The sequence below is a fragment of the Calonectris borealis genome, chromosome Z (assembly GCF_964195595.1).
Source record: "Calonectris borealis chromosome Z, bCalBor7.hap1.2, whole genome shotgun sequence".
In the NCBI taxonomy this organism is placed as follows: domain Eukaryota; kingdom Metazoa; phylum Chordata; class Aves; order Procellariiformes; family Procellariidae; genus Calonectris; species Calonectris borealis.
Window position 1 is genome coordinate 13,532,692 of NC_134352.1, and position 72,089 is coordinate 13,604,780.

The 72,089-nt window shown below is 40.9% G+C and overlaps 1 protein-coding gene across 1 annotated transcript; it reads right to left on the minus strand.

The window, feature by feature from the left end:
• Positions 1–2,681: 2,681 nt before the first annotated feature.
• On the minus strand, positions 2,682–45,123 carry MOB3B (MOB kinase activator 3B). The gene is made up of 4 exons (XM_075136925.1): positions 44,518–45,123; positions 5,219–5,421; positions 4,705–4,770; positions 2,682–2,744 (listed from the first exon to the last, which is right to left on the minus strand). The coding sequence occupies exons 1-4, from the start codon at positions 44,933–44,935 to the stop codon at positions 2,682–2,684; spliced, it is 750 nt and encodes a 249-aa protein (XP_074993026.1). The 5' UTR covers positions 44,936–45,123.
• Between the last annotated feature and the right edge of the window lie 26,966 nt (positions 45,124–72,089).

The following is a 72,089-nucleotide window of genomic DNA, read 5'->3' on the forward strand; positions in this document are numbered from 1 at the left end:
CCACATTTTTGGGTGGCTTTTTTTTTTCGCTTAACTCTGACAAACTCAAGGCACAGTGAAATATCAGGCAAATTAAAATGTACGGATTTAGAAATCAAAACAAGATACTGCAATACACACAGATCAATGCTGAGAAGTTGGGAGCAGACTTGGCTGCATCACCAACTAACTGTTATCTGACAAAATGCTCTGCAGTGAGATTCAGTCACAAATCTCTACGGCCTCTGAATCAGAAGGCTCTTTCATGACTGAAGGAGAAGTATAGCTGCTGGATTCTTTGCCTCTGTGTGTCTGACAGGCACCCTCCTGCCAGGGAAAAAAAAACCCAAACTTTGTGTTTAATGCCACTCCAGCATTAACTTTTTTGCTTTTCAGAAGGTTTTAGTTTTTTCTTCCCCCCACCCTTTCCAGAGGTCACGTTGCTGTAGCTGCACTGATCCTCAGGTTTCATGACAGGATCTGTGCCGGCTCCAGCTAAGTTTGGAGTGCAGCAGTGAACAGGCTCTGCAATCACCAGGCCAAACCAGGTGGTCACCAGCTACTGCTAAAAAAGACACCCTACCCCCTCACACTGAGGAATGGGAGGAGGAATTCTTTTTCTTTGAAACAGTGTTATTTACACCAGAGAAACTTCGTCTGTGATCTGATGCTGCCACATAGCTAAAAGACACTTTGAAATGATAGATTCCTTTAGGGGGGACCTGCTCTACCTGTAGCAGCATTTTATTCCTGGAAGTTAGCCTTTCTTTCCTGAGATGGGAGTAATGGAAAGCGATGCATATCAGAGAAGGTACTCACCTCTCTTTAAGGGAAAATCAGATTTATGATGATTTATGTTGTGTTGAGCTAAAGAAATCAAAAACTGTTTGGAAGGGATTATGTTGCCTTGCATACAGCAGCTTGTATTTCTTAAAAGTAAAAAAACCTGATGAGTGACCTGACCTAGTAAAATATGTTAAAAACAGGTCTCAATTTATATCTTAACTACAAAGAGCTACACCTTTCATAAGTGGGGATGGAGTATATGGTTGCATGTATTGAGAACACTTTAATAGAGATGAGGTTTTTCTATGAAGCAGTTCTGAAGATATCCAATCTCCACCCTGGGAGAGAAGGGGAACAAGGGTCTGGATCCGGAGTTCAGAACACAGACTAACAGACTGCTAGTTTCATGTCAAGTCTACAGAGCTAGGAAGCATGACGGTGTGGTGCTTGCACACTTCCCGTTTTCATCAGCGGAACTCCTAAAGCAACAGCAAAGCAAATCAGCGAACACCAAGTTAAGGAACGCAGGAAGTTTTGGTCTTCCCATTCCTTTTGTATGTGTCAAGGATCCAGCTTGCTGCTGAAGGTAGGAAGTTGAACTAGGAGCAAGCTCTACTCTTACTACAACTTTTATTTCATGGCATCAGAGTACTTTGCAAACACTGTTGAATTCAGGCTCACAATACTTCTGTCAAATGCTACGTATTCCACATGGGAAAACTCACGAAGAGAGCTATTGCCCAGAGATAGGCAAGAAACCCAAAACAAAACTGGAAACAGAAAGCAAGGCTTTAACCAACAGATTGCATATGATTGACTTTGCAGAGGATGCTTTGTACTGTGCGTAACTGGCAGGGTTTTGGTAGCAGAGGGCTACAGGGGTGACTTCTTGTGGCAGGAGGCCATGAACTGCCCTGGGAGAGTCACAGCTACTTCCAGCTGCCCCTGAAACTGCTGCAAATAACCCACCATGTGCCAAAACTGCAACCAGTCAGAGAAGCACATGGTGCCTCTGCTCACAGATATTTAAGAAAGCAGCAACCACTAAGAGGAGAGGACATATGGTTGGTGGCACTGTTGGGGATGTGGTTGGAGACGTACTCGTGGAAGGAAGTGCTCTGTGCCAGAACCGGCACACCCCTGAAGGGACTGTGCATCACGAGCAACCCACACCAGAGCAGGGACATCATGGAGGGACTGTGCCCCACCTTAAACCCACGCTGGAGTGGAAGAAAACAAGAAGCAAGAAGCAGTACACACATCTCTGGTCTCCTGCGTTGCCCCTCACCTCACCAAAGGGATGAGGAGTGGCTGAGTGTAACATGCAGCAAAACCAACGCGAGTTGAGACCGGGAAGGGGGAAAGAGAAGTTTTTTACTGAATTAGAGCCTGGGGAAGAAAGGTGTTTCTTCACCAAGTATTTTGTTTAATTGTCTTTTTTTCCTCAATATCTAGATCTGTAATCAAAAGTTTTGTTAACTGGCAATAAATTAAGTAAAATTCCCTGAACCAAGACTGTTTCACTCATGATGTGCTTATAAAGTACTCTGGCATATTTCGTAAGTCCTACATACTATGAAATCTGTTGTTAGAGAAAAGGGATCACAGAAAGGAAGGAGAAGGGCATTACTCGCTGTAGCTGGGCTGCTGTTTGAACAGTAAGTTACTGTGCTGAGGCAGCTGCATTAAGATTCTCACTAAAAAGCACATTTAGATGAAGTGTTTAAAGCACCCTAAACAAGCAGTCACCTACACAGGGTGGGGGTGGGATGGAGGTAAAAGGCACCGCTCCGCTGTTTTGGCCATGGGAAGAGACTCAGAAGTGAATTAAGGTGAACTATTGCCAGGAAAATAAAGCCGGTCACACAGGGAGCCAGCACAAAGCAGATGCCACATCTTAAAATTCAAACTTTAGTTTATTTCCCGATAGCTTCCCCACGGAGGCATGCCTTAAAGGTCGTTTGAGAGCTCTCGCGGTCCTGCAGGAAAGGGGCAGATACACTTTCAGACTTCTTTTCCCCCAAATTAACGAACTGGACATGCGTTTTTTTCCTCAGGACCACCTGCGGGGTCAGTGACTGTGCCAGCTTCCTTTTTTGTCCCCACATAAAACAGCTCGACGAAAGACTCGGGGATCTGTCAAATTAACATAGTGATGGAGATGGGAAAAGATACACAGCATTTTAAACTATAGCCCCCTCTTTGATTGCAGAAAGGACAAGTTATGCAACTCCTGAATGGGAGGGGGAACTCTGTTTGACTCATTTGCTTCATTTGATTTTATAACTGCTACACTGAGTTGCAAAAGGCTGATAAAATCTATTTTAAACAAAGAGCGTAAGTCCTGCAGGCTAATATTACTATTCATCTACTGCCTGCTTCCCCAGTTATTCTCCCTTCTTGAAGTTATGTTGAGAAATCAATTGCCTTCCTGTTTATTAAAGCATGTGGCAGTCTGTTTATTTAATCAGCTCTTGGACCATTTTCTAATTAAGGGAGATAATGTGGGCTCATTTCCTGCCATGGTGAACCTGGCAGGACACAGGTTGTCCTCAACTACCACATTAAAATTCAAGATTATTTGTAATGTCTGCTTTTGTTTGGCAACTCCTTCCCTTTTCTCTGCCCAGCTGAAGACAAAAACACCAACCTGTGTTTTTTTCCTGCATTTCCACACTGCTGACACCCACCCAAGGCAAGGACAGGAAGATGGATGCAGGTGGAGCTTTGTCAGTTTGCTGACATGGTGCCTCCCCAGTGCAGGTGAAACATTTTTCTGGGAGACCCTGCATCCCAGCAAAGTTAATAAACCTACATCATATGGTGATCCTGAGGATAACTTTGTGAAGGGAGGGAATGCTAGAATGCAAGTGGAAAGCACACACCAGTTGAGCACGTTCCTAGCTTACTCTGCTGCTGGACTTGGGCCACCTTCTGTGCCACTCTGTCCCCAATCCTTCATCTATCTGCTTAGTGCAGAATATTGCTAATCACCAACTGCAGCATTAAATCATTTTTGTGCTCTCTGTATCCCAAAGCAAGCAAGGATCTTGTAAGGACCTTAAGATCGCCTCTCTTCCTGCCTCTGAGATATCCTGCCTTGTATCTTGCCTGTGAGACATCCTCAGCATTGAACAGCTACAGCTATCCTAGGATCACTAGTCTGGAGGGAAGTTCTCTTTTGCAGGGTCTCCTTCTATCCCTTAGGACACATTTAGAGGGCATATTAAGTTCTCCTATCTAGAAAGAAACCATAGATACATACATGCCATACACAGTGTCTTTCAGTGGGCCTTGTGAACCGCTGAAAACGAGACCATCCATTTTGTCTCACTTTACAGGCTCTCCTTCAGTCCACATAAGCATATACATCTACCACACCTGCAACAGCTCCAACTCCTGCAGAAACGCAGGCAAACATCACGCTTTCAGAAGTGTTTCATACCAACTATGCTCTACACCTCCTTGCAATGCGCCTTTACGTGGAACAACTGAAAACCTGACCTGGTCCTGGGCAGCCCTCTCTAGGTGACACTGCTTTGAGCAGGGATTTGGACTACATGATATCCATAGGTGCCAGCCAACCTCAGCTGTTCTGTGATTCTGTGGAAAAAAAAAATCCCAGTGGTTCTAGCACTTCATCAATAAGTTGTACGACACAATATTTTCCAAACTCTGACCCATGGAGGAATGTTGCCCTGATCCCTTTTAAAGTCGGCTAAATGCCCACAGTGAGGGTTTGTGCATAAACTGCTTTCTGAATTGCGCCTTACTTTTTGTTCTCTGCTTACACTTCTATTTTATTTGTCTTTGCAAGCAACAGCAAAAGTGTTTTCAGTTCTGGAACCTTACTTTTGGAAACAATGAATTTAATTTTGATCTATTTCAGTCCAAAAGGAAGTTTTGTTACGCTGCTAAATGTCTGAACCTCTGTCTCACCTCATCTGTCTCACTTAGACCTAGAGTGTGCTCTGGATCTAACACACTCAATACCTTCACAAACACCTACTTAAAGATTAAAAAAAACCCAAAACAATTCACCTTTATATAGACCACTCTTTCCTTCACATGCATTCAAGTGACTGCTACGAGTACCATGCTGTTAATGACCAATGAAAAAAGACAGAATAAAATTACATATAAAATATATAGCACAGGAAGAACCAGAAGACAAATGAACTTCTATTTTCAAATGGCAGTACTTCCCACCTTATATTTTTCCATACAAAATACACTGCACTTTCCTCTTTCTACTGAGCCTACTGAGCATCTAACAAATACTGCAGCAGATGGAATGCATCTATGGACAGAGGCAAGAGTTCATCCCTTTGAATTGCCTGTGTTCAACCATGGACCTTATTCCCAGAGGAAATCCACTGCAACACGTGTGAGAAAGGCTCAGTGAAGGGAGGAGGAAAATTTCCTAGAACTTTGCCCCAGAGCCCGCACTTACCAAAGGCTCTAGTTCTTTGCGGTCTATGAGGTTGAGCTCTGTCACAAAGTAGTAAAAATGCTTGTAACAGGTATTGACGTGGGCCTCAGCCCCCATAAGGATGATACGGTCAAAATGATGGATGTAGACGTGAACAAATACCCGAAAAAGCCGGCAGAGTATCTTCTTGCAGATCTGAAGGAAGTTCTTTGGAAAGGGAACACCTGTGAATAGAGAAGGTAGGGTTGTCATAACCGTCCTGTCATCCTCTCAAGACAACAGCTTTGGAGCAAAGCGTGAGTTTGTAACTGCAAACTAGGTTATGACTTCCTAGGCCTCCTTTCCAATCCAGAAGATCACTTAATGCATGCATATATCTGACCGCTAGCACCAAAGATAACCAAACACGCAAGCGACAGACACTCTCCTCATCATATTATTCAACAGTGGCATTTCACAGCATCAAATTTAATAACGAATTTGAAATAACTGACTGAAGGCTAGGCCCCTTTGCTTTCACCTTCCTCCCAGTTAGGTGTACCACTCTGATTGCTCTTTTAATAGAAAAACTCTTGAAGGGACACAGGAATAGCTCTTCCAAAATACCTTAGAAGTTACACCACTTTGCAGCTGGAGACCCCAAAGCAGCAGCAAAAGCAACACTTGCAAGTAAACAGCCAGGCATACACAACATGGCACCAACAATTCCTTCAAAACTGCCCTTCATTAAAGACTGATCTTGCATGGTATTGTGTACCACCGAGCTGCCCCAAAAAGCTGAAGGGTTCATCTCCTTCTATGATTGTGCCTCAGACATGATGACTATGGTGTCACGCTTGAAACTCTACTGCTACTTAGCTTTGTTGCACACCCTCCTGATTTTTTAGTTATAGTTCATGTTTTAGTCAGATTTGAACTACATAGGTGTCGTTACTGCTTCTTTAAAAAAAAAAACAACTCACAGCTAATCAGTCCCATACTCCCTAAAAGCCCAGCTCATCCTCTCAAAAGAAAAACATTTATTATGTGCAGAGGGAAGATGGAGATATTAAATTAACGCCGCTGCAAGCTTTCTAGTTTTTCAAATTTTAGTCTCCTGTTAAATACTGCTCAGCACTCATAAGAGTGGGAATTAAAGGACAAATTTCCCAGTTTCACTAAGGGGGACGTGAGGACATACAGTGAGAATTTCGATTCTGAAAACAGGGTTTTTATTACAGCTTACCTAAATTATCAACTGTGGCTGTAACCAGTCTGGGTGTCATCAATAGAAACATGTGCCTTGGTTTGGACTCCCTGGCCAAGGACATAGCAGGGTACCTCCACTGCAGATGTGAGCACCGCTGTGCCTGTTAGCATGTGAGTGGGGAAGCACATCAGCACGCAGAAGTGTCCTGCTCAGTGTATCCCTGAACTGCCTCCACATTTGCCATCGCTGAGGTGCAGATAATGCGGTAAAGTGTCCTGGGTTTTTTCTGCCCTGTACTGGGTTCATCGGAGGCAAATCCTTTTGATATAATTTCAAGCAGCTTTAGAAATGCAGAGCAGCCCTTCTTACTCCTGATGTACCAACTGGGGACCAGAGAAGCTATCAAAGCACAACTACTTTATCTCCTTAAGAAATGTTTGCTTTTGGTTGTCACATCCATTCATCTCAATGCTAAAGCTAATATTGAAGATCACAGAGGAGGAGGCCTAAATGCTCAAGCCATGAACTGAGACATCGCTAAGCTACAGAAACGATAATACGTACAGATGTCTTGGCAATATTTGAATCGAAACTCCATGCAATTAGCCAATACCTGGATTATAATAAATGACTGTTGTTATTTCCAAGGGCAAAATAAATACAATCTATCAAAAAATGTAACAGAAACCCCAGCTAGTTGCTTATTAACCAGGGGGATCACATTTCCGCCATCAGAGCATGGCTAAATTCAGGAATGATTACAGCAGCAGCCTGCAGATTTTTGTAAAAGCTACCCAAACCAGAATTTTAAAAGTACACCCAAGAAAATACTAGCCTTAAAAAAGGGGGAAGGGGAATAGCTGGCACTTGACACTGCAAGATGGTTCACTGAACTAAGAGATGAATTCTTGAAGGCACTATATTTTCTGATCCAGAACAGGCATGTCCCAAAATGGAGAATAATTAGTTTCATCTTCCACGGGCTGACATATGATTGTTACTGAAGAATGTTACTGTAATGAAGAAACTCATACTTCTGTATTAACTGACTAAAACAAGCTGAATAAACCAAGCTGACAAATCCTTTAACTTCTCTGCAGCCCATGTTCCCACTTAACAAGCAGTTACAGGCAGTAAGTGCAAAGGCCATAGAGCACTGCTTCTGCTGCGAGCGAGGACTTTCATCAACAGCTTTTCAGATGTCTTAGGCAGTCAGTTTGAGGACACGTAAATAATACAGAGAAGAAAAAAAATAGTGGGTGCAGAACAGCTTAGGGTGCATAATAAACTTCCAGTATTCCCACTGCTCTTCATGTGCATTAAGTTTTCAGACAGGCTGTGTAGTTACATTTGCCATTGTGGAACTTCTCAGATTTTGCAAAGCTATCTCTGTTTCATTACTCTTAAATAAAAGTGAAACATTGCTGCTATCACAGATTTATCATCTGGGTACGACAGAATCCATAATGACTTCTCTCTGACTTCTCTCCCCTTCTGCAAAACTGGTTTACAAACCGACATGGTGTCCTAAATAGTTAAAAAGTGCCTCCTTGTACCACTGAAAGCAATTGGTCCTGTGCGGTGAGCTGGACTCCTCAGCCTTGGAGAGCCTGCCAACCAGTCTGTCCCTGGAGTACGGAGGAGGCTCAAAGAAGTCTGGTCAGCCTCAAGGTACAGATGAGCATACGGAGTTTAAACTAAACAGCACTAGTTTAAACATACACTCTGCTGCTTTTTCTGTTCAAAATTAGACAAAAGGATGGTAGAAATGCAGTCTCGAAGGAAAAAAAATCTAATACAACAGACAGATTCTGATCTCAGTTACAGTAGAATGAATCCAAAGGAATGCCATCAAAATTTAGAAAATCAAAGTGAAATGATTCCAGATTTATATTCTGAGGTCAGAATTCAGCCTAATGTTTTGTTCCCATTGCAACTGCTATAGTTATAAATAAATCAGCCACAGAACATTATCATTACGACTGGTTCTTGGGAATGGACGAGCTTAGATTTAGATCCTTGACTTGTTAAGGATTCTGTTCTGTTCTGTCCTTCAGCTCAGCCACAGTAGCCTTTGCCTTCTCCTCCTCCAAGCCCTCATTTAACATGGAGTCCAGGTTTAATAATTCCTTTCCTGGAACTTTGTACTTAAAAAAGGAGAAGAAGAGAGAGAAAAAAAAACCCTAAACCCACGAAAAGTCCAAGTATTTATTTAAACTTTGGATTCTTTTTAACAGTGAAAAAAATTTCCAAAGAGAAAGATGACTGTCTTACTATCTGCAAGGCGATACTGTAACGAGACAGAATTTCAAAACACCAAATTACTTTGCTGAGTTATGGTTATTAAAAGGCAAAGAAATACAAAGATGACACTGAAATTTTTGAGCTAGCTGCTACTTGCTGAAAAAAGTATTTCTGGATGAGTGACCTGGCAACCCTGATTCATCTGTAGACTGAGCCCCAGTGCTGCTGTACAAGAAGAAAGTAACAGAAGGGTCCTTTTTGTTAACCTGGTGTTCAAAACCCCAGAGCTCTGCATTATGTCCCAAGAATGTGCAAGCAGCTTTCAAACGTCCCAGCCACACAGTCGAAGCTCCTTTAACTCAGGGTTATATACGCAATTGGGAAACCATTCAGTGGGGGGTAATAGGCATGGTATAACCAGTAACAAACACAGCTAGCATGACTGTACCCATGCCTCTCTGGAGTGTATGCTGTACTTGCCAGTGCTGTGCTAATCGTTGGTCTCCTCCTGCAGAAGAGCTGCACCCATATGCCCTGGTGACAGATGCACCACAGCAGCACAGGGGAACAATCACGTCGTTTCCCCTGCGCTCTAACCTCCCCATACTCCCTTGACCTTTTTGCTTCTGTTGACTTGCTAGAAAAGGGTACTCCTAACATAAGCAGGACTCTCTACAACTTCCAAAACTCAACTTGCCCGATCCGAAATTCTTTTCCGCTGGAAAATGGAGGGATTTTCCCCTTCTTTTTGAAAACAGCCTTATACCCACAGCTCTCTGTAGGCTATCAATGTCATTCCTTACATGTTCTTAATTTGCTATCAGGTGATTTGCTCCTGTGCTAGAGTGAGCATCCTGTTCTAATCTATCCATCACCAAACGGACATACAGCACAGTGCTAACGAAGTGAATCATGCCATTGATCTGTTGTCTTATTTCTTTGAGTATTTGTGCTGGTTTTGGCTGAGATAGAGTTAATTTTCTTCATAGTAGCTACTGTGAGGCTATGTTTTGGATTTGTGCTGAAAACAGTGTTGATAACACAGGGATGTTTTTGTTACTGCTGAGCAGTGCTTACACAGAGTCAAGGCCTTTTCTGCTCCTCACCCCACCCCACCAGTGAGGAGGCTGAGGGTGCACAAGAAATTGGGAGGGGACACAGCTGGGACAGCTGACCCCAACTGACCAAAGGGATATCCCATACCATATGACGTCATGCCCAGCATATAAAGCTGGGGGAAGAAGAAGGAAGGGGGGGACGTTCGGAGTGATGGCGTTTGTCTTCCCAAGTAACCGTTACGTGTGACGGAGCCCTGCTTTCCTGAGACGGCTGAACACCTGCCTGTCGATGGGAAGGAGTGAATGAAATCCTTGTTTTGCTTTGCTTGCGCGCGCGGCTTTTGCTTCACCTATTAAACTGTCTTTAACTCAACCCACGAGTTTTCTCACTTTTACTCTTCTGATTCTCTCCTCCACCTCATCAGGGGTGAGTAAGCGAGCGGCTGTGTGGGGCTCAGTTGCCGGCTGGGGCTAAACCATGAAGTATTCCACATACATGACAACTGCAGACAGTGTGATGGCCTTGACATCTCTTGACACTCACTCCCCAAAAGCAGTATTACAACTGCTATCTGCTCAAAAGGCTGGTCACAATAACATGGAAAAGTATGCTGACCATTCTTGCAGTGACTACCAGTAGGTTAATGGCCTGTTGGTTTAAAACACAGATGTTTTAATGCCATGATGAAGGTCCTCATTTAAAACCTGCTGATACAAAATCTATTCTTTGTATGATGCAAAAAAATGGTGGGATAAGACAGAGACTAAAAGTTAAAGAAACCAAATTAGGTGGGGATAAAGGAGGGTAACTAAAGGTCTGAGATGAATGCAACAAGCAAAAAGTCTGCCTCATTTGATATATGGCAATCTTGAATCTTCCCACTTCAATAGGTATCACAACCTCCCCTGGAGTAGGTCAGTTGCAGAGGAAATAGAAGAAAAGTCATGATACATTTTGTCTTTGTTGCCTGATTCATTATCTCTAGGCAAGAGTCAGAAAGTATATGGTCCCAGGAAGTTGATGCTGAAGAAGCAGAGAGAACAACCCAGACTTTTTGCCTGTCATGTTACATGCAGTTCTCGACTGGCTCACACTCCTGCTTGTAACATGCAATGAAAATGACTGCCCAGTTAAATCTTCTGTGATGCCAGATGCATGAGCATTTTTGACCTTCTGTATTTGTGTGGTTTGAAGTCTTGCTTTACTCAAGGGAAGCTGGTAAGTCCTTTGGCAATTGTGCACAGAAATTTTGCTGCACATTTGAAAATCCTTTTACAGGCCACAGTTGTAATTTATTCTTTTTTAAAAATACACATGTGGGAAAAAACAGACTCCCTTCTCCATTGGCAAAAGGATTGACACTATACTATTGCAAACATAGCTTAAAAACATACAAACCTGGTAAAGTAAGAATTTTTTCCAGTTTTATAATAGGGAGCAAGAAAACTGTTACCAGAAATTAACAATTTGGAGAAAGCACCTGAACCAAACCCTCCCTCCCCTCCTCCCTCCATGTTTTCCTTCTCCTATCCCTGCCCCAAGTACAAAAATTTGCAAAAGATGCCCTCAGCTCTTGCTGGAAGCTTTGCTGCAAAAACACCTATCCTGATCCAAGCAGATGTTTAATGTTATCTCAGTGTGTTAGTCAAGGAAGTGTCTGTCTCAATGGCCAGTGAAAACAATGTCAGTTTTTCTGGTCTTTGTTCCTCATATAAATAAGCAGATAGCTGCAAAATATTAGGGATAAACTAGACTAGACCATGTACCTACATCCTCCTGATACTGCCCTCCTTTCTGCTCTCATATCAGAGAGAGCAGAAGAAAGGAAAACACTCTTGAGATTATACGGCTTTCTAAGCAAAATGGTGTCCTTATCTCTTTTTAAATCTTACTCTTGAGTGAATAAATCAGCAGGCAGGCCCACTGTCAGATCTTCAACAAGGTACTTATGTGCTGTCCTGGAGAGAACTCTAAATGGGCCACGGTACAGATCAGAAAATCGTTTGAGGCTTTGCACTACTTGAACATCCACAACAGCTATCCCTACTACTGTATATCAAGAACTGGGTGATGGCACTAAATTTTGCTATTTAATTAACAATTTCACGAGAAGAGGTGTTTTATAACGCAAATACGGTGAAACACCTAAGTATATGCAAAGCACCTGAATTGACTCTCCCTGAAATCAGAGGACAGAGGGACCTAAATCCTTGCCTGCATAAGCCAGATCTCTTGGATTTTAATAAAATTTACAATGGCTTTTCCTGACTACAATCTGACTCCTCCCTGTTACTTATTACTTCTGCATCTGCTGCTGCAGAGGAACAGAAGAGAAACATTGCAGTGCCAGAGAGCAGAACACTCTTGCTGCCTGTACCAAGGCCAGGTTTACCCCAGACAATAATCAGGCTGACAAACCCATTAGAATAGATCTGCAGGTCTTCAAGGCAATGAGAACACTGAATGACATAAAGAGCTGCAGAGTCATGGTTCTGTGACAGTGTAACTCCTGCCGTGGAAGATCCATCTTCACCATAGTAACAAAATGAGATTTGTTGAAGCATTGCATTTAAACAACTTCATATGGCACTAATATAGTCTAAAATAAGCTTGGAGATCCATTAGAACAATTTAGAGCTCTCCCTGCCTTAGCAGAAACTATAGTACAGGTGAACAAAATGCAGCCTCTTCTGGGACAGAAAATATAGCAGCCATTCGCCAGTATAACAGCTTAAGATGGGAAAAGAGAGTTTACTAACCCGATGAGTGAATGTAAGGAAAATGTATGTACAAACGCTGGAGCCTGGCCAAGATATCAATGGAGAAACTTTCCTTCCCACCTGGCAGAGGTTTGTTAATAGCTTTGTTCCTACAATACTTACCATGGCCTGACGATTTCTGGGTAATGACATGGTTTTGGCTTTCCATGCTGAGTGTACTACTGGCCAGCATGGCTTTTATTTTTGTTATTAACTTCTGATGTCTTCAGGAAACAAACATTCTGGTTCCCCATTAATTTCACAGGGACACTGGAAGAAACGTGCTATTCTAAGGGCCCCTCTCGGGCTTACTGATGCAGCAAGATGCAGCAACATGAAACATTATCAGGACAAGCAGCATGGTCTTGGAGATGCATTCAGAATCAGACAAAACAGCCTCCTGTCCCCAAGACAGAGATGTTCCAGCAGTTAACTGAAAAACTGAGGCCTTACATCTGCCAAAATTCATGGTATGACATTAACAGGTAACTGTAGTTGAAAGGTTCATATCGCAAAAGAAATGTTCCTTATTCAGAGGATTACTGTGTTAAATTCCTTTTCAGTGGGCCATTAGAAGAAACATTCAGGTAGTTCTAACACTTCAGATCACAGCCCTTGTGTCTCCTAATACAAGTCATTTTCTGGCCCTTTGATATCTGTGCTGACTTAGGAATCCTCTATGTGTATAAGAATATCCTCAATGCATATCGATAGTTCCTTGGAGAGGTGATTTAGAAGTTTTAAATAAATTATTTTTCCCTCCAGTAAAATGTGACTCTTTCATGAGATAGAGAAAGACGATTATATAGCAGTGTGCAAGGTAAGTTTAGTGGAAGATCAGAAGTTCTGATCCAGAAAACTAAGAACAAAAAAACCCAGGAACAGAATCCTGGTCCCTGACTTTGCTTGAGTTAATCCTGATTTACAACAGCGCAGCCTGGAATAAAGTCCGGCATCCTGGGAGAGAATTCTGCAGGCTGCAAGCAAGAGCCAGTTGGGGCTTTTAAATGTGCTTTTACATGTTTAACTATTTTTGCTTTTATAACATCGGATCTGGGGTAACACAACAGATGCTTTTCTACTACTCTGTTTTAACAACTGTTAAAGGGTTGTAAAATTGAACGAACCCATCAGCTGTAGAAAAAAGAGCCAAGCAACCCCCTCCCAGCACACTTAAGCACTCTCAAATATCAGAGAGGTAAGCCAGAATCACTCTTCAGAAGTCTGTAACTGCAATCTGAGCCACTCTGTCTTCAGCTGCAGCCTATCCATGCCCTTGCTCAAGCGAGGACCTCCCCAGGCACCCGAAGTTTTGCTTCTTTTGTTTTCTCAGAACTGCCTTACTGGAAGAGGTCGGTCTCTCCCTCCCATATAAACACTAACTGATATTCAAACACTGAACAGGATATCCAGCTTTTCTCTGAGGAACGCTCAGCACATCCCTGGTACTCACTGGTTCAGTACCAAAGGCAGTGGTGACTTTTTTCATTTCTGAGCAGAGCCAGAGAAAGTAGCGTTGTCTGTCTTTTATATATCACTCAGGTTTTTTGTTGGTGTTTCCAGAGCTAAGGACACTCAAATCTCTTTCTACTGTTTTGCAGAGAGGTACGTTTATCAATAGGAAACTGATGAATCTGGGCAGCTGCACTCTTTGTGCCATCTTGAAGCCACTGTGCTGAAAGGAAGAGAAGACTTGCAATGTCAGAAGGCAGCAGAAGACATAGCATGACTCTGTAGCCCAGTGGGTAAAGTCCTGCTCCTGGAAGTGCTCCTGCATTTGTGTCCGGGTTTCAGCTGGGATAGAGTTAATTTTCTTCCTAGTAGCTGCTATAGTGCTGTGTTTTGGATTTAGTATGAGAATAATGTTGATAACACACTGATGTTTTAGTTGTGGCTAAGTAGTGCTTATGCTAAGTCAAGGACTTTTCAGCTTCCCATGCTCTGCCAGGTGCACAAGAAGCTGGGAGGGACCACAGCCAGTACAGCTGACCCAAACTGGCATTCCATACCATATGACATCATGCTCAGTATATAAGCTGGGGGCAGTTGGCCGGGGCTGCTTGGGGACTGGCTGGGCATCAGTCGGCAGGTGGTGAGCAACTGCATCATGCAACACTTGCTTTGTATATTCTTTTATTATTATTATTAATATTGTTGTTATTATTATTATTCCTATTTTACTTTATTTTATTTCAATTATTAAACTGTTCTCATCTCAGCCCATGAGTTTTCTTACTTTTACTCTCCTGATTCTCTCCCCCATCCCACTGAAGGTGGGGGAAGTGAGCGAGCGGCCGTGTGGTGTTTAGTTGCTGGCTAGGGTTAAACCATGACAATTTCACAGTAACATATTCATCTTATAAAAGGAAACCCATTTCAAATCATTCTGGAATAGGAACTAGAATACACGGCACGTTACGCTCACAGATGACAGCACTTTCCAAGAGATTTCAGGTTATGTCAGCAGGCATGCGCACACACACACAAACCCACACATGCAAACACACCCACACACGCTCATATGTGAAGCCTGCAACAAAAGCTATCACTGATTGACAGGTTTTGGATCCAGTGTAATTCTAAAACAGGAACTAAAGTCATATAAAGAGGATCTGAATATTTTGTTTGCATATGCCCCTATAAGACTATTTTCACTATTAAAGTATAGGCCAATGATGTTTGGATTTACAAGGCACTCAGACCCTACTATTGCCCACGCAAAGGAGCTACTATAATTTAAACAGATTCTTCCAATATGTCATGAGTAGATAAGGACTCTCTTCAGATGCCTAGGGCTCCAGCTTTACCACTAATATCATTGAAAATGAGTCTGGAAAATCAATGAGCAAGAGTATCCTGTTTCTTTCAAAGCATCATGAAGCTAAGCAGCATAATATTATTTTAATGTCATTAGCAATGGACAACTACAGAAATAATTTCAAAAGTTGCATTAACTTGACCTTAACCAACTACTTCTGCAAGATTCATGTGCTAATAAAAATTTTGAATGAAAATAAGTCAATAAAAATCAAATGCACTACAGCACTAAAAGTTTTCAACGAGAACAAATGAAAGGAATATTTTAAATCATAACTAGCCAAAAATGAGTTGATTTGCTCTATTATCAAATTCAGCTGAGAAAGAGAGGCACCCTGATTTCACTGGAATAAAATTTTCTCTTTAACAGATCTTTTACAGGGTTAATACACTCCGAATTCTTCCCTAACTCAGCATCCATCATCCAATTCCCACTCACCAAAGCTTGGAATATCAAAGATTTTTAACAGCCTCCAACACTACCTTTAGAAGAAACACGTCAGGCCCCACTAGTCATGGGCAACACCATCTTATGAACAGACCTTTTAACTATTACATAAAGAACATTTCTACATTGCAACAGCTTCATCTGCATGAGCTCTTCTTTGGGTTTTGAAAACTACCTGTGAACATTTTCTGTTCTTGCATTTAATGCCTACTGAATGTCACAGAACTGAAAGGAAAATAAGGCAAAGATTATTTTAGGTTAATATATCTTTCTAGAAGCTAGAAGCTAGTTCTGCAGGGATTACTTTTATTTCATTCCCAAGAAGAACAAGAAAACACTCACTAGGCCTTAATTTTCATAAATTAAAAGCTTAAAGAAATTCCAACACAGAATCATAAAATGTTTCTTTAGGGTGCCTGCTTTCCATACAAATTAATAAAATACTTTTTTATGTATGCCAGAAAATCAGTATATACCCCCACTCCACTCCTCAGACGCACAACAGATACCATCTACACTTCTGCCTTTCCTTTCACTTTATATCTGAAATTGAAATACTGGTCAGATCCCCACATTGTTTTTATTATGCAGGGACAATTTAACCAAAGATGGGATTTACAGGGATTTTTTGTTGGTTTTAGCACAGCTTTAGAAACCTACAGTAAGACTAAGTGCACTTATACTAGCAAGGTTGATTACTTCACTTCAGTAATAGAGCTAAACATAAACTTTTAAGTTTCTTGCTGAAGAAAGTGATTGATCTGTATGTTTAACATTAATCATCTGAGGAGCAAACATTCATTTATCTTCATGTTTAATATTTTAATGTCTATACGTTTTTTATCTATAGCTTTAACTTAAGTTTACATGATCTCTGCCACGGCTTATATGGTGTATAACATCTATCACCTTTTAAGTTTACAGGCATGTATATGGTCAAACTGTAATAACATAGCCTGAAAGCTAAGACATTGAAGGACAGATAAAACTTGTGTGTAAAACCTGACAGAGAGCTGGCAGACTTATGTACCTGGACACTTGAAATTTCCTGTCTGTAAAGCAGGACGATGGGTGAATGTGGTCTTAGCTCAGCAATCATCCTTAAGTATCCTTAAAGAAGAGGCACACAGCAGGCGCTAGTTGCCACCTCTTCTGTGCTTGCAGGCTTTGAGTCTGCGTGTTTAGGCTCTGAGCACCAATGAACTGCGTACGATGCGGAGCACCTACATCTCAGACAGTGCTGCCAAAGACAAATTAACTACTACCACCTGGAGTGAAGTCAGCTGTGCATTACAAAAAAGACTACCAAGAAACTGGATGGGGAGCTTCAAACTACTACAGACACATTTCTCTGATACCTGGTTACTAGCAGAGTTCTGACAGGTCAGTGTGCTGGCAGTCAAGGACAGACTTTCAAAAGGGTTTCACTTTTGCATTTTGAAGAGTATCTACCCGAGGGTGCTGGGCTCAAGCTGGCTCTTCCACGGAACAAAAACATGAATAAATCATAGAGAAAACGTATTTCTTACTTCCTCCTGATTCAGGATACCTGTTTGTATTTTTGGTTTCTAAAATCCTGAGGACAGCGTCAATACTAGTCTTTCAAATCCTCCTCTCACCCTCAGGATTTCCAGTTCAGTGTGTCTTAAAACATTAGATCTTTATGAGAGTGAATAGGCCAGCCTGCCAACTCACCCTTTAGTGATGTTCCAGGAAGCTGAATGTTATGGAAATAATGTCTAATGGCGTGCAATTTGTTATGAGTATACTGCAGAACCCCACCTGTGACAGAAGATACAGAGAGGCTCTAGAATTCACATGCTCAGGCATTGTGCCTTTTTCTTTCCTCCTATCTCAGAGATAAACGCAGCAGCAGTCGTGATTCTGCTGACAGCAACAGCTTAACACGGCCATGGAAGTGAGGCTTTCAGAGAACAATGGCAATAAACCCACACGTTTTCACAGCCAGGAGTTTATTGCTAGTGACTGTAATGAGATAAAACTGATGGTCTGCAAAGACCAAGTACTTTATTTTCTCTGCTTGGGTCCCATAGTTCTGTCAGGAAAAGAGCAAAACACTGAGCAAAACATTCAATTTTTAACAATAGCATAGTATGCACTGTTGGTGCACCGCAAGAGTCTACTGCATGAGAAGTGGAAGCATGGAAAGGGATCTAGCGATGTGTCGTTACATGTCTACAGTTTCAATACAGTGCCTTTATCTGCAAATACACATAGGCTTGCTGAACCTCAAAAGCAGATTTCTACAAACACTAACTAAACAATTGTGAACTTAGACAATATATTCTTTAGGCAGGCTGTTATTTGTGCATGCCCTGAGACCCAGCAGGTTAATATACTACATTTAAGAATTAACATTTGACGTTGAGGAAAAGATAAAGTATTGAGGAAGCTCTGTGGCCCAACGACTCAGATTCAGCATGGATCTGTGCTGGAAAATACAATGACATTCAAAGAAAAATTATTACAGACCGTGTTCAAAAAACACCTGCAACAAACATGCTATATTGAGGCTAAAAACCTAGACAGAATAGAAGTGGTAAGAAGAAAGAGATGGCTGTTATACTCCATTTGACCATAACAGACTGATACTACAGTGTAGTGTTGTTCAATATGCAGGGCACAGAACTTCACGTACTAATTTCTGCATCAAGTGTTACTTTCTGGCTATACCATGTTTAGGAATCCACTCATTGTTTCCCAGAAATGTCACCTTTTGTATTAACAAAAAAATAAGTAAATATGAAAAAATGTTCAACAGCAGCAGAGCATCAGTATGGAGGGTCCATTATTATACATTCCAGTAGAGTTTCTAAATTTCTACTTATGGAAACTGAGTTAAATTTACCCTGAAGCCAGTGGGTGGGTACAACTGCATTGCTCTCCACAGACCTGCAGGCATTGTTAGTCTGTTTATTTTCCCCCTGAAAGCATGACCATGATTAGTCTTCCACTCCTGCTCCTGATTCAGAACACTTTTTCAGTGGGACTATGCCCAGGACAATGTGCTTACCAGTCTCGGTGAGTGGTCAACATATTCCAAACATTGTGAAGGCTGCAACACATTAAAAAATGACTGACTTTGTGCCCAGACCTCTCCAAGAGCTTAGGAGAACATGCTGCCTTAGGGAGTATGGGGAACCCTTATGGTACCATCACAAGTGTTCCTACATGGATGTTTTTTTCCTGCAGCACTTAAGCTCCTGGAATCATTTGGCTATGTGAAAAATCAGTCTGGTTTTATATACATGTATACACAAAATCTTTTAATATCTATCCCAAAATTAAATGCAACGTTTGAGACTTCTTGATTCTGCAAGAAAAAAGTTTGAAACATGAACACTAAAGACAGAATCCAGAAGACTAAACAAAATAAATTCATTTAAAAATCTGCTCTTTTTCAGTTATTAAGACAGACTGAAGGTTCAGTCAAAAGGTGCCTTTTAAGTTGTGTTTAAGTTTGCATACAAGATGTCTGAAGAGCAGACAGAAACATCACACTGGCCCCACTGTGTGTTCATTCATTCAAAATTTGCTATGGATGGAACTTTACAAAAAACTTTACTATAGTTTTAGAACTCCTCCAGATCATCATTGAGTCACAGCAAGTCCCAACAGAAGCGTTGCCGCTACTGTGGAGAGTATCATTTAACAACTAGGCCCATGGAAGATATTAAAAAACCAAAGCTCTCCCTGAGTATATGTTATGAAGTAGTACATACAGCGCGTAATACTTCCACTTCCTAGCAGTAAACTTCAGGTTAGAATTAAGGCTGCATCAATGTGAAATGTTTGTGGCACCCCGCCAATTCAAAAAATCTGTTTACAGCACAGATGTTTTCAGGATGCATTACTAAGCACTAATAGCAGCTGCAGTATCTCCGCTGAACTTTCTGGTGCAAAAAGGAGAACATGCAGCAGCTCTAGAAATACTAAAGAGAGAAACCCAAGCGCAAAATACGTAGCCTCGTTAGTCAGCATACAGATCAACCTTCCAGATCCACTTACCTTTAAATTACTGTTTTCAGTTAAATTTAAGCTGTTCCAACTGAGAACGTAAAATTAAAACTTTCTCTTTAATTTTTCTGGCAAAACTTCTGTGTGACAAAGAAGGACAATTTCTGCCATTCTGGTTTGTAACCGCTTTAGAAACCCCATAGTTTGAGAGGGAACGAGGAGATAACATGACCTCCGAAGGTAAGTTCCCTAAACTATTCTTTGAGTATGCTATTCCATTAAAGCATCACATTCCTGTTGTCGGAAAGCGTGGGGGGGTCCATAAAAATAAAAACCACATAATGTAAGGACAGCTGATAGCAAGATTCCCTAATACTACCATTGCCCATTTTATGTCTTTGCTCTTGGGTGTTTACCTGAAGAGGGGTGGATATAAGCACAGGCTTAATATTAAATATAGAAGGTAGGGCTTTGTGGAATCACAGAGTTATGTCCCACCTTCTTTGTGCTTTCTTTCTTTTTTCATTCTGTCTTTTGCTCTACTTCCTTTCTATTTTTTTCATGTTAACACCAAAACATTGCTCCATACAAGTGGTGGATTGCAAAGCTCTCTTTAGCTCTGCCAGCCTCTAAGGCTGGCCCTTCTTCTCTTCTTGACGTCTTGTATAAAAGAAAACTTTGAGAGTCAAATTATTCGTTTAACAGTCTGATTTGGTTTTGATGCTTTACCAAATTTCTTCATTAGCTTTATTATTTTTGTGAACTTTCTAATGGCTATAAACTTATTTAGCATTTTTGTTTGCCCACAACTTGTATTATTTTCTTATGTGTTGAGAAAACTGTGAACATCTTACTCTAACAAAAAACAGAAAAAACTAAGAAACAGTATTTTTTCTTAGAGACTTTTGGGTCTGGTTTACATACTTTGAATGTGAGGATTGGCAAAACTGTAACTGATTTCATCAGGTTATCCTTACCCTTCTAACCCCCACAATGAGATAGAAATATGCAGTGCATATTGAAATTGCCATGAAGTTTAACTTCTACTACAATATACTGAAAATTAACGGTTTCTGATTTCTGGGTGATCCATGTAGATAAATGCACACTGCTCAGAACTGGAAAGGAAAACAATGAGGTTGCTCCATCACAGTATTTGCAAAAAGGACAACTGTAGTTTCCCACAAAAATACAAGCCCCAGGAAGAAATGGAACAATTATTCTGCATTGAGACTTTCTGCATAAAGCTTTACAAAGACTCTACACAAAGACTCCCTTTTGGATGCTGCATAAAATGCCTAAGAACAGTTCTTTCTCCTGCAATGACAAAATTAGCATGCAAGGAAGTGCAGGAAAATTATGGCCAGAATTCCCTATGATTCCTGGGACTTGTCCAAGCATTAAAAAATTATTATCGCTGGTCCTTTATAGAGGCAAAATGTAGTGCCTGATTGAATACTTCAAAGGACGAAGATGTACTTCAAGAAGTCAAAAAAATTTTTAAACAAGTTGCTTGCTTTGTTCCTGTAAAACTAGAGGAGCTGCTGCACTACATGACACCTGCTGAATACCTAGCTTTGTAAAGTGGTAAAGCTTCTTAAAATAATTCAGTGCAAAACATGAGGTGACAAGTACAAGTTATATGGGATGCCCTAGCGTAACAAACATTTCTCACTGCAGTGTTACAAAATCTTTTATCTTTCAATTACCCCTCTTGAAAATCTAAGATGAGTATTAGTAACAAAGCTAATAGGAGGAGGGAAAAAGGCCTGTTGCACTCAGTGCTTAATGTAGCACTACATCAGTAACTCAAAAGATCTACTACACTGCCAAACGTAATAGAGATTTTCAGCTTACCATCCACAAATGTGTCTGTCTTCTCTGAAACTTACAGCTTGGGCAGACAGACCATGGGGCACAGCAAATCAATTGGCTGTTACCGCTTCAACCTGTCACCCCACTCCCTTCACTTTGCTATTATTATGGTATGTATGTCTGATCTACTTCTAAAAGTTAAATCAGAGCTGATTTACTGTAATGTGCAGCAGTCTGGGTACTGGTTCACAGGCAGGCCACAATGGAAGGCACTGTCTGTCAGAAGGGCGTGACGGACAACTCATAACAGCAGCAGCTTGGGGTATGTTCCTTCAATTATTTCTACCTGTTTGTCCAAGCCGAATTAGATGTAGAGGCGAATACATTACCTCCAAAAGACTTAATGAAGAATAAGCAACTTACTTCATAAGTAACATGAAAACAATTGTTCTGTTCAGGCCAGTATTCTATATATGATGCTTTCTCCTAATGTCCCCCTTGCCTTTGATCACTTTCTGCTCAAGCGATTTGCTGAGCTTACTGTAGGTTGTCTATTCAGTAGCCTGCAGTGGATCTCTCTTCAAACTGTCTCTCCAGCTACTCCTTAAATCCTCCTGTAGGTCTTCCACTTACAGCTTCCTTTGGCAAGGTACTCTGCAGTCTGCCAGGCACTGTGCTTCTTGCATGCCTCATTCTCCCTTGCAAGTTCTTGGGTTGGAAGAGGCAGTAAAACCCTGCCTGCAATCTCGTACCATATCCTGCTCGTCAACCCGCCTCTTTTCTGTGGAGACATGTCTAAGTCAACTCCTCTGTTCCTAATGCAGAGGCATTTCTATACCTTTGCTCATCCTTATTGCTTTCTCTGAAACTTTTCCAGTTTTAACATTACCTTCTCTGTGATGAGAGAACTGCAAAAAGGTGTGGGAGAAACAGGAATTTACACAATTGCATAATTATGATTTTTGTTTTGCTCCCAATTTATTTCCTAGTAATTCTTAACATTTGGTTGGCACTGAACTTTCCTTCTTAATCTGCATGGTAACAGTCACCTCAGGGATGATTTTACATAGAAACCAGGACTGTTTTCCCACATGCATCACTTCTTACTTTTCTACACTGAATTATATCTGCTTTTTTATTGCTCAGTACTGTCTCACAGTATTGCCTTCTGCAATCCTTCAAAGTCAGTCCTCGTCCTCCTACCTTGAATAACTTCACAACATCAGCAAATGTTATCACCTCATTGCTCACCCTTTTTTCCAGTTTACCTATGACTATGTTAAGCAATCGAAGTCCCAGCATGTTAGGCTGCAGAACTCCACTGTTGATCTTCTTCAGTTTCACAGTGGAAGAATTCGACTATTTACTCCTACCCTTTGCTTCCTTTTCTAGCCGGTATTTTATGCATTTATCACCTGCAGTCTCAACATTGCAAAGTAGCTTTTAGTATGCAAATATCATAATTGTATCATGATCAAGAGACCACTTTTTTCAAGGGAATTCATAAAAAATGGATAAAGAACAAGGACTAGATGGGGAAAACCCTTCATATACAGTGTTCTTCAATTGTGTTCGTTCTTAAAAGAAAACAGAAAAACCCTCTACATATTAAGAGGTAAACTGAGACAGTTTATGTGGCAAGGCACCGAAAGTGAGTCAAAGCAAATCCACTCACCCTGAAACAAATTTTCCTAAGAAAGAGAAACTAATGTACACAAGAAAATGACTATGATGATGGGTCCACTAGACATAGTTTTTTGAAACCCCTTCTGCTGGCTACAGCCATACCCATGTTATCATGACCAGTTATCCAGACTGTTGTCAAAACGCAGTCATATGGCTGGGAAAGGCTCACATGAAAAAAAATACAGGGTGTGAGGAGAGGGAGATAAATATAGACACAAAAGGTAATCAAGGAGATAGATTTCACTAATAAAAATAATGTTTGGGTCAATTGATTCAAGAGACAAAACAAAACACCAGCAAGGCAGATCGACAGGGTAACACTGAATACCTAATTCCTAAAGTAAAGCAACAGTAGGAAAGTTAATTGTCCCATTCCCAGCAGTAACACCTCATTAACAGGAATGGTTAGATCCTTCTGGGAAGAAAAGACAATTTCACTTGCCACTGAAGCTGGAGTAGAAGCTACTTGAGCTGTCTCTGGCTTGTGGCTTCTTATTCTGTTAGCTCACCCACTGATAATCCCTTGGCCTGCTTGACTTTCTTAAGCAGTTATTCATAGTCAGTCAACCATGGCAGTTGAACCGTTTTCTGCTATTCCCACTTAGTGCACAGGTGTATGGCATCACTGAGAACTAATCTGGTGCTCTCGGTGTATAAGACTTTTGTAAACAGCTCTTCTCACTTCCCAGCTCACAGAAAACTCTTACAACTGTCTACTGCTTTTTACTTCACTCTTTCAGGCGGTAAAGTTTCACCACACTGCTGGAAGCTAATGCTAAGTATGGCCTTAGATTCAGAGATTGTCCATTGCCTTGAATCACGTGCTGCCTCTTACACATTCTGAGCATCCAGAAGCAAGGTTTCTTCAAAGAATCTCTCATTTCTGGCATTCACACACTTGACATGCTCAAATCATTAATAATTTCTGAGCTCTTCTTTTTCCTTTGAGACCATCAAAGCTAAAAGTAAACATTCAGAGAGTTTTGCGCTTCTGCTTCAAAAGAATTTTTAAGTAAAAAAAAAACAATTCAAAATGAAGATGATGTTCAATAACAACTGAAATATAAAGTGGAAGCTTTGTGGCTGCCTCTCGGGAAAACCACATTAGTAAGAAGGCATTGCGTGGAGTTCAAATGTGGTACGCAGATGGAAAGTTCAATAGGTATCTTTAAGTACCATTAGATGATTTTACAGCTTGTCCCTGGCCAACAAGGGGAAGTGGGCCATTAAAGATGTTGTGCTAAGAACCATCTGCCAAAGCCAGCAGAGGCTGGCTGGCTGAAAATTAGCAGCTGGAGTCTGCAGCTGAGAGTCCCCACGTTCATTTCTTTGTCTGTCTCAGTCACCAGGAATTAATAATAGAAAGTTTAAAAAATAAAGTAGTGTCCATTTTGCTCAGCAAAGGGTATTGGAAGTTCACATGGGAAGACAAACTACTTGCCTTTTTGGGATCATATTCTGGCAAATAGGTTATAAGCCAAAACTTCAACCTGAGGGGAACAGGATTGGAGGTGGATGTTCACAGCTTTGAATTCCTATCTGGGTGATTAAATCTAGACCAGATGAATGTAGACATTTTAGAGGAAAATGCTGGGGACACGTAGCAGCTAAACAGAGCCAAAATATAAACACGAGAAAGATACTATTCACTGCCATTTTATTCAAGAAGAAAATATTATGAAAATCAAAATACAGTTTTATATGAATCTTCATTATAATCACTGAAGGAAAAAAAAAGACAAATTAATCTGTAACTTGTAAGCCTGATCTTCAGTATCCTATACTTTTTGTAATCAGCCACACTACTGTGAAGGCAATTTTCAGTTTTAAATCATTCAAACTTTATCTGTGATTTGATTCATAGTCTATGTTTCCATTCTATCTTTTTCTCTTTGCCTACAAGACACTGGTCTACCATCCAAGAAATATTTTCTGAACAAGTAAGGGTGTATAACTAGCTACACTCTGGGAGGTTTTATAGAAGCTGATTTTGTTTGCCACACCTTCTGTTATCCCTCCCCAGAGAGTCACCTGCCTGTCTCTCCCAGCACTGCTCCCGGCACTTCTGAATCACTGTCAGCTACGCCATCCCAAGGGTTTTGAAAGTGGGGGCTGCCATCCACAGTTACAGCAAGGAACATTTTGGCAGGGTCTCTTTCAGGCTAACTTGCTGTCTATGATTATACCTCAAAATTCCATTTAAAAGGTAGTTATAAACCCATCAGAAATTGTAATACTTGTTCTAAGTGACCACATTACAGACATTGGTTGATATGACTGAAGAACCACAATGGAGGGATGTCAGCTTTTAAAGAAGGAGGGGCAGGGAAGGAGAGGGGCGACCCACTGTGTGAGAGCATTGGGAATGCAAAGAGCACTGCCTTGGGACAGGTCAGGAGTCAGTCAAGAGCTTCTGCATCAAGAATAGTGGGCAGAACAAGATGGTTGCCATTGTGGTGGGTATCAGCTATAGACTGCCTGCTCAGGAAAAAGAAGTAGATAAGGCCTTCTGCAAACAAGTGGAAGAAGTTTAACATTCACAGGCTCTGGTCCTCAACAGGAACTTTAACCCCCCCGATACCTGCTGGAGGACAGTCCAGCAGGGCTCAGGCAATCTAGGAGACTTTTTGAGCGCATTGCAGCCTTCTGGCACAGGCAGTGGGGGAGCCAACAAGGAAAGGTGCTCTGCCGGACCTGATACTGCATGAAAAAGGAAGAAGTGGTGGGGGACGTGAAAATCAGAGGCAGTCTTGGCTGCAGGGAAGGAGATAGTGCAGGTCAGGATCCTAAGAGGAGACAGCAGGGCAAAAATCAAGACCACAACCTTGGATTACACAAAAGCACACTTCAACCTCTTCTGAGATCTGCTTGGAAGAATGTCAGGGGATCCTATCCTGGAGAGAAGAGGGGTCCAGTAGGGCTGTGATAATCAAGGATCACTTCCTCTGAGCTTAAGAAAGGTCTGTCCTGACAAGTAGGAAATCAAGCAAATATTGCAGGAGGCCTGCATGGATGAGCAAGTTGCTCCTAACTGGAGTTGGATCTGGCAAGGTATGTGAACAGCAACAATAAAGGATTTTACAAGTACATAAACAGCAAAAGGAAAACTAGGGAAAATGTGGGTCCACTGCTAAATGGGGCATGGGAACTGGTAACAAACGATACAGAAAAGGACAAGGTACTCAATGCCTTCTTGGACTCAGTCTTTACTAGTAAGATCGGCCTTCAGAAATCCAAGGCCCCTGAGACCAGAGGGAAAGTATGGAAAAAAGAAGAATTACCCTCAGTGGAGGAGGGCTAGGTTAGGGAAAAGTTAAACAAACTGGACATACGTAAGCCCATAAGGCCTGAAGGATGCACCCAAAAGTGCTGAGGGAACTGTCTCCCTGCAAGGCCACTCCTGATTACCTTTGAAAGGTCATGGTGATTGGGGGACGTTCCTGGAAATGGGAGAAAGCAAATATCACTCCGATCTTCAAGAAGGGCAAGTGGGAAGATGTGGGGAACTCCAGGCGAGTCAGTCTCACCTCAGTTCCTGGGAAGGTGTTGGGAGAAAATCTTCCTGGAGGGCATTTCCAAATACATGCAGGACAAGAAGCTGATCGGGAGTAGTCAGCATGGATTTACAAGGGGAAATCACACTTGTCCAACCTGATGGCCTTTACAATGAGGTCACTAGCTAGCTGGGGAGAGCAGTTGATGTTCTTTACCTTGACTTTAGTGAAGCCACTGTATCCCATAAGGTCATCATAGACAAGCTGACAAAGTATGGGTTAGATAAGTGCACAACAATGTGGATTGAAAACGGGCTGAACTGCTGGGCCCAGAGGGTTGTTATCAGTGGCGCAAAGTCCAGTTGGAGGCAAGTTACAAGTTGTGTACTTCAGGGCTTAATACAAGGGCCAATACTGTTCAGTGTTTTCATTAATGATCTGGACGATGGGTCAGAGTGCACCCTCAGGAAGTTTGCAAATGATACAAAGCTGGGAGGAGTGGCTGTCAGACCAGATGGGTGTGCCACTGTTAAGAGAAACCTCTACAGGCTGGAAAACTAGGCAGAGAGGAACCTCATTAAGTTCAACAAGGGTAAATGCGCAGTCCTGCCGCTGGGGAGGAACAACCCAGGCACCAGAACACTCTGGGCGCTGAGTGGCTGGAAAGGAGCTTTACTGAGAAGGACCTTTGGGTCTGGCAGACCAAGCTGACTGTGAGCCAGCAATACACCCTCACAGCAAAAAAGGCCAACAATATCGTGAGTTGCGTTAGGAAGAGCACTGGCAGAGGTCAAAAGAGGTGATTCTTCCCTCTACTCAGCCCTGGTGAGTCTGCACCTGAAGTGCCGGGGCCAGTTCTGGGCTCCCCAGTAGAAGAAAGACATGGACTTAACTGAACTGAGTCCAGCGCAGGGCCACAAAGATGATGAAGGGACTGGAACATCTCTCACATGCGGAGAGGCTGAGAGGTACGACTCTTCACTCTGAAGAAGAGAAGACTCAGGGGATCTTATCTATGTGTATAAATACCTAATGAGAGGGAATGAAGATGAGGGGGCCGACCCTTCTCTGTAGTGTCCACTGATAGGACAAGAGGCAACAGGCACAAATTAAAAGACATGAAATACCATCTGACCACAAGAAAACACTTTTTTGCTATGAGGGTGGTCAAACATTGCAACAGGTTGCCCAGGAATGTTGCGGAGTCTCCATCCCTGGACCGGACAACCTGCTCTACATGACACTACTTTGAGCAGGGAGGTTGGACTAGATGATCTCAAGAGGCCTCTTCCAGCCTAAATTATTCTGTGGTTCTGTAGTTCTGTCCAGTACAGCTCCAAGTGGCAGGATCAGGGCCAGAGTGCTCACTGTCTTACTGTGCTGCACTCATGGCCTTTAAAGAACACCTTTACACTGGAGCTGCTAGGGAACTATTTAAATTCGGTCACATTAGGAGGTGAGGAGGCCTGTTCCCATCTGCCAACCCGGAGTTGTATTGGAGTTGTACCGTCCAACTCCCATCTGGAGTTGTACTCCAACAGCTGTAGGAGTGCTTTGACAGAGTAACTTATGGTACCAGTCCTAGACCAAACAGTGCTGAATACAGGCATCCAGACAAGTTCAGAGAGCAATTCTTTCCCCAAGAGCAGGAGAGGAATGCATGTACACTTCCACTTCTGACCAACAGCACAGTCTGGAGGCTGGGAACAGATTCAAGGGTGCAGATAACTTAGGTACGTGCTCAGCAAGGTTTTTATGTACCTCAGTGAAGGCAGAATATGACTGTGACACTGGATAGTTCATTTTCTCATTGCTGGAAGAAGAGTCAAAGTTAGTTATCACTGGAAAAGTTTGTAAATGTCTATTTAGTAGTCCGAGGCCAGAAATTTAGCAGGTGACAGTTTACATTATGACAATATGTAACATGTAATAAGACTGAAAAGGAGTTGCTCAATGTGAAAATATAAGACTCCAAAAGCTGGACTATTAGAAAAAATGGGGACTCTGAATTCTCTGAAGGAACAGTGCTTTAATAAGACCTCTAACTGCACGTGTGGCCTCCATAGCTATACATCCCCACGATGCTGAAAGGCAGGTACAGTTCATTAGCCATTGCTACTTCAAGTGAGCTTTTGTGGGTTTGATTGCAGGATAAAACAAGAGGTGAAATAGCTTTCAAAGGTGGCTCTAATTTTCTGGAGGATCTCTGCAGCTGAAATCCAGTTTTGCTGTCCCATGCTACATCCCCCCTAAACTGGGTTAGGTACATTGCAATGGTACTGGTGTACGTCTAAGGATCCTCACATGTTGGAGAAATTTTCCCAGACCTTTAGGACAGTTTTAGCTAAGCAGTAAATACAGACTGCAGCTGGTGAAAATAACTTTTTTATCTATTTCTCTATTTTGGCCTACACACTCTGAACTATTTCCAGTGACAGAAATCATTAGCTTAATGCTCCCAGTTATGCTATATAGAATCAGTCTGCCTTAAAAGGTTTTATAAAAGATTCAGATTTTAGATTCAGAAATCTCACTGGAAGTTAATGACATTTGTCAGAGCCTGACTCTGTTCCCTCCATATTTACAAAACGCAACCTGATGATAAAAAATGTCAGGGGAAATGGCACTACCAACAACACAAGATCCTGATACAACAAACATAACTTTTGTAAATTAGCCCTATAAAAACTCACATAAAGAAAAGCCTGTGCAAAAAATCAAGGAATGTGTCATTGTCACCAGCATTTACTCTGAGAATGGAAAGATTTAAAATTTGTATTTAAAGCAGAACTGTGAAGACGTATTTTATATGGAATGAAAAGATGTTTTGTGTGTGTTAACAGCTGAGCCCTTGTTGTGGTTTAACCCCAGTCAGCAATTAATCACCACAGAGCCGCTTGCGCACCCTCTCCCTGCCCTGGTGGGATGGGGGAGAAAATTAGAAGAGCAAAAGTAAGAAAACTCATGGGTTGAGATAAGAACAGTTTAATACTCGGGGGAAAAAAATTTTAAAAAAAAGTAATGAAAAGTAAAACAGCAAGAGAGAGAGAGAGAGTAACAAAACCCAGGGGAAAAAAACCAAGTGATGCAACCGTTCACTACCCGCCAACCGATGCGCAGCCAGTCCCCGTGCAGTGATCACGGCCCCTGGCCAACTCCCCCTGTTTATATACTGAGCATGATGTCATATGATATGGAATATCCCTTTGGCCAGTTTGGGTCAGCTGTCCTGGCTATGGTCCCTCGGAGCTTCTTGTGCACCTGGCAGAGCGTGGGAAGCTGAAAAGTCCTTGACTGCCGTAAGCACTACTTAGCCACAGCTAAACATCAGTTATCAACACTATTCTCATCCTAAATCCAGAACACAGCACTATACCAGCTACTAGGAAGACAATTAACTCTATCCCAGCTGAAACCAAGACAGCCCTCATAATAGGAGGCATGCTAGGATAAGCTTAGACAGATGACAGGAGAGATAACAAGGAAATCCTTCATTTTAGCTGAAGGCTACATTCCATGTGACAATTTTTTCATCTTGAATATTTACATCATCGCTTGCTTTACTATAAAGCTTCTCAGCTCATGTGCAAGCAGCTGCAGCTTCAAAATGATGTTCTCAGTGTCCTGCAACCCAGTTGTCTGCAGGAGGCATGGACTATGCAAAACTAAAACTTTATCACAATCCTGGTGGCAAATGTTCACATGAGTGAATAGCTCCGATTTCTTTGCATCAACAAGCTTCAGTTGTGGGTTTTTTCCTCTCTTTGGCTGCTGTTGGTTTCTCAGAATTTAATTAGCAATTAAATTACTATATCTTTTTTTTTGAGCAACACCTGTTGCTGTGCCTTGGGCCAGTTACAAATGTTTGTGATCTCTGCAGCAAAAATACATACTGTCAGTTAACTGGTAATCAACTAGTTCAAGTTACAACACAAACTGAATACTAAAACAAGCACCGAGTTTTATTCAAAAATTTTGGATCTGGATGTGACAGCTGCTGTGACATAAAGAGTTTTTAAAATATGCCTGTCCAAAGACAATTTATAAAGTATTTAAAGGAACTGCAGGTGTAAATGAAAGACAAAATGGGCATAAAGTTTTAGATCCCCTATTTTCACTTCAAAGGAGAACAGAAGGATATATCTTTGGTCCAAACCTTCCAACTGCTCTTTTCTTCACCAGGAAAATTTATGGGCAGAAATTCTCAGTGCAGCCCAAACCAGTAGAAAACTGCAACGAGCAGAAAAAGGAGTCACCATGAAGGTAAAACAGTGGGACTACCACTTGTGAGATGCTCATTCTTGCCAGAATCCCCTGGATCAAAGGATGTTCTGACACCTCTGAGACAATCTCTACCATGTGGATTGCTGGAAGCTGGGAAATAGCACCTTCCTCTTTTCTTACACTCCTCTCCCATGAACATCTTCCATTGGCTGGATGGACCCTTGCTTTGAATTTTACAGCCTTTCTTCTGCAAACCATGTGCTCAAAAGCCGTGGATCTGGAACCAAATATTCAAAAGACCATAATCTTGTAGGTCCTGAGTAAACAAACACCTAGGCAAAACCCTTCCCTGTTTGATCTGCAATTTTAATTTCTCCAGAAACTCTGTCAAGCATTCTCCTGGAAGGCTAGAAATGCATGGGATTGGAGTCTTTCTAAAGCCTTTCAGTTTTAATTACTCCAAATGCATACACAAAGCTAGGGGTTTAGGAACAGATCAAGACTATTCTTGGAATCACTGACACTGCCTGTTTCTGGATTCACCAAGGAACCATTGTGTAATCCAAGAAAAATCACTTCTACTCAGAATGTCCTATCTGAATAGCTACTCATACATTATGTAGACTACTTTGATTACCTGAGCTTTGGTCTCTTATTTGACAAATAAAATAGTAACATTTACCTTGCTTTATAGGGCTCTTCAACAATTAGATCTTTAGAAAAAATACCAAAACCAAGCCCTAAGACTCCACGAGAAAGGCAGCCATGGTATGCAACTAATTTTAAAGCACATAAATTCTAAACAGATGTATTGTTTTAATGCCCAAATATTCACTGGCACTTTTCTAAAAGGTCTGATGTCATCCAGCATGTGGTTTGGAAGTGCCTCCGTTGCTGAGTATTACAGCTTCAAGCTTTAGGGATTTGTCTATTAGAGGGCTGAATTCTTTCTATTAAGGCTGATTAGAACTGATGCTGTACAAACAACAATTGCCATTATTTCACCATGCCAATGTTGACAGTATACATTTATTGGTAAACTACAATGTTTCTCAGTTCAGCTGAACATCCGCTTCTTAAAAGAAAAGGTACTTCTTTCCATATCCAGATGAGAGTTTTGTCTTTCAAAATGTCTGTTCATTGTCTTCCCTTTCCCCTTCCAATTATTAACAGACTTTGATTATTCCCTTTTTGATCATCTCTGATTCCAGATGTCTCAGCAACCCTACTTCTGTTTCTCATGAGTCAGAGTGACACTGATTCACGTTATGAGAAGGAAATACAAGTTTCCACTGTATATTTTCAAGCATATGAAACAGCACAGCCCCCCTGGTGTTCCTCAGACATGTCACTCACTGTGAGATGGAAACAAGAAAAAAATCCTGTGTGTCAGCACTGTCGGTAAAGCCTGTTTCACTCTGTACTGTATTGCTGAGATGCTCTGAGGATTTGTCAGGTCTTTTCTAATCTTTGATTTTGCTGTAAGTGGGTTTTTCCGCTCAGTCATAAAAAACAGTCACCCCCAGGTACCACGGCCTACATTACTTCCTATTCCAGGAGTCTAAGCATGGCTCAGAGGATTTTCCAAGTAAAGCAAAACTTTTGAAAAGGGAGACTCATGAAACACTACAGAGATCTGTGTTTTAGGAAATTCCTATATCCATTTGCATATGGAGCCACCAGCTAGTATGGTCTATTATCTGCTGGAGAGAGTCTTGTGTCAGTCTTCAGGGAAAATGGAACAATTCAGACCTTGGCTTTGTGGTTTTCTCTACTTGAAAACAATTTTTTGAGGTTAAATGTGTAACCACAAGGCTTTGGGTCTCGTATGAACAGTGTCAAACACTGAAAATTATTTGATATTTCCACAGTCCGTATGCTGCACATGCAAGTTTTGTGGCACACAGCCTACCACAACCAAAGAATTTTTACTGTAAGAGTTGTTCATCCTTGTGACACAGAGCTTACAACTGAGCCCAAGGACGACTGTCAGACTGCAGAGCCTTTCTCCGGGGACCCTGTTGTTAATGTGAGTTACAGCATAACAACAGCTGTCTGGCCTCTCACAGTGCACTGCTTAGGCACATGGAAGCGACATTAACCATCAATGGAGGAGAAGGGAAGTTTATTGCTTTAATTAAGACAGCTTATGCAGTTCTGTCCGCATGGCTGGTAGAAGGTAAGGTGAAGATAACTATTTCACATTACTTCTGTGACTCATCAGATCTCTTTGCAGGACAAGAGCTTGTCCTGTCACAGCTACATTGGTAAGATTGGCCTTCATCTTTTGGCTTCAAACGCCAAAAGACATATGGAGGATGCACATTTTGTTTCCTGTTTCACTGCAAGCAGTTCTTGGACTGCATTGGCTGATGGGTTCCAGTCAAAACTGCCCAGTTTATGGCGAAAAAAAGACAAACAATTATGCCAGCAGCTACATTTGTTAAGAGGAGAATGAAAGAGAACATTAATGAAATTCCAGCTTCTTGTTGTATACCTGTGCAATTCCAACAGTAAAATAGTAAGCAGATTTACATGGGGGTAACAGCGCTGTGTAGAGAGCAGATGGGAGACTTGATGGAGTTCTACAGTGCTTAAAAACCATGAACATGTAAAGTTGTACATGTCACGTGTACAGCTACAGGACAGTTGTTTTAGGAGCAAGCAAGCAAGTCACATAGAAAGACAAGGCTGCATGCACCACTGGACTGAAAAACACAGCTCACAATTATCAAGGAAAAAAACCCTTCACTCACCACCTACAGACATGCCTTGTGTTTGTCATATTTACACAAGTGTTTGCATTGCAGCTGTGGAGGGCCAGCAGCCCGTACTTAACAACTTCTGCTTAGATTTCTCCAGGATGTTAACAAAGGTGTATGAAAGCAAATGCTTGGATAGAGCCATAGAAGCACAGAGAAGAACAGCCCACCAAGCTTTTAATTTTTGTTTTAGTTTTCCTGAAGTTAGGCAGTCTACTAGCATGTAACAGTTGGCAGTGTTAGAATCAGAGCACACATACACTCCATGTATGCTCCCATAAGGCATAAGCTGACAAATATCCATTTTTGTTCTGTTGTTCAAGTGTTTTCAGTTACTTTATTTTCTACCACTCAGTGTGGATCTATGCACACACACAAATACGCTTCAAAAACTTCTTCTGTGCTGCTTACTTTTTGAAGTTTCCATTAGCAAGGATATCACAGAAAATATGTTTTGTGAGTATTACAGCACAACTGGCTAATACAAACAATTCTATGCTCAAAACCCATTTTTGACAGGAAAACAATTAGCCAGTGAAAAATGCCTTGCTCATTACAGAAACATAAAATGAAGAAACATGTTTTACAGCAGTAACGCTAGTATTTGTGTACAGTCCCAAACCATTTAATTGGGTACTACTTGCTTTACCACTGTTGGATGCTAGCTGGCATCAGCAGCACATACCTGGTTTAATGACATAAAAAGCAATAAGGTATATTACATGATGGTGACACAAGGTGAAGTAAGGTCCATTCTTGTTATACATGTTCTGATCAAAAATCCTGATGATCCTCAGTACACAAGTATCAGTAAAAACAAGAATGATGCTTTATATTACCACTAAGTATGTCTACTAAGCAAAATAACTGTATTGGCTTGAACATGGAGGAATTCTGATAACTGGCGTTCATACTGGTTCATATCATACTAGATTCACACCTGTGTAATAAACCAGGCTTTGATCCATTAATTTTAAGATTACTGAATGTGAACTAGTTGAATTACAATGTCTAATGAATAATTAGTGAGTTGCACATAAACCCAAAGTTTTTGCAGGTTCTCTCCAATGTTAAAAAAAAAAAAGTTAACATCATATCATTTAAGTGTCAACTTTAGACCCAATCCCCACCTTATTAACCTCCATTTCTTTCTGCTAGGCCATTGCTAGGCTTGCTTCAGCTGAACAGAGGCCACGAACTGTGAATCCTGTGTGGCAAGGGTAGCTTAGTAGTTATGACAAAAGATGCTACCAAACTCTTCTCCATTACTGAGCCAATGACAATTTGAACCTGCTTTCAAGAGTAATTCAGCTTTTCCTGAATGCAGAAGATAGTCAAGCTTAAATGTGTTCCATTTTAATGAATGGCTCTAATGCAGTCTTGTAGAACAGAAACTACACGCCTTGGTCCCCTCTGCTGAGAACAAAGGGACAGTGAATAAGCAGGAGGTTTGAGTGTACCGTAGAAAACTTGTTAGAACAAGATGAACATTGTTCTTAATGGTGTAAAGATTGTCCTCTGCTTTTTTCTTCTCCTCTACCTCCTAAGCAACCTTATGTTTGTGTTCAGGGTTGCACCAACTTACATTTTAAAAAAAAAAAAAAAAAAAAAAGACGACTGTTGTCCTTCCTACTTTATGCCTGCTATCTGTTAAGGTACCAGGCCTCTCATCATCCTTAAGAATTAATACAGTAGAAGGAATACAGCTACCTTCTTCAAGATCACATCAGAGTCGAGATTTCAAGTTGTTCTTTTCAAGGTACTGAATAGCTAAGGCACCGACTACTGACAATCCCCTGCGTGAAGGACTACAGTGGCCCACATACCACAGAAATGGTGATCCCAACCATTTGGCCTCTCTGAGACTCTGAAATAAACTCCCTTCAGAATCACCATCATCATCCCCAGCTTTCACTTTTTTGGTTTGGCCTTTTCCAGTGTAAACACAGGCAAACACACTCATGAAGAAAAGATAAGATGCATTCATGTAGACAAGGGCTAGTCATGTCATGTGCAGCACTACCAGTGAGTGTTCAGCTGAAGACAGTGGTCAAACTAATCTGGTGCAGAAAAAACAATTCTAGCAGAAGCCATACTAAACAGCTTTTCTCTGGGAATAATTTTTCTTCCCATAATCTCTTGCTGACTTTTGTTTCTCCAAGCATGTAAGCTTCTCAAGGCAGAGAACTTCTGCATAACTAGGCACAGAAACGTACTACTACGGTTGTCTTTAATGGTAAGCACACAAGTGACTTAATCACACTTATAAATAATACTGATAAGAAAGTTTGATGGTTTTCTCTGCACCGTTATCAGGATGAAACTATGCTTACAAATGTTTCAGATTACCTGAATATGTCATTCTTGCTTTTGTGTTTAAAAAGTAAAGAATCACAGAATGATTTAGGTTGGAAAAGATCCTTAAGATCATCGAGTCCAAGCGTTAACTGAACACTACCATGTCCACCACTAAACCATGTGCCTAAGCGCCACATCTACACGTCTTTTAAATACCTCCAGGGATGGCGACTCAACCACTTCCCTGGGCAGCCTGGTCCAATGCTTGACAACCCCTTCAGTGAAGAAGTTTCTCCTAATATCTAATCTATCCTTGTCCTATCACTTACGACTTGTGAGAAGAGACTGACACCCACCTTGCTAGAACCTCCTTTCAGGTAGTTGTATAGAGCGGTAAGGTCTCCTCTCAGCCTCCTTTTCTCAAGGCTAAATAACCCCAGTTCCATCAGCTGCTCCTCATAGGACTTGTTCTCTAGACCCTTCACCAGCTTCGTTGCCCTTCTCTGGACACGCTCCAGCACCTCAATGTCCTTCTTGTAGTGAGGGGCCCGAACACAGTATTCGAGGTGCAGACTCACCAGTGCCAAGTACAAAGGGACGATCACTTCCCTAGTCTGGCTGGCCACACTATTTTGATACATAGGCTCACACATGGCTTTTATCAACACAAGAAGTTTTTAACCATGTATTTTTTAAGTACATATTTGACTTTACTCCAAAAAAAATCTATAAAAGACATGAGGACCTCATTTAAGAGAAAGTAATGAGTTAAGGTTTCTAATTTTGCTCTATTTACATACTCTATGTGAATCTAGAGGCCAAAATTCTATTTCAAAAAAGGTGGCCAAACTTAAAGGCAGTATTGGTGCATATACCTCTGGCTGGAGCAAAGACCTTGCCTTTGCTTTAGACTTTCCAAAAGTTGTGTTAGAACCACACTACTGTAGCACTCCATCTGTTCCACAGTGAAATTAAACTGAGATTGTACTTTAAACAGGACTAAATTATTTTATTTTCATATCTCTATGACCACACTTTATTCTGATGATCATTACCATACATCTGGGGCAGCTGAAGACCCCACTGACATACGTCTCTTCCCTTGGCTAGATTCTGCATAAAACATGCCCCAAAAGTACCAGCTATGTCCTCAAAAGATTGACCTTAAGGATGAAAATACTTTGCGGGAGTAGGGACTACCATGAATTTGGCAAAATAAACATAGGCAAAAAGCAGTCATTAAGAAAACTGATAGTTGTGAATCTTATTTTATTTGGGTTCCAAAAAATGAACCAGCAAAGTCATTATGTTCTGTAAATGCTACTCCTACACATATCCTGCTTTGCAGCATATGAGACAAAGTCTGGTTTATAAGGTTTCAAATAAGGAGCTATTCTCCTTGTTCATCAGGGAAAGGAATGCACACACTGTGGAATGCAGAATACTCACTTCACACAAACCCACTTCCCAAAGCAAAGCATGTTCAAGGTATCAAATTTCCCACACTTCTGGGTTGGGCACAAGCTGTGCCCCAGTATGCCACAGACTTAACACACTGTAGACATCAGCCCTGCTGTGAAGGTAGCTAAAGGGAAGAGGTCACAAGTTCAGTTAGGGTAGAAGCTGCGGTTACGGAGTTGCAGATCCTCTGAGAGACTAATTCAAGTAATGTCCCACAGCGTATGCAATCACAATGTGCTGGAGAGCTAAGTTCTTCGAGAACAAGCCAGCTACAGGACAGACCACTCGAGTTCCCACGTGGGATACCACTTCTTGCAGGTGTTCCATACTTCTTTCTTCCTCCCACAGCAGTATCAGAGTGAGCAGAGATCCTGAAATCTTTCAGCCTTTGCAGAGCCAGCTAACACATCCCTCTCCCCATGAGCCTCCCCTCCACCATTCATGCTACCACTTAAGTTTTTATTCTTTTTTTTTTTTTTTTAAGTTTCTGTAGCATGGAGAATGGAAGAAGAGATCTGCTGAGACCTGCTTTTCTACACGTTAGTGAAAGTGCTTTTTAGCCCTTAATGATTGCCATGATACAGAAAACCTGGCATATGAGTTATCAGCCTTCTAATATGCATTCTCCAGGTGAGGCAGCATTCCTTCATACCAACAGTGCAAATCCTTCTCATGGAAAAGCAGATTATGCTAAAGAATTTGCACTTACTTTCCATTTCACATATTTTCTATTATTATCAGAATTAGACTGAAGCATGGGTTAATTTATATTCTGAGCTGGAAGCAGACCTGTATGTTCCTCAAATGGCACATCTAGCATCAGATCAAGAGGGTACATTGTGGGAGACAGCTGCGAAGGATAGCTTTGGGACCAGTCACCTGTCAGTCAACAATGGCTGGGCTTGAGGATTGTCTAGATTACTCCTAAGCTCCAGTCCCTATTCTTGTATAAGCAGAACGCCTAGACTAATAAAGGCATTTTAGATACCAGACAAAAATAGGGAATCAAATTGCTCCAAAGTATAATCAGTCAGCAAGAAAGTAATGCAATGATAAGAAGGTCAGATAGATAGCTATCTAGTAAACTGCATCACTCACCATACAGATGGGGCCAACACAATTTTTATCAACCTTCTTTGATGGTACTCTTGAAGTGTGCTAGGTTTGTGGGTTGATTCATCTGCCAGCTTAGTTTACGTAGAAGCACCTGTCAGATCCTGAACCACAGGAACAGGAAAAAGAGGGAGGAAGCTCTGACATATAATGTAGTTGTAAAATATCTACCTGGTATTTTCCAGGCATATATATTTCAAGATGCCAAACTTTCTAAAAGGACAGCAGTGCTGCTGCTATAACTTTGCTGTAACATACACATATGCACAGAATTCCCAACATTTAATGACTAGAGGAAAGCTACGGCCATACAATAGTCTACGTCTTGCAGAATTTTCTTTATCTCATTTGCACAAGAGATTAACTCAAAGCTCTTGGCCAGCACATCCATGTGCTGAAGGAGGGACCAAGGAAGGGCAGCAACAGTGAAAAGAAGATAAGCGTTACAAAACAAAATTCTTCTTTACCCCAAATCCAGCATTGGTCTGACAGGTGTAAAGATCAAGCAGAAAGGTTTGTTTGGAACTTAGAACAGTCTTCAGCTGGTAGCCTACAGCTATGACCAGTTAACAGTCAGCAATCTGATCCCTCCCTTTAAATTCCACGCCCCCCCCCCCGCCCCCCCGGTCAAAGCTTTGTTTTAAAACAAAAGAAACAAACCTATAGAGCTATAGAGATTGTACATTTTTTTATTGCAGGGCAAGTGTGCACGAAGCAATGGCAGCTCCTAGATGGTGCAATTGCAATGGCTGCAAAGAATGAAAAGTATACACAGCAAATGCCTGTGAACGCCACTTTGCCCACACCACGGGCACCTCCTCATATTTTGGAAGAGCAATAAGACAGGGACAGTTGTAAGACAAAGTCAATGATGTCAAACACTCTCCCCACATTTCTACAGGCTGTATTGTGAACAGGCCTTTGCTCAGTAAAAATAGTTGAGGAGCCTTTATTCACACCCACCAGTCAGCTGCTCCCCTGCCCCTGCAGAAAAGTGCCCCAGGTGGTAACTATTATTACTGGCTAGTGAACCAGAAAAATTCTACCACCATATTAGTAAGAAACAATTGAAAAAGTTTAGTTCTTGATCTAGTGGTTGTTTTGAATCACATCCACGAGGGCCATCCAGAGTCTTGGTCTGCTTTTGTAGATGCATTGTGGTGACATTCTGGGCTCCTCTTTTGGAAGTAGTGTCACACACATGCTCTGTGCAAAAACTCTGAAGCTGCCAGCTGCCAAAATTTACGAGTTAAGCATAGACCAGGCAGTGTATTTCTAAAGATACATCAATTTTCCAAAAGTCCTAGGCTTTAAACACTTTAAAAGTATGTTTTCATTTTGATCAGCTATAAGTAGGCTATTTGATTACAGTAACTTAATAACCTTTGAAATCCTCCTCTACAAAAACCCTCATAGCTTAGAAGTGATTTTGTACTTCCATTAAATGCCACATTGCAGCTTCTTAAACTGCTTGATCAGTTTCTAATCAATTTAGCTCTTGTTCCTGAAGCAGCCTGTCAGTGCTGAAATTAGAATTAAGAATCACAGGACAATTCAGGCTGGCACAGATTTTGGGAGGTCTGCATCCCAGCTTTCTGCTTTATATGGCCATCAGATCAGATCAGGTTGTTCAGGGCTTTATCCAGCCTGGTCTTGAAAACTCTGAAGGATGGAGGCCCCTCTCTGGGCCCCCTCTCAACTGCTTTATTGTCCTCACTGGAAAAAGTTTTTCATTATGTCAAGTCAGAAAAGAAGTTCATGTTCTTGTTTATTTTAGCAGAACTCTCTATCTTCTGTCTGTCTTCTCATGTCAAACTATAGACCTGATGAAGAAATCACGTGGTGATGTTCTCTGGCCTGTGTTATGCTGGAGGTCAGATTAGAATAAATGCAATAATCCCCTGTGGCCTTAAATATCTGGATATCTTTCTCAGCGACTCTTACAACAGAAAAAAACATTCCATTCACTGAAAATCCAAACAAGACAGAATTACTCCCAATTTAAGGCTGCAATGAGGAGGAGAAAAAAACCTAAGGCAACTGGATTTGTCTTGTTTGGGCATCAGGGCCTGAAGGGAGCACAGCAATAGAGAGTTCCTTGTGTTCTTGGCTCCTTTTTTGACACTGCCCAAATACATATGGTGAAAGCTAACAGTTGCAGTTACCAAAAACTGCAGCTGTCCCAATGATCCACTGCTTGCCGCTCCAAATGATTTCTTCAGCCCGTTTACCAAAAAGCACGGGGAGGAGGGAAAGGTACTTTTGAGGCTATGGAGTATTTAAGTTGTCCATATAAGCCTGGGAAACACTTGAAAGGTGTTTAAATAGTGAGACTACTAGGTGCCTGGAAGAGCAACTAGTATTTACTGAAGAAAAAGAGTTTACCCTAAAGCTAAATAAAACTCCAGCACACTACAAAAATTCATGCTGGGGACTAATACGGATAACTTCACCAGAGAAGCCTGAGCAGGCAGACAGAGTGAACTCTCCTCCATTCTGTTTCTGCATTCCCACTCAGTGAGGGCTGACACAGGTCAAGTTGTATCTGTGGTTACACACAGACACTGCTTCCAGAGCTATCAGCCTCTTACATGCCTTAAATCCACTTAAAATGGACAAAGGACATACAGAATAATGGAAATAAGAACAAGGACATAATAATGCTTAAAATCCTCTACAGGCTGTGAGGCCATTTTACAAAGACAGTCCTTAAAGCTTTGCTATACAAAGAAGTGCTCCTAATATTCAGCACCTGTTTTTTGTCACCTACACACAATCCTTGACAGCTCTCCCATTCCCATTCCAGCTCCCTTTTCTCCTGACAGCCAGGTCAGTATTAGTAGGAAAACGGCTGGAGGAAGAGGCTCTTTACCAGCAGACGAATAGACAGAACGACTGGAGAAAGCGGAGAGGAAATAGCACCAGACCACAGGAAGTACAGAGACTGGTAAGTGGCCAGAGGTCATCGTGCCAGTGTAAACACTGAGTGGGTTAAATATTGTAACAATTTATAACTCAACCACATTTGTCGTTTTAAACCACAGAGGAACAACAACACCACAAAAAAAAAAAACCAAACGCTTGGCTATCCCTATTCTGAAATATTTTCCTTGACAGTAGCTCCTCAGTGAAAGCTGCGCTTACTCACAGTTCTTGAAATCCCTTTTTAGATAGTTTGTAGGAGATATGTCAAATGAAAGAGGACAAGTTTAATAGGATTAAGCTGAGAAAAATGTGTTCAAGTTTCTGTGGACAGCTCCTACGAATCCCACTCTGGATCTCTTCACCAAGCTCATTTTCTAATGGAAAGGTCAGCCCAAATCCCATCCACTGAACATACACTTTTTCCAGAACAATTCTCTGCAGACCATATGCTACAAAGATTCAAAGTAATAAATTAATCTCTTTAAGTTACAGCCACTCAATGCTTTAAAACTGTTGTACTATTAGTAAGGACATACCTAAGCCTGTTTTGTTTCCACATTTGTGTATATCATCTTTCAAGATCTATTTCAACTTCTTTGAAGAATCAACAATCGTAATTTTCAACATCATTAATTTCTCTGAATGAAAATAGAGGTTTGCATTAATACTAAGCCTATGGTGCATCTAACCAAAGGCTGTTGCAGAACAGGTAGGAACAAACAGTACCCACACAATAACAAAACTTCTCTCTCTGACCAATTGTGAAATGCAAAACACATAACAATACACATGCTGAGTGACTGCGATTCATTCAACAGCTTGATAAGCGCTACTCAGCAGGCTGGCAGGTAATATCATCTCCATTTTATAGGTAGGGAATCAGAAAGATTTCTTTGAAAGAAAAGTTACTTACCCAGGAACAGACCCAAACTTCTCTTTGACCATTCTGGGTGCCTAAGCAGGGACTTGTTGAGAGAAGAGGTACCCAGAATGCCAAATTCAACACCGTGTGCATCTGTTTCTGAATTGTAACACCTAAGGCCTCCCAAGCAATTTTACCAACAGTTTCATACCACAGATTGGTGAATCAAGAAGATAATGAGAAGTGTGCAGGTGGCCACAAAGATATTTGCAACAAAGGCTCAAGAGGAGGGGAAAACGGAATACAGATGCAAGTGCTGCTCTATGGTATAATGCTCCAAAGGGTAGCTATAAAATTACGGGAATGTCCAGTCATCTTGGCCTATAACACAACCACGGCACAGTTCACCACTCCATGAGGGCACAAGCAGACTTCTCTCCTTCCTTTGCGTCAATTCAGAGTGGGATGAAGATTTTTCACAGACGTCAAGCATTCCTGTTCTGACTTGTATCAGAGTCCAGCCCCATTCTAGAGACCACAGGTCTTTCCCCTTCCTTGGTTTCTTCAGATTTGATTTAATCTACAACAGCAGGAGCTGCTGGGAGGAGAAAAACAGTAGATTGAGGGTATTTACTGATTCCATTCTTAGGCTTACAATAGGTAAGCCTTCAGGATAAAAGTTCCTCCAGTTGTATCTTACTACAAACCCAAGGGGGGAGCACCTAGAGCTGAAAGCTTGTGTGTTGGTTCAGTAAAGCCCATCAGCATGCCAGTGTGTTACCTGTTCCCCATGCTTGCAGACAGACCACATTTTCTGCATATGCAAACTGCAAGAGCATGGAGTAATATTGGAATACTCCAAGATGGAAACTTGGTATAACAAAAGCCTGCAGAAATACCAATGGAAGCAAAATCACATACTTCACTGCACCTTCAATCCACCTTCAATTCCAAAAATCTTTCACCCTGAAGAAACGTAAAACAACAAATGCTTGAGAAATCAATCCCCTTTTTCACTACACAAAATATATGGTACTGCCTTCTTCCTACCTATTAGTGTAGAAAAAAAAAAGTGATAGGAACTGGGAAACAAACCACAAATTTGTCCAGATAAATAGCTGTCAAGGCCAAGAATAAGGTATTTCAAAGGTCAGGAAATACTGATAGATGCAGCCTCTTGATGTATCATCTACCAATTAGCCCCAGGCCTTAGCTGTGTATAAACTGCAAAATATTCAGCTGAACTAGTTTTAACATATGCGCATTCTTCTTGTTTGTTACTCATCTGGGCCAGGTACTTACATGTAACATCTCACATTTCCTACAGCAAGCTCCCAGCTTTCCCACTTGCAAGAAGTGAATCAGGAGTCATAAACTAAAAGTGCTAAAAATTGCATAAGTACACTGTCATTTCTAAGGTATAACATCCTGTCTTTTTTTATTACCTGCAGCCACCTAAAGATTTAGGCCGTCTACACTACACAATACACTCTTCTGCAAAGTCCTCCTCATATAGAGGGAACTATTCTAGCAAAGATACTTCCACCTACTTGCCCCACTCTTCAGGAAAACTAATAATAGTATTATAAAAGTAAAATTGTGCTGCCCTTAACAGCTCTCTCATTTGGGCTGTCTGGTTAAACCATAGCAAGGCTTGTTAGTTATATATAGTCATAGAAACAGTAACTTGGAGAATAATTCACTTCTCTGTCAGTTTTGGATGGGAAGTCAAGAGAGGGTGGGAGGGCAGAATTCCCTGCATTCCTGACTCTCCACTGCCTTGTGCTGCACTTTGAAGGGAGGATATCACTCTAATAAGGCTTTGCTTTCCATCCATTCTGTATCTGCCTAAGTGGCCAGGCAAAGTGCAAAGCAATGCAAACTTGATTAGCTTTCAACAAGCTAATAATGCAATGCTGACCACCGCCAGTGATTAACCTGAGAGGCTTACCAGGGACAAATGGCTGGAATGAAAACATTTTAGGCTAACAAACCCCACCATATCTAGCAGCCACAGTTAACGTTTTGTACATTTCACACTATTCCTGCAAGACACCCTCCCCCTCCCCACCTGCTGTTTAAAGGCTTGAATTTCACAATCCCTAAAAATGAGGGTGGGAAGAGAACATGCTTAATACACACAATAAAAGACAGTTTATGCTTTAGGACTTCTTCCTCGCACTTACCTACACTCGTAGGAAATATATCCTCATTGTTGATTTGCACTTCGATCCAGTCCATGAGAAGATTCATATATTGGGGTGCTGGCAACGCTGTGGGCTTCTTGTACTTCATGTCGTCCTGCCACCGGTACTCATACTTAGGGCCTCCAGACATCACTGGGCAGGTCCTCTCTGTGCAGAACTCACAGATTGTTCCATAAATGAGGTTGATCCTATTGAAGAAGTCAACAACATGGACAGCCACCCAGTCATTTTGGTCTTCTCCACTGGGCAACTGCACAGCCGCTTTCAAGTCCACGCCTGAGTTCAGAGAGGCCTGCGCTCGTTTGTGAAGCTCAAACCTCTGGGTTCCAGGTTCAAACTTGCGTTTTGGGCGGAAAGTCTTATCTTTATTAAAGACTTGCTTGAGTGCTATGGACATGTCTGCTAATCTGCTCTGCAGCAGTTGGCAGAAAAGCACAGCTGAGATTTAATGCAGGTATTTGAAAACAGTTGCTCCCTATCACAGGTCCTCCAGGCCCTGTTCTTTTTCTCAGAGAAGCCCGTATCAACTTCAGAGCAGGCTACTAGCTCTTCCTCTTGAAAGCCTTTCCGAAAGGCTTCATGTCCCTAAGGATATGGAAACAATATACATTAGTGTTAAGCTCAAGTCTGGCCCTGTCAGTTTGTTACTGTTTTACTATCATTTTCTAGTAATTATGAGCTGAAAAGCAAATATATAACAAGCTAGCCTTAAAAACTGGCCAACCCATAACCTGATAAACATTTAAAAGAAAAAAAGCCTAATTTTTTAAAGCATTAAGGAATTAACTTCTCTGTCCTTTTTAAATATCTACCCAGAGGCTCTTAAGTTATCATAAAGATGGGAATTCAATAAATCTTGTATAATCCTCCCATCTTTAGATAATGTTTAAACCAACTTTTTCATTTTGCTGCATTTTTACAGTGACTGCATACCATACACAAGGTATGTATAAACTTAGTAGACAAAATACTACATTACAATTTAGAAGACTTAGCTAACCGCTCCTAAAGTGACCGATGGTGCCTCTAAGCATTCGCCATAGCTTCAGTGCTCTTCTCTGTAGGGAAAAAATCTCTGAGTAAGATTTCTGTTCTCTATTTTTAATTTTGCAAATCTCATAAAACCTAGTTAGAGTGAAACCTACAATATTGCACAGAAATAACTCCTGTTTGCCACAGAACTGTAAAGAGATTGTTATTTTGCTTGACCCATCTTCAGGAATTCAGTACTGGTCTTAATTTTCTATTGGATTGTGTAGAATGATAAGAAAGCAACGGTGAAGCTGCCACTTTCTTTATAGCTCTATTCATCTTCTCCACAGGGAATACTTGGCATTGCCGTTCTTACAAAAGGAAAAGCATAGACTTTGTGTTGTTCCATCTAACGTACTCTGCCAACAAAGAATGGTTTTAACAGCCAGTCTGACTGAAAAAATAAATTACTGCATTAGGGTCTTGTTTGTTCTTATATTATACATGTGCAGAAAAGTATTATCATCAGTAAATGTAGGCAATTAGTAGGTGATAGTGTAGATAGGGGCTATCTCAATTAAACTTTTGTTTTAGTAGTGAAGATTTTATGATTAAAGACAGAGAGTAAACATTTAATTTAAATAACACAATATGTTTTACATTTGCACAGCACTACAAAAACCCTTCATTTCATCAGTGGCTGATGAATTCTCATCATGGGATTATGTATGCTCCACTGTTTCCCTTAACAGAAATCATGTCCATGAAAATTCTACTAGGCTCTGTGTGGAAAGCACTAAATTCTTCTGAGTTGCCCAAAGCTTTGCTGAGGGGCAGAAAGGAAGAGAAAAAGGTGCTGCTTTTTTCTTAAGCACCACAAGAAAGCAACACGTACCTAAGCAAAGAGAAATCTGGTGTTCTAGACCCATCTCCACACAATAGAACCTAAGTGCCATAAAAAATCCTCTCCCAAATAGCTGAAAAATTAGCATCCAGCCAATTTGCCAGCAAGCAGCAGCTAAACAAAACAGCAGAGAAGTGATTGTTCTTCCTTTTGCTGATGGCATGATGGAGGCATATTCCAATCATGAGTTTATAAACAGTCATTCTTTCTGTGCCAGCAAAATATGAGAAGTTCAGGTATGAACTCCAGGGAGACTTTTATCATATCTGACATGCCCCTTGGAGTAATGTTCAAACACAGAGATCCTGAGTGTTCAAATCCAGAGATCCTGAAACCTGACAAAGGTCGGGGAAAGACGACTTTAAAGAAAGCTAGCATTGGAACAATTTAGTAAGTGTCATTGGCAGGAAGTGAAGGCAGTTTAAAAAGACAACTTTGCCTTACAGTTTGTTGTTTGTTGCCAAGACCCATCACCTCCAGCTCTCAAACGCTCTGTGGCAGTCAGCTGTTTATTTAAAAGCCTTTCAAAGAATAGGTGAGTACTGCTGCACAGACTGAGCTTGTGACTGATGCGCTTTGAGACGGCATGGAGGCAATGTCCCAGCTTGCAATAATAAGAATGTTAGCTCCAGAGTTTTACAGCTATGGTAACTACTTTTTTCCCACTTTAATATACCTGGTGCTCTTACGTGGCTACTTTGACTCCCTTCCTCACCTGTAAATATTTATCAGAACATGCAAGGAGTTTTTATGTAAAACAACAAGCTGAGCACCAAACTCATCTTCAAAAGACACATTTTGAAGCACAGTGCTCACTGCTGTTAAACCTTTTCCAAGGAAAACAGAAGACACCATATTTTATAAGCTATTTTCTACTGAATATGCAAACATAATTAATCATATTAAATACATAGTATTTCCGACTCCTCTCCATACATCCAGTAAGTCTGCATAAAGCCAATTAATGCAGAGAAAAAACAACCAAAACATTCAGCAAAAAACTCATTATCTCAAATCCTCGGTATACCAGGAGTCACATGTTGAAATTGTCTGTGGAAGCACACATACATCACGGTCAAATTCAACCCAAAGACTAATCTAAAAGATTACTCTACTATGCAGCCAGATGAAATTCTTCTTTAACCCACCAAGGCAGAATCAGAACAAACACGAATTTCCTATACATTTCCTGTCTGGAGAGTCTTCTGTACAGCATCTTGCAATAAAAGCTAAGGCTCTTCCTCTTTCATCTTTCTATCACTTTACACAATACAAAAACTACATACTGTCTTTGCAAAGCTGGACTGTAGAAGTTAAACTCACTGTTTAACTTCCCTTAGAGACTCAGCTCTGCTAAGAAGCTGATTTTTTTTTCACTCTTAAAATGTGACGGAAGGCTGTGCAAAGCCAGGGGATGGACAGACTTGCTTTCTTACGCATTTTCACCTGCCAGAATACAAATGAGAAAAGTGTATGACCTGAATTTCACAGAAATACTGCGGTGAATCAGCCCTCTGAAATATTTTTTTGCATCCTGCTTCCTGAGGGTATTTGCTATCTAATTAACCCTTGTCTTCACTCAAAAGCTAACAAAAATGAATGAAGAAATAAACAAGAATTTTGAGACTCACCCCCTCACTTCTGAAACAGACTGCTTTCCTGCATGTTACACAGCTGCCCTTACTCCCCTCACTCAAGCAACCAGCTCGGTTAGGCTTTTCTAAACAGTTACAAACAGCATCACCATTCCTTCCCTGGAATAAAGAAGCTTTCACTTTACTCACAAGAGACAAAAGAACAGGCTCACCTGATTTTCAGCAGAGGTTAAACACAGACACTTTAGGTTTGGATCTTTCAGAGGCTGAAGCTAATGGGAAAGCTCTAGCCAGAGTCTGTGGGCTCTAAAAGCATCTTTACTGCTTAGGCAATAAAGTTAATGGTAGGATGGCCACTCCTCTGCTTTGGATGAATGACTAAGCCATTGCAGGAACTCATTCACCATTAGACTTCCAACACGTTGCTGCACTGTGTTTGAATCAACAATCAGGGATGAGAGATTTGTCATTCCATCCCAGATCACATACTGTCAATTAAAACTTTGTAGTGTTGGACTCACAAAGCAAAGCTATTGCTTCAAAATCGCATAGCAATAGCGAAAGCAAAACTCACCAGATAACCTCAACAACAAACGGTTAGCAGAACCTCCAGATTTTTAAAGCACTGAGAATGTAACTTGGCTTGCCAGCCACCACTTTCACTTCCATGACAATTTTCATCTGACGAGAATGAGAAACGCTCCCAGTTTCATTATCTCAATGGGTCTTGGGAGAGTTACTTCAGAGATAAAACACCGTGAGCAATGTTGTAGTATTGGTTAGATTGAATCATAACTCCTTGAAATCTGTGGTACAGTAGCACCCACCTCCTTCTACGTAAAATTAAATTTGACTATTGCTAACAGTATTTTGCAGTCTCCTCTCATACCATAGTCATGCCAGCAGAACTGCTCCTGATTTATACATGTGTCAAAGGCAATATAAACCAGCTTCTGATCTTTTATGACAGGTCTTAACTATACAACGGGGCATAAAGAATGGTGTTGTGGCTCATGCTGTTTGGTTTGATGATATACAGAGCCAGTGTTCTGGATGCTCTTCTGCACTAAATGCTTAATATATGTCTGTCCTGGTATTAGCAGCTCTGATAGATAACTCCTTCCAACACTTCAGCTTCTCTTCTTTCTTTTCAGAGCAATGTATTTCTGAAGATGTGTGACAGTCACCAACAGCTTTTCCTAAGGGACTATTCCACGGCATGAATAATGCAGTTGGGTGGATTCCCATGCTGGCAGAGCCATGACTGAGCATGGTAACCGCAGATTTGGAGATGATCTCAGAGCAGAGAACCAGACCCTCACAAGCTTCATCCACGGCATCAGCACCAGACATCAATGCTGTCCCCAGCCTTATGTATGCAAATCAGAGACAGCAACTCAGTCTAAATATCAGGTATACCAAGTCAACATATGGAAATAATAAACCAGTCCTACCCATGCAGATACCACTAAAAAAACCACCCACAACCAACCCCACACCGTGATCATCATCACGCCTGAGTCACTGCTGAGTTAAAAACATGAAATACCATTTTGTCACATACTTTCTATTAAATCACAGGTAATAAGAATGTTAAATGACACGTTTATAAACACACACCTTTCATCACAGCACTGTAGTGAGCATTACGCAAGCTTTAGAGGGCTGCTGGGTAGGTAGCTGGTATAATTCCCATTTTATTAATCAAGAAAGTGAGGAGACATGACTTCTCCAGCATCAAACACAGAGTAAACTGTCTAGCCAGCAAAACGCTGTCTGAAAACCAACTCTGCATTAGCTGATTTTTACATTTTTCTTTCCAAAATGTAAGTCTCCATTTTGAGCACTTGCATAGTCTGATCCAAAGCCAGCTGAAGCCTGTAGGAAAGCATACATTTGATCCAAATCCCGTTAAGGTCCAACATTTTGTAGACTTCTCATATTTGGCCTCATACTTTACTATCCATATAAGGGGCCATTTTACTATGGCTACATCAGACAACTGGGACAGCAAATATGCAGGCACATATACGTACCTGCTCCTTTCTGATTGTGCAAATGTACACTTTTTCTACTTCCTGGCTCTTGTTTGAAAGCCAGTATTATACAATACAATAAACAGCGTTTAACACACTGAAGTACAAAGAATTATTCAGTAAGGAAAGGCCTGTCCTGAAATCTGAAAACACCTTTCCTATTCACAAAGTAAAAATGTGAGTAGGAACAATAATATTCCATGTATCTTATTTACATACTTAAATTTGTGCAGTTCAGCTAAATTTTACCTGAAATCACAAGGAAAAAAAATGTGTGCAATTATTTGTATTCATAGTGAAAACTTCATGATATGAGAAGACATTCTTTATGGGCAAAAACCCCTCCCTTTACTAACCTATAATGTACACAAGGAGATTAAGATTTGCCTTATGGTTTTGCCAGAGTTGAAAGTGAAAGGCAAAAGGATCAAAGCAAATTTAGGTTACTGAGAAAACGTCTCTTAAAAGCAGCATACAGAAATACAGGAACCAGGTTCTGAGGATCAGTGTATCTTTTCCTACATTCCATCCTATCCTCAACACTCTTGCAAGTTCCATAAAGACTAAGCTCACAGAATTAAGGGTGTCTGATTATTACTGTAAGACTTAGAAGAAGTATATGCAGATACGTGTAAACAATGTCTTGGTTTCCCAGGAGCTGGCTTAGATAGCTTCTCCATGGCTTCTGCAGTGAAAGTTTTTAGGTGGAACCATCACTATTAAGTAAACAATGTCCTGCTGCAGCCTTTGTCCATGGTTTCTGTGTTATTTACATGAAAGCTAGAGCATGTCAATTAATACACAAAATAACAATAGTAAATGGTAACATCCAGTGAAAGGAAGCTTACTGATGCTTCAGGACAAGAATTTGCTTTTGTTTATTGTGGTAGAAGTCCCAGAAACTTTAAGAAAAAAAATCAGAATTAGGCTTAAAGTCCGCAAGAAAGGATTCCTAGGGTTTCTCCAAGTTCTTCCCTTTCCTCTAAAGCTACTAGGATTACTTTACACTAATCTGTACGTGATAACCCCAGTAACAACACTGCAGTCTCAGGGTACTCAGGTGGAAAGCGCTGACTGGAAAGAAGCCTTCACATAGTCAGAAACCTCCATTCATTTGACATGCAATAACTAGCCTTTGTTTTTTTCTGTGCATGGGAAAAAAAAGGAGCAAGTGATTTCATGAGACTAATAAAAGCCACAATTGTAAAATATCACAGAAAACAGCATAAATAGTATTTTCATAATCGAAGTATTGAGGCTTAATGGAGTAAATATAAATGACGACTTTTTTAGACTAATAACCACTCCACCTCATTTCTAAGGTAAAAGATTGGAAAGGGAAAGCAAAATACAATGCATAACTGTCTATAAAACTGGGTGCTTTAAAAATGAATGTGGTTATGTAACATGTGACAAACAATAACTAAATTGGATCAGCTTCTGCCTGAAAATCTCTAAGGTATGCTAATATTATAGCAACATTTGACAACGGGAATAAAATGATGCTTTATGATTCTGCCAAGATACAGAAATGTTCATGGGGATAAAATTGAAAAATAATAAATGGCTAACAAACAAGGTCAGTCCCTCTGTTGTGACTGAGTAGCAATGGCTTGGGCGGGGATAAAACATGATGTTTGCAGTCCTTTTTAGACAAATGTCATTAATCATATTATCATCATATTTGTCATGAGCATATTTCAGAGGCGATGTTAGGTAGAACTATTGCATTTTAGTACCCCAATGCTTTATTTACAACCATTTAATTCCATTTCTTTCAACAAATTTCCCTTCTATACGACTACAAAAAGGAGAAGCCCCTCTTTCCTTTTAGGAAAATTGTTTGTACAAAACAATTAGAAGTTGACTTAAACAGCAGTCATTTCTATGATGAAGTATATCAGCTGTTTGACAGCAGCAGAATTGGATATGACTGCTCAAATCTTAGGTGATAAGTGCTGTTTATTAACCCAAATGAAGCATGCTTTTTACCATGGGGATAAATGTTTGTGTTTTAACAGAGGACTCACCTCTCAACCAGTATCATTCTAGTGCCTTTTGCAAGTATTAAATGTAATTACACCTCATCTGAAGTTCTGGAAAGGTACACTGATCACCATGAAGATACTGAGCATACCCTGGCACTTACTTCTTCACTGCAAGTTTAAATTGTAACAGCATCCATGGCAATCCAATCAGGAACATGGCCTTACTGTAGCATACAGATTTAGGTGAATTGAAATAGGTATCTCTCAGAACTACAGTAAAGAAACTGCAAAAAATGCATGGTTTAGATCACACTGAAGTTCAACCTCTGTTCCTCTGCCATCCAGGAATTTAAGGTCTTGACCCTCTACAGGCTGATGGTCATGCAGGAGTATGTACGGCTACCATTTTTTTCTGAAAAGTCAGTCCTGCCTCACCTCCTTCCCTTTCATGTTCCTGCCTTCTTGCCATCTCCCTATGATACCCAGGTGTCTATATATCCCTTGCAAGAAGCTGTATGAGACTAAGACATAAACTGCAATAATTAAACAAACCACCAATTTTTCATCCCAATCAATTTCTTTGATCCCCTGCTTGGCCACACAGCACACGGAAGAGGACAGCATAAGGAAACATCTGTGTAGAAGGCACAAGAGGATGAGACAAATGGAATAGGAAACCTGTGGAAGTGCTTTTTCAGCCACAGCCACTTTAGTGAATCACAGTGTTTGCCAGGCCTCCCAAACCTTCAAAGCAGGTGGGGAACTCCCAGGCAACTACCGAGGCTGAAGTTTGACAGAGTGACAGATCACAATGAAGCATGCAGTTCTGACAGTCCCTTTAAATGCTGGTTTTTTGTTACACACCCAGGTTTTTCCAGTCCTCTCCCTGGTTCACAGGCTTTTAATGGTCTGAGCTGTGGCTAGCGCATGTGCACAGTCACCAAACCACATTACCTGTAAGTACACAAACAGCCTCTGCTTTCAAGCCCTGTGACCTCCTACGTCCTTCCACCACTAATAAAGCAAAGCCTTTATGAATGCATGTGCCTTGTTTCGCCAGCTGCTGTTACAATCATTGCTCTTGTAAACAGTTACCATACTGGTGGGTTGGGTGGTTCAGCTTACTTACTGTGGTAGGAGCAGCAACAGAACCAGCTCACTAACCCTGCTTCTGCCAAAATCTTTGTCTCTCTCCATGGAGTCCTCACCCCAACAGTGTATGGTTGTTATGCTTTTGTAGCGTGCTTATTGTAGCATTTGCTGCAACAAAGAACTGTTATCCTTCATTCCTTTGAAAACAATATACAGAGGATAGATGAAAGGAGTAAGAAAATTTTAATGGCCTTGAAGAAGAAGAGGAGATACAAATTAAATTACATGGTGATTCTCTGTGACAATACACATTTGTCTCCTCCAGGTTGTTTCATTTCTGACTCCAACCTGTTTCTGAAGGTGAAACTTTGACTACGTTGCAGTCAGTGGGAGCTCTGATACTGACTTCAACAGAGCTAAAATTTTACTGTTGCTTTACTTACTTTAAAATTTTTGAACGCTCTCCTTTGACAAGACAATAAGAACTCCTTACTAAATTACGGTTGAACTTCACAAATCTCTTTGTTCTGTTCAGCTTAATTCACTCCTAAATCTACACTCTGGCATTTAAAAGCACTGGCACAAGTAGACAGTGAAAGAGTTAAAATATGATTTCTTGCTCACTCCTACACTCTCAGAACATCCACACAATTCCTATGCAAAAGCCTAAAACTATGTCCACTGAAGTCTGTTGACAAAAATGCCAGTCAGGTCTTGTGATAGGGAACAGCAAAACATGCACACACAAAAATGTGATCTCAGACCTCATGTCAGGGCCTTACTCTCCTCCTTTGTGTACAGATCAACCAGAGGGTAGGTCTTTCTGTAAAAGGCAATACAATGGCTTGTCGGCTAGAAACCAGCAGTTTATCCCCTAGAACTTCAAGCGCCCTACTCTGCGTGCAGTGGCCAAACTCAGTTTTATTTTTGGTCTAAATCTTACCTTTAGGAAACCATTAATGTGTTCTGCTTTAAGAAAAAAGTCTAACTTACATGTTCCATCTAAGTGACATTTCAATTAAAACCGTTTATTTTCTTGTCCAGGGAAAGCACGCAAAGAAACAGAGATACAAAGGCAGAGTCATGTTATATATACTATGCTGGCAGAGACAATTAACTAACAGTCCATGGAGAAAACAGGACTTACTGCAAGCATAGATACTGAAAACCAGATGTAAGAAGGTCAGCTTCATCCGTTCAGACCCTTTAGCCTTAGCCTGGCTTCTCCCACCAAAGCTCAAGTTAACGTGGAGAGGGTGGACACAGGAGAGACAGATTGGTGACACAGTGCCTCAGCAACTGTCCTAAGCAGCTCAGGATTTCAGAGATGTTTTCCAAAGCAAAGATCTGCAAGAAGGCTATGGCATCTTCAGTTCGTGCGCTGCACCCTTTCTAACAAATGCTGGTAATTCTCAACATGGGTATGGTGATTTTCAGTTACAAAAAATTACCCTTAACTCCATGTTGCTGAGAGACAAAATTTGCCTAAAATCATGTGGGAGTCAGTAATTGAGGTCAAGCCTGACCTATGCAGCCCCTCGAATTGGCTGCCAATAACACAAAACTGAGTGGGATTGCTGTGGGCACTAAACACTCCAGTAGGAGGACAGTTTAGTATTAACAAAAGGGAGATAGGATTTATCTGTTTTTATAGAGCAGGGCTGATCGAGACAAGGCAAAATGCATAGTTGTTTACAAATGGAGGAATACGAAAAAAAAAACCCCGATATGTTAATTGCAAATATCTTTCAATTATTTATACCATAAATCTAAAACCTTGTCCTGAAATGGAGCTCCAGCAGCTGTAGGACCCAATCCATTAACTTTAAACCACAGCTCTCCATGGTTATCAGAAAAGCTATGTGCGTGAAACAACAGAAGAAATCTTTGTTTCCCATGGTTTGGATCAAAGTATGGCAGATAGGGAGAGTGGCAGCAACTACAGTTTATTATGGACATTTTCAAACTCATACCAAGGAGACAAAATCAAGGTATTTGTACGTGTGTCTTTTGAAGAACACAAAAGATTTCACAGATCTGAGAGAGGTCATGATTTTGTAGGTCAAGGGTCTAGTGTACTGGTACCCTGCAACTTGACAAGTCATACTACTGTGCTTCAACAGCATGCAGTCACAAGGCATAGCTTCTGCAGTTGGTAGTGGGGCCATAAGTGTCTAGTTGTGTGATCTGTGCTTTCAAAATTCAGAGAAATAAATCATCCACCGTGTTGATTTATATGTTGGTCTTAACTTGCAGGACTAAACTGACTTGATGGCTGAAGAGATTTTTCTCCGGAGAACCATTCTGATCACCACCCTGCAACTTTACCACGTTCAACCTTATCATTTGGTCAAAATGACCTACTATTATGCACAGGGGGGAAAAGAGAGAATCTGCTAAATGTATGCACCCCCCCCAAAAACCAGGCTAGAAACAGAATACCTTGGGTGAGGTAATCATCCACACTCCAGAGCTCTAAATCAGCAGTCTTGCAGGACTCATTTGGAGGAAAAAAAAAAGTGTTTTCTTTGCCATCAATGATACCTGAAATATAATGAAAGCAAGCAAATTAAGTCAGAGGCATGATATATCAAACACTTAATACTAGAAAGAACATTGACAATAGTAACTACCTCCCCTGAGGACAGCCAGCCTGCTCTCCAATTCATGATGTAACTGTTGCTGTAACAAGGCTTGTTCACATGGGGAGAGTATAGGACAGAAAAAATGTGCTCTCCTTCAACACAGTTGAACAGAGAGTAAGTAGCCAGGACCATACTGACTAAATAGTTCTGCACAGACCATAATGCACCAGCACTAGAGGAGCAACACTCTAGCAATATGCTGTAGGGAACAACTGTGGAACTGCCTTCTTCTCCCTACACACCAAAGAATAATTTTCCAGTTTGTGATTCTACTTTACCTTTCTAGTGAACTAAACTATTTTCAAAGCCTTTTCTACATACTGCTTAACCCATACTGTGCTTCAGAAGACATTTAACACAGCAAACAAAACTTCTGCTCACAAACTGCTCCAGAAGGAGGGTTTGGGTGTTTTTTTAATTAGTCCTTGCTGTAAGCACGGTATAGGTAGAAGTACAGTATTTGATTACGCTTTACAGATTGTGGTCAGAGCAACTCTCATCCAGCACTAGCTCTGAGATCAGGTTTTTGTGTTGCCTTAAGGTTTGCACTATGCAGTACTCTGCTTCTAACCATGCACAAAAAAAATCACTGTGACAGAGCTATAGGACCAAGCTCTTAACAAGTATAAAAAGAGGAAAACTTCTTCCACTGCAAGCTAACAATCTGGCTTTTCAAACCAAGTTGCCCACAGCTGTGTCCAGTAAATACCCAATACTACAGAAAGAAGGGAACAAAAATCATTATTCATACAACATGCAAAAATGACCAGCAGGGAGGGCTAAGACGGGTTCTTTCTTGACCATTATAGCAAGCATTTTACTCTGAAACAAAATAATTGAGTACTCCTTGTGGTCTGTGCAGCTCTAACTGCCAACAAATAGGGAAAGCACAGCTGACAATCTCTGGAAGCTGCCATTTGAAGGACTCTGCTTTGAACCAGAGTGGTTCCCCACAGCCTGGCACTGCTCAGTTTAGCTCTAACTAAAAGCCAATTGCTGATTTTCATCAAAAATTTACTGTAAAGCTGGCACAGTTTGAAGGTGGGAGTTGTCAAGGTGGCTAACCTTCCTCCTACAGAACTATTTCACGCAGCATGTTTCCCACACCATAATTTCAGCAACTCCCCAACAATTTCTGAGCAAGAAAAAAGAAAACCTGATAGCTTCCTGTTTCTACTTGTACACTTGTGTATAGCGCATGCTGTGACTCCAAAGAAAGGTCTCCGTCTGTCTTGGGCCCCAACCAGAGCAACACCGTTACAAACTTTTATTTGCTGGTATAACTAAAACGTCAATAGAGAGGTTCTGTAGTGATGGTTCTTAATGAACCCTTGAAACTTTAAGGCCACTTTCCACTGTACCTCATCCCGTGGCCTCACATCTCCTAAAGCAGAGCTGGACAGAAGAGCTTTAGAGGGAACTGCTAAAGGGCACCTAAGTCCTGTCACTTTTCACTAAGAGAGTGTAGATGCTGCGGAACATGTGTTGCAGGAGAGGCTGTCTTATCAAAGGCACATCGAAATCAACAGGTGGTTACAGCAGTGGAGGAATTCACAGCACCTCCAGTATATCACTAAACACATGCATATAGCCCATACACCAGTAAGATTCTTATTCCCTCAAAATAAGATTTCATAAGACTCACACACTCACATAACCCTTAAGACGTCAGAAGCAGAGGTTGGTTCAGAGTAATTATAGCAAAAAAAAAACCCCAGAAGATCACTGAAGAGAGAAAACAGGCTTTGTGAGATCAGAAGCAGGAAAGCCACCAAAGTCATTGGGGTAAACAGCCCTGCACTATCTGCCCTACCTGCACTCAGGCTCTGAGTCTTCTATCTTACTCTTTTAACAGCTCACTCCCAATTTGAGAATTTGAAGATATGGCACTTCATTATCCACTAATATTCCGCTGCTGGAAAACTGACTTAAAAGTATTCCCAGGAGGGCTGCAAGATACAGTTTTTGCAGATAATTTGGAGAACCTTACATAAATCATAATTTGTACATTCAAGTTAATTGTATTCAACTGAAGAAAAACAACACCAAAGAATATCCTCCCAAAACATCACTTATTGCTTGGTCTTAGAAGGTGATTAGCACCTGAGGTTTCTACCCTACCATAGCCCTCCCCTCACTTTCGAACAGTCTTCCAAATGGGAAGCACTTGGATCAGCAACACGCTTTTCATCCATTCATCCAGACCGTGGCCTAGATGGCACACTCTGGCTCACATCATAATAGAAACGAGTATCTGTTACGTTGTTGAATGTCTCCATGCCCAGGTTCTGTACCTGTTTCCCTCTCCTACTTCCTACCAGAAACACACGTCCTGCAACACCCAGAAGGTAATGGTGTTGAGATATTTTTTTTTACTATATATTTAGCACTTCTAGTACATGGCTTTGTTATATTTATTTTAACATTTTAATTTATCTATTAGAATTTTACAGAATCTTTAACAATATTGAGAATGCTAATTATGTTCCCACGAATTTTAGCACTTGTAATTTATTCCTAAATTGGCATTAAGCCAAAACAGCCTTAGCCCTACTGCCCTTTAGGATGCTTTCATCATTCTGGTTGCTACATAAGTAAATGGTTAGGAAATTGCATTGCTACCTTGCTATTCTTTATCCCATTTCAATTACATCTTTTGCCACCCATGCGTTCCATACATTATGGTTTTGATCCAGTCCCAAATTATTTGAGTAAACCCAGCTGTATCACACACAATATCTGCTATTAGAGAGGCAGATGCCATCATAATTTTTGAGGCGGCAATCACCATAGATCCCAAGAGTACTCCCAAATAATAATACATCTGCTCTCTGAAAAGCATGCCAGCCAGGTGACTAACTAAGAAGGCTAAATCTCTATCCTAACACAGCAGGGACAGAAGTCCAAGTTTTCTTTAGAAGAGTTTATAAGCAAGCAGTTATTTGAGGGAGTCACTGTCTTGCAGACCACTACTCTCGCTCCAGCAAGACTTGAAACTTAAGACTATAGATATCTTTAGTAATAGTTCCAATAATACCCAAGGAGTACCAAGGTGCAAATCACTGGAGGTGTATCTGCAGATGCCATGATTACAGCAAATTGGATGGTAGTTATAGACAGCTTCCCCCATACTGCTTCACATGCTGAAAACACACATCTCAGCAATGCTGTAAGATCAGACAAAGATTCAGAAATGCTTTCCCCTATTGTATTTTCTCTATAACGAATTTCTATCCCTTCTAGTCCTCTCTCCGTTCCAAAATATACTCTTAACTTTCCTTATACTTTTTTTTTTTCTTTCTCCTCTTCTTCACTCTTCTACTTAGTGTTTCTCACAGTCATGTCCAGGAACTGCAACAGGCTTTCGTTTAAGTGCCAGCTAAACAGCAATTTAGAAGCAGGCACCAAATGATGGCTACATCCCGTTTTGTCTCTATTGAGTTTCCAACCCTAGGTTCAACTATGGAAAACAATCAGGCAAATATACAAAGATAGTGTAAACCACCTACGTTTGTTGCTCTTTACATCATCATGTGCAGACAGGTTCAATTATTAAATTATTGCATGTGTGTGGGAGTACATGCAATTAGAGAAGTATTCTTCTTGCGCACTTCCTGTTTTAAGAACAGGACAACATACTACAAGTTATACAACCTGTAGGACCAGAGCCTATCACCCAATTCTTCGCCTGCTGGCTCTAAAATAAAACAAGATTAGCTTCATTTAGGTCAGAGCCAGACTGATGTGGTACACCTGGGAATTCAAGATGAAATCCACTACTCTGTGACTCATTCTTTAATACACCTGCTTAAGCTGGCATGAAAAGTGTGGGATAAGTAACATATAAATTTACAGAACATGATCACTATAAAGGAACATGATGAATATAGGAGAAAACTTCAAATACTGACTACATCAGTTATAATTACAATGGAATAATATACTGCTGCCAGGAAATCAGGAGTTTCCAAATTCTGCTAAGCATCATCACTGTTCTGTTTCTTTCAGCTCCAACTTCTTTATATGAAAACAAATATGAACACTGGCACTACATTTTCCACTACTTACTAAAAGAAAAAAAAACTATACAAAACAACAGGTAAAACTGAAATGTTCTGAATAGAAAAATAAACAGCTAACTTGCAATGCAAGCATACATTCAGATTCAAATATATTTCGATCACTGGATTGAACAGAAGGAGTTAAATTAAGCTCACAGCAGTAAAGTGGTCGTGCCGACATATTTCAACACAAGATAACAGACAACTTTCAGAAGTCTATCCAGATCTCTCTAAAGGTTTAACTGAGATTTACTTTATTATAAACATATTGGTAAGTCTTGAGAATATAATAAAAATGCAAGGGTGCTTCTGAAATTGTGTAGGCCCCATGCAAATTGTAGTATTCAAAGTCCGATGTAATTTAGTGAAGCAGATTACATCGACAGAGAGTTACACAGATGTAATATGTAGCTGTTCTGGCCTACAGAGATATAACAGGTTCCCTTCGCATTCTATAGCTTTCAAGAGACACACCAGTGAAGGCAGAACATAACTCTTAATTTCTAATACACAGGTACGTATCCAACACCCCTTAAGCCAAACGACATAATACCCTGCAAAACTCCAGAACAGTTGTCACCTATGGTAGGCTGGAAACATAAAACTTTTGCTTTTTGACTGCAGTCTTTGGATATACTGACTCATATTTCATCTGTGTGGCAGAGATACTGTATCCAGACTGTGAAACTGCATACTCTGTACCTCAACTGTGCCTTGCACAAAAGAGATTTCAACATATGGTTGCTAAAGGGTAAGGGGTAACCTTACATACTCGCTTCTGATCTGTAACATCCCTTTGTCATTAGGACTGCTAGATTAATTGCATGGTTTATTTCAGTATCAGGCAGATGTTACAGAACAGCTTCACTGAAAAAACGCATGAAATGTCAAGCATTACACTTCTTGTCTGCTTAAGACTTCATAATGTTTTGGTTTCTAAGACATTATCAGATGAACACAGTTAGTCCAGGGTGCAGATGGTGCACTGCTGCACTACTGTTCACATGAGCATTAAAAGATGAGACTTTGCTGGAACAGATTCCAAGAGTGCAGGCAGTAACCCAAACAAGTGAATTGGTTCAGCCACACTTCTTTTTTTGTGTGAAGGTATAATGAAATGTACTGAGGAAAGGAGACATCTGTGGGGAATACAAAAGGAATCAACTCATTCTTTCAGGCCTCAGTATCCCTGAAAACTAAAACACCACCTACTGTTATCCTACTGTCCGCTTTGAGTTGAAACACTAGCACGCACACAGAAATATCTTCAGGAATAAACTTCCAGTATAAAGACAAATTCTCATTTAAGCTATACTTGCTCTAAGCAGAGAATAAGAACTGAGGCATGCTTTGCTTTCCTAAGAGAGGTAAAAAGGAGCACGGAATAGCACAAAACTATCCTGTAAGGACTTAAACTTACTCCATGATCAAATTAACACCTTCTTAAAGTAAAGCAGCAATCTTTTTGTGAAAAAACATGTTCCCGCTTGAGTTCATATTTCAAAACCAGTTTCCATGTCAGTTTTTGCAGACTGAGTATCAGTCCTTCTCTGCTATCGTACCCATACACATTCACTCGTGTTTACAGATCTGAAACAAATATGCTAGTAGTGCAGTACATTAGTTCCAGAGGAAAACTATGACGATGACCCTGTGGAAGATAAGTAGTAACACTCCTTTTTAACTATTTTTGTTAAAGGAAGAAACCACCTCTGGAAATACTATACCTGTCAACCATGAGATGCAACGGGATGTTAAGGACCTCCTAACTACGAAGCTGTAAGAGCCAATTCTTCATGAGGATTTAATATTTCAGAAAATGCACTTACAATTGCTTCTTTCTACAATATTGTACTAAACTGGCCCACTAACGGCAATTCTGTCTCCTTTCTACCTAACATAAGTGGTAAGAGAGTAGTCTGGAGGGCCAACAAAGATTTGGTCTTTCAACATGAAAAATCATGGCAAAAATATACTTTTAATGGATCTGATTTTTTGTGTGCATCAAGTGCTTTTGAAAATAAATCTTGGAATTTAAGAATCTTAGACATGTTTGAAAAATAGCTTTCACATCAGATGAAATATACTGGACCATTGTACATTCCTTCCTTCAGTTTAACTAATGAAACAAGACTGACCTGTCTAATAAGAAGCTTAGCTTTGATCATTAAAAACAGTACAGATTGTGCTGAATTTAATACTAACGCCTGATCGTGTTACTGCAGCAATATAAACACAGTGATCAGGACAAAATTAAACCCCACAATTTACAAGTCACAGGGCAATATGAACAACACAATAATGTAGTATCTATCAGCTTAATTTACTGCATTGTTGAGCACAAGCCCATAAAAGCAACTAATGGCCCTGCCTTAGAAATCTAATAATGACAAATAATAACTCAGCAACTCCACCTTTCTGGACCATATTATGCCAGATTATATGGCATAATAAATAATCACACATATTAAATCAAATAAGTGCATGAACAAAGTTCCTAACAAGCAACTCCAGCAACTCTTAGTTATCTATCAGTAGCTTATTGCGTGGGAAATCTGGAGAAAGGAGAAGCAAGGCAACTATGCCTGTGGACTGACATTGCCTAAAACGGGCTAAATTCTGAAAGGGCTTAGGACTGAACAAATTTTGACTGTACGATTTACAGGAACAACACAATTCCAGCCAGGGAGACAATTTCATACTGACCACAGCCTGATCACCTAAGCCACGTGACCTAGCCAGCACTGATGCTTCATCACTGCACACCTAGGACACAGAAATGTGTTGGCTTTGTGGTTACCAGCCCAGCCCAGTCCTCCAAGTGTCGCTACACTACGCTTCTCAGAGCACAAAAACCGGGGAGGCCTTCTGGCCCTTTGGGGCACACTGTATCAGTACGCGCAGGCTAATCAATGCTCCCTGCAGAACACTGCGGAACACTGGTGGCTCTGGCACGGATAAATAGAGTAGTCCAGCAGGAGCAAGCGCAGCTGCCATTGCCATGACTGAGTACATTGCAAAAGTTAAAGCTTTCAGGTATGCCATGCAGGTTATTGTCATAGCAAAGTACATAAACCCAGGGAATTAATTCTTCTGGGATAAGGTGTAGGGTAGTGGTAAGATACAGAGGGGTTACAGTTAGAACCTTTGGGAAGGGAATCCTCTGTTCAAATGTAGGTATTTCTGTTGTGGATTTTGACACATTTGGTTCTTGTCTAGACTCCCATTATAGTTAATGAAGAGAAACACATTTCTACATCACGATTCATCTCATCCTAGACATGTAAAATACATCAGATGCCTCAAACTTAAAAACGCTCATCTGTCTCCTCTAACAATAAAGGTAGCCTAAGGTAATGAGCCCAAATGTGCAAGTCTTACAGTGTAAGCTGGAAGCTGCAGATCCCATCCTTAACATCCCGTTATGCCCTCATCACTAGCACACCATTAGATTAGGGGCATCGCTCCTTTGCCCATTTTTATTCTATTGTCTTAACAGAAGCACAGTAATCCTTATATGTAAAACAAGGTTTCATTAATACATCCAAGGAAAACATTATGTGATTCTCTGATGCAAAATATTTTTAGAAATGAATAATTTTTATGTAAATACCGTATTGGGTCTCCATTAAAAAGACAGAGTAATACTTCTCTACTCAATTTTGATACAGCAGTGTAGAAGTGCTATATTAATGGCAGATGATATTGCTGCAACAGATTATGAGGCGTAATATTCTCATACACACAAGACTTAAAATCTACAGGACAATCAAAAAAAAGCCCAATCCCTGACATTTTCTATCTAACCCCATTGGGAGCCTGTCCTGGTTTCGGCTGGGGTAGAGTTAATTTTCTTCCTAGTAGTTGGTATAGTGCTGTGATTTGGATTTAGTATGAGAAGAATGTTGATAACACTGATGTTTTAGTTGTTGCTAAGTAGTGTTTACACTTTCAGCTTCCCATGTTCTGCCAGGTGCACAAGAAGCTGGGAGGGAGCACAGCCGGGACAGCTGACCCAACTGACCAAAGGGATATTCCACACCATATGACATCATGCTCAGCATATAAAGCTGGGGGAAGAAGAAGGAAGGGGGGGACATTTGGAGTGATGGCGTTTGTCTTCCCAAGTAACCGTTACGCGTGATGGAGCCCTGCTTTCCTGGGGATGGCTGAACACCTGCCTGCCGATGGGAAGTAGTGAATGAATTCCTTGACTTGCTTTGCTTGCGTGCGCAGCTTTTGCTTTCCCTATTAAACTGTCTTTATCTCGACCCACGAGTTTTCTCACTTTCACTCTTCCGATTCTCTCCCCCATCCCACCGGGGGGAGTGCGTGAATGGCTGTGTGGGGCTTAGATGCTGGCTGGGGTTAAACCATGACTGGGCCTTATGGTTTTAATGCAGCCACTGGTGTCTTCCCACATACTGCACTGAAACTTCAAAGTTACTCTTTGCAGTCTTATTCCTCTCAAACACAAGGCAATTCCATTAACTCAATACACATAGATATGAAATATAACAAAGAGTTCAGAAATGTAAGCAGATTAGCCACTACCATGGCAGAGAGAAAGCCCTCCTGGCCTTCATTAAAGTAACTTTACTTGCAAAGGTGTGTAACACCTGAAACTCCATTGAGTGTGAACACGCTGGTGAGAACTCGGTAACAATTTTTAAGCAACACTGTTAGAAATCTATTGAACAATTTGGCCCTGCTGAAAAACACCAGATACTAACATATCCTTCTTGCTCCTCCTTGCTAGTTCCCTGGAAGCTATTCTTGATCTTACCTATCCAAGGCAAATGACCGCTAAATTCAAATGGTCTTATATGGCCTCCACCCATGCCTTTACAAATACAGTCTCCTTCCAGCCACCTTATTTTATTTTCATTGTATTGAATAGGTTGCCATGAGGCACTAGGCATTACATTAAAAGGCTGTAACCAGTTGAATTCAGATTCTCAAGGCTATATCCTTTATCTAATAAATCATATGCACTCCCTATTATCATGTGAAGCCTTCTACTACAGCATAAATTAATATATACCTACCTTACTTTCTCTTAGAAGACCTCAAGCTAGGACCATATTTTAATCTTAACTAGTTTCTAGATGAGAACAGCATTATGCCAGACTTTGGAAGAGACAAGCTGATGGTTTCTATTGGTGATGACTGGCACAGCTCTCTCTCCAGGTCTTATTTATAGGTTTGTTACCATCTTAATTTACAGTATGGTGCAGAAGATAGTACCTGGAAAGGAGGATATCAGTTAATGAGGTCATCACAGCAGACTCTCATCCACCATCCCATGTGGATTCTGCAGCCTGTCTCAATGGAAAGCAGCCAGCCTTGAGAATTTTGGAGACTGTCTCTGCAGCAAACCTGTATGTTTGAGTGGGAGGGCTGGGTTACACAGGCTTCTCCCAGCTCATGCTCCAGTCTTAGTGGTAAGAGATGATTCATTAATAACATTATTTGCAATTCTGCCTAAAAAAGTGACCTGGCACTTGCATTTGGGTGATTGTATTTTGTAAACCAGCACACAGCAAGACTCAAGATTGTCCAAAGTGAAAAGTAGAAGCAAGTTCTGCTTCCCCGAAATCCCTCATAAAAGAGAGAGAAAAGCTTCCTTTTCCTGATATGCAGTCAGGAAGGAATGCAAAATTCCCAAGGATTTTGCAAGTAAAAATTGATTTTTGCTGATTTCTGTGCTCTCCCTTTCCAATACAGCACAGCGGTCCATCAATCTGTGATTAACAGAGAACAGTTACTCATTCACCTTGGGACACCTAGACTAAAGGCTTCGTTATGTTTGAACTTGTATCACTGCTTTCTGTACACCTCCAACTTGTAGGTAGGTTCAGACTTTACCACAGTGAATGGTTCTCTGGCACCAAGTACTTTGAATCAGGGGAACAAAATGCATCTCCTCCGAGCTGAATTACCACTGTCCCATTGAAGGAAGAAACCAGGCCTCCATTTGTTAGTAACACTTCTGGTGCTGATAACCACAACGAAATTAAGGAAAAAATATTTTAATTCAGGAAATTACTTTGTTCCATTATAACATATCCATGTTCCATTAGAAATATCATGCATTATATTTATAAAGATATTACTTACAAGGGTGTATACTACTTATAAGGACATTCCTTATAAGAAATTAAACTCCTTAGAAACAGCTTACCATTGATCTCCTCTGCTAAAGATCCAAAGGTCTATGTGAATATCCCATCCCACCTCTCTTTACAGAGATGCAAAGACTCAATCCTTCAGCCCAGATTCTGTCCAGAAAAAAGAATTTCAGTGCTGAGCACTCAGGGCTGGGAGTTCCCTTTCCTTCTTACCCCATGCTGGGAGAGAATAGGTGCATCATATAATTATTAGTTGCTTGGTAGGCAAGAGTTGTCAACACCCTTCCCATGGAGCATTTTCAATTAAGCTGCTACATAAGCTACAGGAAAAAAAAAACAAAAACAAACCACAAACCACCCACCAAGTTAACAAATGGACTCTCTTTGCGGATTAAAAAACATCTCTACAAAGTAAAGGTGGCCCAAAACAAGGAGATGAGATCGGTAGGAAAAGCTATAAAGCCAGAACAGCATTTTCCCTCCACTTATCAAAACACTCTTTAATTTAAAAAAAATGGAAAATAACACAAGGAAAACCTTACCCTTTTAGGACCACAGAAATTTGATGCAGGTTACCCAGAAGTTACTGCTCTTCATCACCTTGCCAAGATACAAGAGTTTGTAGACAGAAAATGTGTTGTTAGTAAAAAGAATCGTGCAAGTACTCGTTTTCCTTTGACATGGAGTGTGGAAGGCCCAGCTGACAAGTCAAGGACTTTTTAACAGCCATTCCCAAACTGGTTAGTCCAGCGTACAGCTGTCCTGGTTGCCTGGGACCTAAATGCTGGTGAAAAATAAAGGCATCTTTCTAGCAGTCACAGCAGAACAAGAAATAAACAAAGGAGAAGAGAGGCAACTACCAGCACTGCTCTCTCATCTCTCTCAGATGACATACTTACTGGGCTGTCCTCTTTCCTATCATCACTAACAGAATAGTGCTGTCTAAGTGGGAACTGTCTTTTAAAAATTGGTCCTATTCAGTTTCGCTCCTAAGAGTTACCAGAGAAGACTTTGGACTGTGGGGGAATTCCAGACCCACATAAATGCTATCCTACCAAACGACCCATCTGCAGTGCAAACCAGAACTCTGCTCTGTTTACAGCAGTGTCAATCCAGTCTGAAAAAGGATCTTTCTCCATCTTGTTATAAAAACACTTCAATAGTCTTGAAGATTACTACATACAGTACTAGGTTAAACTGAAACCTGTTCTGAGCTCAGACAGGTATTAAAAGGGTTAAAATTTCTATTTCATAGAACTAATTATATCCCATTTCACCTCTTCTTCTAATGTCCAAATTGTGAACAGAAAAATAGGTGTGATACTAACTGCACAGTAGCAGACAAGACTTTTATTTCAAATAGAGGCTTTCAGACCCAGAAGTGCCTGTTTCAGTTAAAAAATGCAGGACAACCAGAATAATTTTTACATTTTAAGCAATGACATAACAAGCAAAGAGTGTAGTGTGGACTCCTTCTGCTCTTCTCTACCAGAAAGCTTGTCTGTTACTTTCTCAAATGTATCTACTGAATGAAAATAATTCTCTTCCCTTGTCCTTAGACTATCACGGTATAAACAATGATGCCACTGCTGCAAGAGTTTTTCTTACAGAACATTTCTGCTTTATTATTTTAACTTGAATGTCACAGGTAATCAAAACTGATACACCTGCCAAAACAGTGGTGCATCTCAGAGGTTCGCCTCATAACACCTTGTGATTTGGGACCTGCAAGAAAAATTTCAGTTGCTTCACCCTTTCAAGAAGTGTTGCTGTGCTGGTTTTGGCTGGGATAGAGTTAATTTTCTTCATAGTAGCAAGTATGGGGCTATGTTTTGGATTTGTGCTGAAAACAGTGTTGATAACACAGGGATGTTTTCGTTACTGCTGAGCAGTGCTTACACAGAGTCAAAGCCTTTTCTGCTCCTCACCCCACCCCACCAACGAGGAGGCTGGGGGTGCACAAGAAGATAGGAGAGGACACAGCTGGGACGGCTGACCCCAGCTGACTAAAGGGATATCCCATACCATATGACATCATGCTCAGCATATAAAGCTGGGGGAAGAAGAAGGAAGGGGGGGACATTTGGAGTGATGGCGTTTGTCTTCCCAAGTAACCGTTACGCGTGATGGAGCCCTGCTTTCCTGGAGATGGCTGAACACCTGCCTGTCGATGGGAAGGAGTGAATGAATCCCTTGTTTTGCTTTGCTTGCATGTGTGGTTTTTGCTTTACCTATTAAACTGTCTTTATCTCAACCCACGAGTTTTCTCACTTTCACTCTTCCGATTCTCTCCCCCATCCCACCGGGGGGGGGAGTGAGGGAATGGCTGTGGGGTGCTCAGCTGCCGGCTGGGGTTAAACCACAACAGTTGCACAGCAGATAAATCCTGCTGCATAAACAGCAGCTCAAGGGCGTACTCATACTAAAAAACTTTTAGCCTCTTCAGTATGTTGTTACATGGTAGGTGTGTTTTACATCTGACAATAAAATACTGTTATTGGTTTGAATTCCTCTCTCTCCTCATTAGTGCTACGATTCTGCTATAAATCTCTACAAAAGCTTAGGAAAGAAGCTTTAGGGAAGTTTGCGGCTCTCAGGGTCTCCAGGTCAGATATTTTTCAGCCAATAGGAGTACTAGACTAAAACGGGACTCGTTTACTGAGCCCAGTTTTAGTTTTTCCAGGAAATCATGAATCTCTTCAGAAACTTACTAACCTCGCTGTTAGAAATAGGTGGGCTTTGGGGCCCACAGCTGCTTTCTGCTTCCAGCGTCCAACATTCACTCCAGCCGCAGTGCTGATACACATCCATACAGCTAATCAGAATTATGGTTTACAGAAGGTGACTGCTAGGCCTCTGGAGTGAGGGTGTAGCTTTAGTCAGTGTCAGTCACTGTGGAATTCAGATGAGTAAGTTTATAGCAGCACTGCAGCCTGTTGTGGCAGTTTGCCATAGTACCTCTCTTTGCCTAACATGCAAGTATCCAGACAGAAACCCGGCAACTGTACTCTTTATTCTATCCAGGGTTTTAAAGCTGTCATTCCTATAGGTTTTGAAATAAACTTTACAGTGAACTGGTTCACAGTTTTGGCACATCGAAAGTTCCTGTGTTCAGATGCTGCCCAAAACTCTGATCTGTCATGTGCTAGCTTGCTCAGTTGCCTGTCGTGTGTGCTGAGCAATTTCAAAATAAGCATTGGCGTGAAAAGCCTAGACTACTTACTAACTGCGCTGCGTTAAAAGGCACATGCGCCAATTCACTAATTCCAAAGCCATCTCCTCCCATATAGTCCAAACAATCTCTTATTGAGCAAAAACTGAGAAAGGGCTTAGGAAACCCACCTAGCTCTTTCACAGACAAACTCCTGCAAAATCCTAAGTAGCAAAACACACAGTACAAATAGTTCTTCACTCTGGAGTCGCAATCTACACAGCAAATGAACTGAACGTCACTGGATTCATTGGGAGTCTTCAAGCAGAAAGTCTGAACTATTTCTGATGTAGAGTGAAGCGTGTCAATGGATGGTACCCCAAACACTCCTATGCACACGGCAGACAGGGAACAGATACAGTCGCATTTTCATGGAGCAACATGAACTGTTCCCAACTTGGAATCTGCCCCACTGCAGGAGCCTATGTGATCACACATTCCTGTCAAGACTTATGAGAGCCTTCAACAACAACTTTGTTACTTGGTAATCCATCAACCAGAGAGAAGCATCTCTGTGACCATTTAACATTTAATCCTTTAGCCAAGATCATTAGCAAGGCAGGCTGTTAGAACTGCTGGTAATGACCATTTTCATGATGTGACCACCTCCCCAGGGGAAACAAAGCTAATCTGAAACACTAACATTTACCGCGGGGGGGGTGGGTGGGTGGGGGACGACAAACAAGCAGAAACTGGCATGGTTCTTACTCCTGTTGTCAAACGAAGTCGATGTCAATACTCTCTGTCCTCACCTTATTTCACATGTGTTCACAAGAAGTCCACTGCAACTACACTTGACAATAATGCTTAATTCCAAAGACATGATATCTATGTGTTTTATTAATTTTAAACTTTTTACGGGAAAATATGTAATTATATCTGTATTACACTCCTCAACCGATTTCCTAGAAACAAGACACTACATAGTCCAACTGTCCATCTTGCTTCCCACAGTAACTTTCCGAACCATCATCCAGCTTCAATGATGTTTGAGAGGGCAGTTCAAACCTCAAAATAAACTGTCCTCCAGAGTTCACAAAATGGACAGGAATGAAAACAAGCCTACTGACCTCACTAAGGAAAAACCTAATCACTCAGCACATGTGGAGTTGAAAACTAGTTAAAGTATGTCCTCTGTCTTACCGTCTGAGTGAGAACACAAGAAGAAGGAGTTGGAGAATCAAGTGAAAGGAGGTCAGAAACCAGGCTTTATTAACTCATGAAAAAAAAATTTTAAAATAATAAACACACCTAGCACATATAGTTATGTCTTCACTGCACCATGTCTGAGCAATTCTGCATCACTACTGTTAGCAGTCTTCCTACAGTCATGTCGCATTGTTCAAGACATTTCTCACAAACTGCCACGCTGAAATAAAAAGGATTTGTCAGCAACACAAAGAATTTTTCATTACATCAGAACAGTAGTTGCCCTCCACCCGATTTCTGTGACCAGAAATACTCTGTTATTTGTTATTATGAGGATGATCAGGATAGCCTACAGAATCACTGCATGCATATATTGTAAAATGGAATAATATTAATGCACATTTGTAGCCTCTAATACTCATATAGGCTAACATACAACACAGACTATTTAGTATCTGGCATCAACTCTGTAAGAGAGAGGTCTGTAAGCACACATACAGTAGTCAGAAACGTCAGGTTAAATTGGTAAGGTTCTTAGCTTTTTATTAGTTTCGTTTTAAATGGTTTTGCTATGTTCTCCATTCTGCAGCCAGTCTCAGGACCAAATACAAGAAACGAGGAGCTGAGACACTTTGCAGTATAGCTAATGCTTCCTTCTCCTGCAAAATAGAACTTGTGGATGTCACGATGAGACAAGATCACACGACTACTTCAAGTTGCATTCTACACAGTACAGGCTCCTAAACTCAGAATACCAGGTTTCCAGCCTCTTAGTGTCATGTCTCCTTTTAAAAAGGTCTGAAGGCAAAGAGACCTGATACAAATTGTCAGCATCATTCTAAAAGCTAAGAAAATAATTTTTTTTCCTCAGAGGCCTTACCATGGGAGGTCAGCAAGATCAGATCACCCAAGCCTAAACATATCATCTCAGGTGATCTGAAGGCTGCCCGCTGAATTTTCTGACACTATAACCTCCTCAGTTAAAAAAGAAATGCTCTACTGCCTTTTTTAACATTAACTTTGTGTCAACGTAAAAAAAAGTCACAGAAACATATTTGCTGCTGCTTTAGACTGTGTGTAATGACTAGTAAATGAATCCTGTGTGCTGGGATCTTTTGTGATAGATCTAATTTGAGGAGAACTCACCGTTAGCCCTCTAGTACAAGCTTCAGTAACCTTTTATTACACTAAATTTCAATTTTATATTCTGATCTAACACTACATGTTAACACTACATGCTAATTACAGTTTCGCTTAAATCACTTTGATACGTGCACAGACTTAAAAAAATTAAAAAACATGTAACAAAGGCAACACCTCCAACTAAGTTTAGGTCTCTTACACAGTAGAATTCATACATATCTTAAATGCGCTAAGGAATACGAACAGATAGAGCAAACAAAAACCAAGAGAAATGTAATAATCCTGTCTTTAAAAAAACTAAGAACTGAAAGAGAAAGTAATTCAATGTCTCACCAAAAGATATATGTGGCAAATCCATGCATCAAATCTACCACAGCCTTCTTGATTCTCTGTCCAGTCTTTCAAACACAAAACCATCCTCCCCGTAATATCATTCATAAATTAACTTCTCCGAAGATCTCTGGGTGTAGATAATTTGTGACAATACCACAATATTACTACAGCATTAGCATCAGCAGTAGCAAAACAAGAATAATAACCAGGAACATTAATGTATTAGTAGGGTCCTACTGTATAACTGCTGAAGTCATCCTGTGGCTTGCTAAAGAAACTGCTTAACCATAG

Coding starts and splice junctions, on each gene's coding strand:
- MOB3B (XM_075136925.1), bottom strand. CDS start 44,935: ATGTCCATAGCACTCAAGCAAGTCTTTAATAAAGATAAGACTTTCCGC. Junction 5,422..44,517: donor TATATTTCCTACGAGTGTAG/GTAAGTGCGAGG, acceptor CTCTATTCACAG/GTGTTCCCTTTCCAAAGAAC. Junction 2,745..4,704: donor GTCTAAGTGAGACAGATGAG/GTGAGACAGAGG, acceptor CCTTTCCTGCAG/GACCGCGAGAGCTCTCAAAC.